General features: G+C 44.3%; 2 protein-coding genes across 3 annotated transcripts; both read right to left on the bottom strand.

Moving 5' to 3' along the window:
* Positions 1–10614: 10614 nt before the first annotated feature.
* Positions 10615–11578, bottom strand: LOC125517229 (zinc finger protein 706-like). The gene is made up of 2 exons (XM_048682411.1): positions 11304–11578; positions 10615–10947 (listed from the first exon to the last, which is right to left on the bottom strand). The coding sequence occupies exons 1-2, from the start codon at positions 11424–11426 to the stop codon at positions 10858–10860; spliced, it is 213 nt and encodes a 70-aa protein (XP_048538368.1). The 5' UTR covers positions 11427–11578; the 3' UTR covers positions 10615–10857.
* Positions 11579–16557: 4979 nt separating this feature from the next.
* Positions 16558–22801, bottom strand: LOC125513282 (acetolactate synthase small subunit 2, chloroplastic-like). Of its 2 annotated transcripts, none has more exons than XM_048678355.1 (12): positions 22548–22801; positions 22190–22415; positions 20379–20462; positions 20198–20266; positions 20008–20091; positions 19734–19889; positions 19035–19121; positions 18668–18772; positions 18476–18598; positions 18242–18394; positions 17761–17826; positions 16558–16877 (listed from the first exon to the last, which is right to left on the bottom strand). In XM_048678355.1, exons 1-12 carry the CDS (start codon positions 22730–22732, stop codon positions 16794–16796), a joined length of 1422 nt encoding a protein of 473 aa, XP_048534312.1. In that variant the 5' UTR covers positions 22733–22801; the 3' UTR covers positions 16558–16793. The 2 variants fall into 2 exon arrangements, with proteins under 2 accessions (XP_048534312.1, XP_048534313.1); XM_048678356.1 differs by having other exon boundaries at positions 22190–22403.
* Positions 22802–67903: the final 45102 nt, after the last annotated feature.

Raw genomic sequence — 67903 nt, 5'->3', positions numbered from 1 at the left:
AGGCTTTTGGCCTAAGTTGGTCTATGGCCACGACTGGCCTGGCGGATATCCATAATAGTAGTCGTACTGAGATGCGGCGGCTATCGCCTGCTGAGCTGCAGCGTGGCGACGAGCAGCCTCCTCTCTCTCCTCTCGTACTCATCTGCCTCCTCTCTGGTAATAGTATATCTTCCTCTTGCCTGATAATAAAAGAAGGCAGGAGCAGGGAGAGTAATACGGACAGCACGACGTCTGTCAAAGATTAGTCGATACTGGAGAGGTGATTCGTTCCTCTCGACAAACTGGTGGTGAACCATAGCATTAAAATCTAGATAAGCAGGTGGTAATTCAATATCATCTTCGCGTATATCTATACCAAGAAAATTAGCTATGCAGGTTGCATAAATTCCTCCAAAGAAATCTCCATTATATCTATTAAGGTGCAACCTACGTGCAACAATGGCTCTCAAATTATATGATTGGTCTCCTAACACAGCACTTCTAAGAATACCGAGATCGGGGACACACATGTGACATGCCTCATCTTTACCATTAATGCATCTACCTATGAAGAGAGCAAAATAATGTATAGCAGGAAAGTGAATGCTCCCTATGATAGCTTGTGTAATATCTTAGATTCTTCCACAGTTATGCTAGCAAGAAAATCTCTAAATTCAGATTTGCGAGGATCCCTTATACTACCCCATTGTGGAAGTTTGCATGTAGTGGTGAAATCCTCTAAGTCCATAGTGTAAGATTTATCATAAAGATCAAACATGACAGTTGGAGAATTACGTGAAGTTTAAAATTCAAACCTCCTCACAAAGGAACTAGTGAGATTATGATACTGGCTGCACTTCTCTTCCTCGAAGCTCACAAGATCAGAGTTACGCAAATACGCGTTAAATTCTTCTTTAATTCCCGCTCGATCCATAAAGTTCTCAGAGGGCCATTCACAAGGACGCACTAGAGCGTTTCTTGGTGGCTCTTCGTCAGCATCATGCATTGCAAGCCTGGGTCCTTGCTTCCTTAAGGAACCACCTTGGAACATTTTCCTAAGTATATTTATTCCTCTGAAAAATTCTGAAATTTTTAGTAACTTTAAAATAAAAGTAAACCAAACTCAATAATATTGATAGCAACTACTCCTACAAGTGCCTAGGGCCTATATCATGCATCAAAACTACTTTTGACCATATAAATTTGACATGCAAGCTCAAGAACAGGGTCACCTAAGCAGCAAAAATTTGCAATGAATAAAACACTAGAACAAAAATAATTGGACCAATGGAGGAGTCACATACCAAGGAACAATCCCCCCAAGTAGTTTTGTGAGAGGTGCTTTGAGCAAGGAGATCGAAAATGGCAGCAAGATGAGCTAGAACTCAGGTTTGAGCTGGTTATTCGTGTTTGTGGGAGGAAGATGAAGTGTATAGGTGAAAGAATAAGTGGAGGAGGGCCACCGTGGGCCCACGAGGCAGGGGGCGCGCCCTAGAGGGGTGGGCGCGCCCTCCACCCTCGTGGGCAGGTGGTTGACCCCCCTGGTGTGTTCTCAGTTTCATAAATCCTCAAATATTCTAAAAAATCATATTTAAATTTCAGGGCATTTGGAGAACTTTTATTTTCTAAGTATTTTTATATTGCATGGATAATCAGATAACAGACAGAAAAATATTTATTTTTTATTTTATTTAATATAAATACAAAAAGTAAAAGTGGGGTACAGAAGGTTGTGCTTTCTGGTTTCATCCATCTCATGATCATCAAAATGAATCCTCTAACAAGGTTGATCAAGTCTTGTTAACGAACTCATTCCGAATAACATGGAACCGAAGAAATTTTGAATAACACTATGTTACCTCAACGGGGATATGCACATCCCCAATAATAATAATATCATATTTCTTCTTGACAGTAGGAAGAGGAAATTCAAAACCTCCAAATATAATGGATGGAATTTTTCCAATAGAGTTGATACTATGAACTTGAGGTTGTTTCCTCGGAAAGTGTACCGTGTGCTCATTACCATTAACATGAAAAGTGACATTGCCTTTAGTGCAATCAATAACAGCCCCTACAGTATTCAAAAAGGGTCTTCCAAGAATAATAGACATACTATCGTCCTCGGGAATATCAAGAATAACAAAGTCCGTTAAAATAGTAACGCTTGCAACTACAACAGGCACATCCTCACAAATACCGACAGGTATAGCAGTTGATTTATCAGCCATTTGCAAAGATATTTCAGTAGGTTTCAACTTATTCAAATCAAGTCTACGATATAAAGAGAGAGGCATAACACTAACACCGGCTCCAAGATCACATAAAGCAGTTTTAGCATAATTTCTTTGAATGGAGCATGGTATAGTTGGTACACCGGGATCTCCAAGTTTCTTTGGTATTCCACCCTTAAAAGTATAATTAGCAAGCATGGTGGAAATTTCAGCTTCCGGTATCTTTCTTTTATTTGTAATAATATCTTTCATGTACTTAGCATAAGGATTGGTTTTGAGCATATCAGTTAATCGCATACGCAAAAAGATGGGTCTAATCATTTCAGCAAAGCGCTCAAAATCCTCATCATCCTTTTTCTTGGATGGTTTGGGAGGAAAAGGCATGGGTTTCTGAACCCAAGGCTCTCTTTCTTTACCATGTTTCCTAGCAAAAAAGTCTTTCTTATCATCACGTTGATTCTTTGATTGTGGGTTATCAAGATCAACAGCAGGTTCAATTTCTACATCATTATCATTACTAGGTTGAGCATCATTATGAACATTATTATTAGCATTATCACTAGTTTCAGATTCGTTACCAGATTGAGTTTCAGCATCAGAAATAGAAATATCATTTGGATTCTTAGGTGTTTCAACAATAGGATCACTAGAAGCATGCAAAGTCCTACCATTTTTCTTTTTCTTCTTTTTAGAAGAACTAGGAACATCTATATTATTTCTCTGAGAATCTTGCTCAATTCTCTTAGGGTGGCCTTCAGGATACAAAGGTTCCTGAGTCATTCTACCAGTTCTAGTAGCCACTCTAACAGCATAATCATTATTTTTACTATTTAATTCATTGAGCAAATCATTTTGAGCTTTAAGTACTTGTTCTACTTGAGTGGTAACCATAGAAGCATGTTTACTAATAAGTTTAAGTTCACCTTTAACATTAGCCATATAATCACCCAAGTGTTCAAGCATATTTGAATTATTTTTCAATTTTCTACCAAAATAAGCATTGAAATCTTCTTGCTTAGCCATAAATTTATCAAACTCATCTAAGCATGGGCTAGCAAAGTAAATGAGATTTCAGCTTTATCATATCTATAGAGAGAATTTACCTTTACTACCTGTGTCGGGTTATCAAGACCATGAGTGTCTTCAATAGGTAATGGATTTGGGGTATATGTTTCTTCAACGGGCGGTAAATTAAGACCATGTATTTCTTCAATAGGAGGGTAATTCTTAACATCTTCAACTTTAATACCTTCTTCTTTCATAGATTTCTTTGCCTCTTGCATATCTTCGGGACTGAGAAATAGAATACCCCTCTTCTTCGGAGTTGGTTTAGGAATTGGCTCAGGAATTGGCTCCGGAGATGTCCAATTATTTTCATTTGTCAACATATTGTTCAATGGAATTTCAGCTTCATCCGGTGTTCTTTCCCTGAAAACAGAACCAGCACAACTATGCAGGTAATCTATGGAGGCATCGGTTAGTCCATTATAAAAGATATCAAGTATTTCATTTTTCTTAAGAGGATGATCATGCAAAGCATTAAGTAATTGGAGAAGCCTCCCCCAAGATTGTGGGAGACTCTCTTCTTCAATTTGCACAAAATTATATATATCCCTTAAAGTAGCTTGTTTCTTATGAGCAGGGAAATATTTAGCAGAGAAGTAATAAATCATATCCTGGGGACTACACACACAACCAGGATCAAGAGAATTAAACCATATCTTAGCATCACCTTTTAATGAGAACGGAAATATTTTAAGAATGTAAAAGTAATGGGTTCTCTCATCTTTAGTGAATAGGGTGGCTATATCATTTAATTTAGTAAGATGTGCCACAACAGTTTCAGATTCATAACCATGAAAAGGATCAGATTCAACCAAAGTAATTATATCAGGATCAACAGAGAATTCATAATCCTTATCAGTAACATAGATAGGTGAAGTAGCAAAAGCAGGGTCAGGTTTCATTCTAGCACTTAGAGATTGCTTACTCCATTTAGCTAATAACCTTTTAAGTTCATTTCTATTTTCGCAAGCTAAGATAGCGAAAGAAGCTTCTTGATCAAAAACATAACCCTTAGGAATAACAAGTGATTCTTCATCATCACTTTCATCGGTATCATCAGATTCAATATTTTCAATTTCTCTAGCCCTAGCAATTTGTTTATCAAGGAAATCACTAAGTGGCACAGTAGTATCAGTCATAGAGGTAGTTTCATCATAAGTATCATGCATAGCCGAAGTGGCATCATCAATAACATGCGACATATCAGAACGAATAGCAGAAGCAGGTGTAGGTGTCGCAAGCTTACTCATAACAGAAGGTGAATCAAGTGCAGAGCTAGATGATAGTTCCTTACCTCCCCACGTAGTTGAGGGATAGATCTTGGTTTTTGGATATCTTAAGTTCTTCATAATGATAAGCAGATATATATCCCAAGTGACTCAAAGAATAGAGCTACGCTCCCCGGCAACGGCGCCAGAAAATAGTCTTGATAACCCACAAGTATAGGGGATCGCAACAGTTTTCGAGAGTAAAGTATTCAACCCAAATTTATTGATTCGACACAAGGGGTGCCAAAGAATACTCTCAAGTATTAGCAGCTGAGTTGTCAATTCAACCACACCTGGAAACTTAATATCTGCAGCAAAGTGTTTAGTAGCAAAGTAATATGATAGTAGTGATAACGGTAGCAAAAAGGTAACAGTACTAAAAGCAATGTTTTTGGTATTTTGTAGTGATGATAGCAATAGCAACGGGAAAGTAAATAAGCGAAGAACAATATATGGAAAGCTCGTAGGCAATGTATCAGTGATGGAGAATTATGCCAGATGCGGTTCATCATGTAACAGTCATAACCTAGGGTGACACAGAACTAGCTCCAGTTTGTTGATATAATGTAGGCATGTATTCCAAACATAGTCATACTTGCTTATGGAAAAGAACTTGCATGACATCTTTTGTCCTACCCTCCCGTGGCAGTGGGGTCCTTACGGAAACTAAGGGATATTAAGGCCTCCTTTTAATAGAGAACTGGAACAAAGCATTAACACATAGTGAATACATGAACTCGTCAAACTACGGTCATCACCGGTAAGTATCCCAATTATTGTCACTTCGGGGTTAACGGATCATAACACATAATAGGTGACTATAGACTTGCAAGATAGGATCAAGAACACTCATATATTTATGAAAACATAATATGTTCAGATCTGAAATCATGGCACTCGGGCCCTAGTGACAAGCATTAAGCATAGCAAAGTCATAGCAACATCAATCTCAGAACATAGTGGACACTAGGGATCAAACCCTAACAAAACTAACTCGATTACATGATAGATCCCATCCAACCTATCACCGTCCAGCAAGCCTACGATGGAATTACTCACGCACGGAGGTGAGCATCATGAAATTGGTGATGGAGGATGGTTGATGATGACGATGGCGATCGATTCCCCTCTCCGGAGCCCCGAACGGACTCCAGATCAGCCCTCCCGAGAGGTTTTAGGGCTTGGCGGAGGCTCCGTATCATAAAACCCGATGATTTCTTCTCTCTGATTTTTTTCTCATCGAAACTCAATATATGGAGGTGGAGTTGGAGTCGGAGAGGCAACAGGGGGCCCACGAGGTAGGGGGCGTGCCCTAGGGGGGCAGGCGCGCCCGCCCACCCTCGTGGCAAGGTGGTGGGCCCCCTGGCCTTCATCTTTGGTAGGTATTGTTCTTATTTTCTGAAAAGTGGCTCCGTGAAGTTTCAGGTCATTCTGAGAACGTTTGCTCCTGCACATAAATAACACCATGGTAATTCTGCTGAAAACAACGTCAGTCCAGGTTAGTTCCATTCAAAACAAGGGCAAAAGTGTTTGGAGAAGTAGATACGTTGGAGACGTATCAATCCTTTCTGCAAGCTTAACCCGGCATCAGAGGTAAGCCTCTTGACTCCTTTTTCCTCAGCAGTTAAGTATTTGCATGGGTTTCAACATGCTATTTTTCTACAGGCTAAATCTGACTTCTGGAAGGCCAAATATGATCATGAAGCTTCCAAAAAAGCTAGAGCCGCTGCAATAGCCGACAAGAAAACTGCCAGGAAATCTAAGAAGAAAACAACTGCTTCTGACTTATTCAAGTTGGATGACGTCTCTGAGTCGGAGGTAGCCCTTGACTCTCTTGGCCTGCTTTTTAACACCCTTATTGACACTGACTATTATCAGAAGGACACAGGGACCAGCCATGCAGTTGAAGAATAGGTAACTATTATTTCCTCTGACTCAGAACCTTTACCAAGGCAGAAACCTAGGCGGGTGATACGTCTCCAACGTATCTATAATTTTTGATTTCTCCATGCTATATTATCTACTGTTTTGGACATTATTGGGCTTTATTATCCACTTTTATATTATTTTTGGGACTAACCTGTTAACCAGAGGCCCAGCCCAGAATTGCTATTTTTTTGCCTATTTTAGGGTTTCGACATTATTTTGATTAAATATTTTGCCTTCCTGGTTGAGGGATGTGATTGTCATGCAGAGCCGGATACAGCTTTTTCATTCAGAAGATTGCTTTGAAGTATTCGGGAGGAGGAACCCACCTTGCAAAGCCGAAGACAATATGTGTGCCAAACATATCGTCATTGAAGACTGGTTTAGGGGCTACTGAGGGAGTCCTGGATTAGGGGGTCCTCGGGTGTCCGGGATGTGCGATATGGGCCGGACTGATGGGCCGTGAAGATACAAGGTAGAAGACCTTCCCCCGTGTCTGGATAAGACTCTCCTATGCGTGGATGGCAAGATTGGCGTCTGGATATGTAATTTCCTTCTTTTGCAAACCGACTCTATACAACCCTAGGCCCCTCCGATGTGTATATAAACTGGACGGTTTAGTCCGTAGAGGCTATCAGAATTCATATAGGCTAGACATCTAGGGTTTAGCCATTACGATCTCGAGGTAGATCGACTCTTGTAACCCCTATACTCATCAAATACAATCAAGCATGACGTAGGGTTTTACCTCCATTAAGAGGGCCCGAACCTGGGTAAACATCGTGTTCCCTGTGTCCCTTGTTACCTTCGATCCTCAGACGCACAGTTCGGGACCCCCTACCTGAGATCGGCCGGTTTTGACACCGACAGCCAACGCGCCCGAGCGCACCTAGGCCTCCCCATATCTGGCCTAGATTTGGCTGAATATTACGAGTGTCAGTTGATATGTCCCCATCGTATCTACTTTTCCTAACGCTTTTCCTCTTGCTTTGGACTCTAATTTGCATTATTTGAATGAAACTAACCCGGACTGACGTTGTTTTCAGCAGAACTACCATGATGTTGTTTTTGTGCAGAAATAAAAGTTCTCAGATTGGAACGGAACTTTTTGGAGAATTATTTCAGAATAAAAGAAAAATACTGGAGTTAAGAACCATCGGAGGGGGGGCCCTGGGTGAGCACAACCCACCAGGGTGCCCCCTCCAGGCGCGCCTAGGTGGGTTGTGCCCACCTAGTGGCCCCACAAACCCTGATCTTGACTCCACAAATACCTATATTTCTAGGGAAAAAATTAGGAAGGAAGAATTATCTCGTTTCACGATACGGAGCCACCGGCACCTCCTGTTCTTCATCGGGAGGCTAGATCTGGAGTCCGTTTTGGGCTCCGGAGAGGAGGATCTTCGATCTTCATCATCACCAACCCTCCTTCATCGCCAATTCCATGATGCTCCCCATCAGGAGTGAGTAATTCCTTCGTAGGCTCGCTGGTCGGTGAGGCGTTGGATGAGATTCATCATGTAATTGAGTTAGTTTTGTTAGGGCTTGATCCCTAATATCCACTATGTTCTGAGATTGATGTTGTTATGACTTTACCATGCATAATGCTTGTCACTTTGGGCCTGGGTGCCATTATTTCAAATTTGAACCGTTTATGCTATCATCATTATATCTATGTTCTAGATCTGATCTTGCAAGTGATATTCACCTATTACGTGTTATGATCCGTAAACCCCGGAGTGACAATAGTCGGGATACTTTCCGATGATGACCGTAGTTTGAGGAGTTCATGTATTCACTATGTGTTAATGCTTTGTTCCAGTTCTCTATTAAAAGGAGGCCGTTATATCCCTTAGTTTCCATATGGACCCCGCTGCCACGGGAGGGTAGGACAAAATATGTCATGCAAGTTCTTTCCATAAGCACGTATGACTATTTATGGAATACATGCCTATATTATATTTATGAACTGGAGCTAGTTTTGTATCGCCCTAGGTCATGACTGTTATATGATGAATATCATCCAACGAATCCACCGATCCAATGTCTATGAATTTCCTATATATTGATCTTGCTAAGTTACTACTGCTACTATTATTGTTACACTTGCTACAATATCATTGCTATCACTTTTACCATTACTATTGTTGTTGCTACTACTATCAAAACTATCATATTGATGTGCTACTAATCGCTTTGCTGCAAATAATTAATCTCCAGGTGTGGTTGAATTGACAACTCAGCAGCTAATACTTGCAAATATTATTTGGCTCCCCTTGTGTCGAATCTATAAATTTGGGTTGAATACTCTACCCTCAAAAACGGTTGCGATCCCCTATACTTGTGGGTTATCAAGACCTTTTTTTGGCGTCGTTGCCGGGGACCATAGCTATATTTGTTGAGTCACTTGGGACTATTATTTATCTATCATTATGAAGAATCTGAAGGATACCGAGACTAAGATTTTTCCCTCTAAAACGAGGGGAGGTAAGAAACTGCCATCTAGCTTTGCACTTGATTCACCTTTTATTTTGAGTAGACTTGCAACACCACCACATGCTATTAATCCTGATATTTCACAAGTTATTGATGATGCTACTTCTATGAATGCTACTCATGATGATGTTAGTACCTTGATTGATGATAATGTGCCACTAGGTGAATTTCTTGATGAACAAATTGCTAGAGCTAAAAATATTGAGAGTGATGAAACTGATGAAGTACTTGAATCTGAAAATCTTCAAACACCTGTTAGACCTAGCTCTCCTAGATATCAATTGCATAAGATACTAGAAGTTTATTTATGGACGAGGAGATAACTAGAGACTTTCTTGCTTGTAATAATAGGGATGATCTTAAGAAATTATTATGCAAACTGAAAGAAAAATCTTTGAATGCTAGAATGAAATGTGATCCTAAGTTTGCTACTTCACCTATCTTTGTTGATGATAAGGATTATGAATTAACTCTGTCGACACAGAGTTAATTACTTTGATTGAATCTGATCCTTTCCATGGTTATGAAAATGAAATTGTTGTGGCACACCTTACTAAGTTGAATGATATAGCCCCCCTTTTTACTCATGATGATAAAATTCACTACTATTATATCCTAAAATTATTTTCGTTCTCATTAAAGGGTGATGCTAAGATATGATACAATAATCTCTCTCCTAGTTGTGTGCGTAGTCCCACGGATATGATTTATTATTTCTCTAAAAAATATTTCCCTGCTCGTAATAAACAAGCTGCCTTACAGGAAATATTTAACTTTGTGCAAATTGAAGAAGAGAGTCTCCCACAAGCTTGGGGGGGGGGGGGCTTCTCCAATTGCTTAACACTTTGCCTGGTCATCCTCTTAAGAAAAAATAAAATACTTGATATCTTCTATAATGGACTAACTGATACTTTTAAGGATTTCCTAGATGGTTGTGTTGGTTGTGTTTTCAGGGAACGAACCGTTGAACAAGCTAAGGAATTATTGGATAACATATTAAAAAAATTATGATAATTGGACTCTTCCTGAATCACCTCCTAAACCCACTCCGAAGAAGAGGGGTATCTTATATCTTAGTCCAGAAGATATGCAAGAGGCAGCGAAATATATGAAGAAAAAAGGTACTAAAGCTGAAAATGTCAAAAACTTACCTCCTATTGAAGAAATGCATGGATTTGATACACCACCATCTAAGGCGGTAGAGGTAAACACATGCCGTTGTCAATCATAGTGAAGTACACCGGAGACCGTCTGTGATTTGGATGATTCTCATCATGATGCAGCTCCGGGGACACAGCAAGTCAATAGAATTGCCTCAAATGCGTGCAACAACCAAAAAAAGGAGCAATTTACCGTACTTTGAAGTCTTGTTTAGAATTTGAAAACCCATAGCAATATGGTAGTACCCTGATTTGGGATGTAACACATCATTCCTGTTTCTGTGGTGCTTTTTTATCTTATGTTCAGTTTGTATGTCATCACCCCCAAAAAAAGTTTGTATGTCATGACTTCCCTTCAGGACTTGCTTTTTGTTTCGAACAACCAGAACAATTCTTTTTTCGGATGCTGTATATACCACACACACATGAACGAAAAAACATTCATTTTTCAGCTCTCTAGACAGCAAATCACGCAACAGGAGAATGCCATAATCGGAAAGTTTAGCATTCTCTTATCCAAAGATTGTACCACATACAGTTTGAAGGTATGCTGACAGTTTGACAAGATACTCATATAAGGCAAATACATGCTCATCAAGGTTCTTGCCTGGAACAAGGGGAAATGCATGCATTACATAGGGTAAAGCTGAGGCTCAAGTCGTCCGAGTGTGGAGCAGATTGAACACCCTCAGAAACAGTCAAAGTATAGCTCATGCTTCCGCCTCGCATCAGTCACTCTGCATTTGATGGACCTGGAGGTTTCTCCTTGGGATGCTTTGATCCATAGTGATCAATCAACTGCTTCTCGTTGGCCAGTTGAGACTGCACACACATATATAGGTAATATTATTATATACATGAAGTTGACACTGCATCAATCACGAGGAACATGCATCCATGTAAAGCTAATTATACACCAGCTAGCAGGAGTATATCCGGTTATGCTTGCACACAGTTTTCTAACTTGATTCGTACGATCTTATCATGCTGGTTGCAGGATTCAGATCGGCTACTAGCCATCATCTACTCTGCCCCAGAATTACTACTAGCCCAGAAGGGGAACATGACAACGCGCATGGGATCGGATCGGATCGGATGGAGACCCTGACTGGGGCTTCAGATCCGTGCCGTGCCTAGATAGGGATTAGGAAGAAGAAGAAGAGAGCGCGTGCGCTGACCTTGCAGATGGGGCAGACGACCTTGAGGCCGACGGCGCGGGCCTCGAGCTGCGACCCCTTGGACTTCTGGTTCTTCTCCGCGCTCTTCCGCTGCGCGTCGATCTTCTGCTTCCCCCGCGTCATCCCGCCGCCCCGCCTCCGATCGATCGATCGATAGTCCCCAACTCCGTCCAAACAACCACCCTCGCCCCTTCTCGATCCTCCCGTTGCCCTTTTTTCCTTTCTTTTTTTGAGAGAAAGAAAGATCCCCCTGTTGCCTTCCCTTCCGCTGTATGCCGGGTCATCGCGGGCCTATCTACGCGACTCATGTTCCTGTGGGCTGTGGGTGGGCCGTTCCCCCTCCATTCGCCACCATATCCAACCACAGGGCTTACAAATTTTTGGGTTCTCTTCCTCAACTTTTTTAAATGGGTTCTTCGAATGTGAGTAATAGAAGAATTTCGTTATTCCATGACATCCGTCCTAAAATAAGTGTCTCAACTTTGAATTAATTTTAGTACAACTAGCAAATAGGCCCATGCGTTGTCACGGGAGAAAAATAATAAGATTATGCAAATTATGCCAGGATGAGATACGGACTTTTAAAATGTCACTTCACAAAGTACGTCAAAATCATGTCATGATGAGATAAGAGACTTTTTAAAAGTCATTTCAAAAACAAAAAATGTGATGGTCTCATGATGACTTTATTTCCTAAGGCGTCACAATGAAATGTTTTTTGGTTGTGGAAACTGTATTGATAGACCTTGCCTAACGTAGACTGATGAATGATGTGTCTCGCCTTGACCCGGCGTCATGGTGTTTTTCATGACCAGTGAAAATATAGTACCACAATAAATATAGATATGTATGATAGCAAATTAGACATTTAGTCATTTCATATAGCTTACAAAAACAAAACCACTGGAAAATGTGTCAATTGTTTTGGGCTCAATGTTGTAAAGAACACAGAAACCTTTTTTACCCAATGCGCGATGGACTAAATAAAATAATAAAACAACCTCTCCAGATCCCCTCAAAAAGTTTATGTAAGCGATGGTTTGGTTTGTTCGTTATTTACGTATCTGTTTCAATAGATTTGATTGAATTTTTGTGATCCTTTTCGAAAATTTCATGGTCATTTTTTCCAATTCCCGAAAGTGTGTTGAATACACAAGCATTTTCTAAGAATCATGAATATTATTTTATTTTGTGAACATATTTTTTGAAATCGAGAACTTTTTTATGACATGCAAACATTTTTAAAAAAATTGCGAACATTTTGATTTCCCGACCATTTTCTGAATTCATGGAAATTTTATGATTTCTCAAAAAATCAAAACTCACAACCTTTTAAATTTTTGGAATCCCGAATTAATTTAAAGACGAGAAAACAAAAACAGAAATGAGAAAAAGGCAAGAAACGAAATGAAAAACAGGAGTTTTTTTAAAATCATGAACATTTTATGCTTTCCAGAACATTTTTTGAATTCACAAACGTTTTATATTTCTTTAAAAAACTCGCAACCTTTTGAATTTTTGGAAATCCCTAATAATTAATTTATAGAAGGAAAAACACAAAACAGAAATAAAAAACGAACAAGCAAAATGCAAACTGAAAAAAAACGGACGCACACCCCTCGTAAAAAAGAGAGAAAATGCAGTGGAACAGGCCAAATCCTATTCAGCGCCTTTTGCGCCTGATACTGTTCATTCTACTAACGGGCGCACACCCCTCGTCACGTCTGGGCCGGCCCATTTTTCTGCTTCTAAGAAGCAGAAACAGCGCGAGATCTGTAATTCGATCCCGATACGAGCTGGCTAATGTAAGTCGGGACGACCACCAGACCACTTCACATGTTATGATTACGTGCATGTTTTGCTTCCTTTTCTTCTTCCTCCTTTTTTTTATTTTTCTGTTCTTTTATTCTTTCTTTTTCTAATTCGAGAAAGTTTCTTTCTTTATGATTTTTTTTCTGCAAAATTGATGAACGTTTTTTTCAATTTTTGGTGAACTTTTTCAAATTCAATGAGTTGGCTTGTCAAATTCGGTGAACTGTTTTCCAAATTCGATGAACATTTTCAGATTTTGATGAACTTTTTTCCAATTTCGATGAACTTTTTCAGATTTTGATGAACTTTTTTCCAATTGTGGTGAACTATTTTTTATTTTTGATGTTTTTTTTCAATTTTCGATGAACTATTTTAAAATTCCACGAACTTTTATTGAAATTTGATTAACTTTTTTTCAAAAACAATGAAGTTTTCACAAATTTGATGAACTTTTTTCAAATTTGATGAACTTTTTTCAAATTCAATGAACTTTTTCTTAGTCAATGAACTTTTTTTTCCAAAAATGATGAACTTTTTCTAAAGTTGATGAATGTTTGTTCAAAATCGATGAACTTTCTCTTAATTTGTGAACTTTTTTGAAAATTGATGAACTTTTCCCAATTTTTACGAACTTTTTGAATTCGTCGATGTTTATTGAATACATGATTTTTTTTATATAATTCGTGATGTTTTTTAAAATCTGTGGACATTCAAAATTTGTTCAGATTTTTTTTTAAAAGAAATCCCATTTTTCTAAAGAGGGCGGCTAAAATATAGTTGTTAGACCTTTCGCGTTGCAATCTTTTTGGAAGGGCTCTATTGGTCTAGTGGTTAGCCAATCATGCGCATGAGCTTAATGGTGCCGGTTCGAATCCTCACGGGAGCATCATTTGCGTTTGTTTTTTCCTGACATGAATACATTTTTGCACTGCCCCTGCTGTTCATGGGCCGGCTAATTCGTGAGCTGCAGTGCGCGCCAGTTGCGCCAACCAGCGCATAAGGCGCCGAAGAGGAGGTCTCGTGGAACAGGTCTCCTTGTTGGAGGACTAAGGCATTAGCCACCGCGGCTACGCCCTTCAGTTGCGTTATATGATGATATACCTATAAGAACCAAATCCGACAGGACTTTGAGAAAAACCGAACCGTTTTATTCACTTATGGGTGGCATGGTGGGTAATTTGTGTCAATTTCGGGGGTAATTTTAATGACGTACGACCAGAAGCACTATTTGCTTTATTATTAGGGGGAAGAAGTTGTACTAGAGTTGAGACACTTATTTTGAGATGAAGAGAATATCTCACAAACAATAAAGCTATTCCGAAATATGTCCATATCTCCCTTCTCACTCATAGATCAATGCCCGCCAAGAAACCAGACTATGAAAATGGATCGATCACTCTATTGTAATGCAATCAAGAAGTCCTCTCTTATTGTGGATGGTTCAGCCTCAAGATACACTGATGCAACTTAACGGAATCATGTTGCAAAAGGTGAATAAAAACAACACGGTCATTATGAAATTATAAACTTTTAAAAGTGACACGTATAGAGGAGATCACACTGAATAGGCACGCAGCCTTATAATTAGTTGAAAACACATACGAGTTAGGGAAAAGGCCTGCAAATCACATTGAAAAAACAGTACAAATGTGGATCTTGAGACTTACGCTGCACGTATTCATGTTGCAACTCGCAACTCAGACCAAGCAAGCATGGCAAAACTTAGTTCCTTTTGCATCGCAGGAACTCCAAATGCACATGCATATGAATGCCAATTGGAAGGCAAGATCTAAGTGCTCTTTTTTAGCAGGGAGGTCTCTCCCCAATTTCATTGGAAGGCAAGATCCAACTCAGAATGTCAATTGGAATACAGTATTCAGCGTTTCCATTACAAACCTAAAAGAGGGAACCCACACTCAACATGTGGGGTTCAGCAAATTTACTAGGTCCAAACGAACTTAAAGAGAAAACTAAAACCCTTTTTTGTACGACACAAGCGTCGGGAGGGGGTGGGATAAAAGGCAGCAAGTAAAACACAGCAACACACATTTTTTGAAAGCTCCATCGCATCATGACCAGGGCTCCAGATCTCCTGAACTTGAAGGGCGGCGCCAAGGTAGCTTGCGGCGACCAGCAAGGCATGAGAGTTGACACTGGGCTGCTTGTGGCGTCCTTGTCCATCGGGTCTCTTTCTTGGCCAGGGATTGGAAGCCGTTGTCCTCCCCCGAGATTCTGAGCTTACTCCAGCGAGAATCGACCTCATTCTTCCTCATTGTCAACCACTCAGGATCCACAGGGGTTGCCGAACGAAGCTTGTCAGAGAGCTCAGGAATTCCTCCAGCTTTGCTCTCCCTGCTTCCGGAGACAGGACAACCCAGAATTTGAGCATTCTGATAATCAAGCCCCAAATCCGGGTAATAGAAGTCCAAATGGTATTGTTAAAAATTATAGAGTTCCTATATTTCCACAAACACCACAGGACAGCAGAAACTAATGGTATTTAATGCAAAGTTTTTCTTGTTGGAAACCCAGAAATGTACAACAGATTCAAAATTTGTGCCTATCTGTGTTTGGAAGAATTCACCAAGAAAGGACCATATACTCCTGGCTACTATACACTCAAAGAATAAGTGGAAGTTGGTTTCGTTCTCTGCACAATATACAGAGTCTAGAGGCTTAATGATGTGCCTCTTTCTAAGGTTATCTCTAGTCATTAATTTGTGAGGAAGACATGTATTTTGGGTGGCACAACAAGTTTCCACACAGCAGGGATAAACAGCGGTTACACCCTCCCTAAAGTTTGTTCTCTAATTCTCTTTATTCTCATACAGGCAGCTCAGCGCAAGCTATATAGGTACTGCAAATGGCAAGATCAGGAAACGAGGATCTGGGTTTATCCTGTACAAGGCAGAAATCGAATCCCAGCGATGAGGTCTGGATGTGTGCTCATCTTGAGCTTTGTAATGTCTTCTTCTTCATCAATGAAATGCTGCTGATTTGCTTTTCGTCAAAAAGGTCCATGTGCTTGTATCCAGTCAGCTCCTCGAAATCTTTGTTCCACTGCGGCGCTTGGCTGGCCGTCGGGTAGAGAGAGGGTCAGCCTGGCGAGGAAGGACGACGCTGCGATAGCTGACGGCAGGCATCCGTAGTCGAGGAGGCACTGTCTGGGCGAGGTAACGCGCCAACCGCCGAACCTCCCAAGTCTTGTTCTCCTTTGCTGTACCTGGCAAAGTGGTCCACGAAGGTGTAGGCCGTGCGACTGCCGAGCTCGTACCGGAGCACCGCCAATATCTCGAGCTACATGCCAATAACCTCTTTACTCGTGGCTATCCGACCGAACACGCAGCACCAACAGGCTCAGGAAAATCGGGCGACCACCTTCTTACTCCCGAACCGGCATCAGCAAGGTAGATTACTGCCCTTATTCCTTCAGTACGCGATACACCACAAACGCTTGAAGAGTGCATTTCAACAGATGGTTCCAACTGACAGTTACAGAATTACAAGCAATGCAAGGCAAGGAGGCATGTACTTATTCTGCTTGTTGGTGCAATACATGGGCAAACCTCGACTTGCATCAACCAAGAACAATTTATTCGACAAGTCAACACATTACCAAAGAAGAAACAAGTCGCCTACACATTCTACTCAGCTCAACCAACCAAATGACCTTTCTTACTACAGTGGAAGGGAGTAGCCACGGAGGTACTTGGAATCAACCCTGGATTCACGGATTAGCGCTGCCCGACCTGTTCTCGCAACCTGCCGTGTATCGAACATGACAGAGAGGAAAGCATCCGGTTAGTTTTCAGAAGGAAAAAAAGAAGTGGTTGAACACAAATAAAGCATTCTGCTACATGTGGAACATAAAGATTCATTATCCCAGGGAGCGTAGGATAAATGCATGTCCAGACACTAGTCTTGACATCTAGAATGTTCCCATTGTTTATTTTTATAGAATGTACTACTGTTGTTCTTTCTCTAACTGACACAGAATCGCCTTGAAGTTGTTCCAGGGACCTACAACTGTACCCTGAAATCCTCACACAGGCTGCAGACAAAGCCTAACATCTAGAAATGTTTTCCATTCATTATCTCTACTAATTAAAAAGAACGTAAGGTTCTCATTTCACCTTTCTTCCCACCACCCCTTCGTCCAACCTTCCATGTATATGATAATCAATCACCTTAATTTACTTACCTTCTGAACCAATTCCACTTTAATTTACTTACCAAACTTTTAATCAAAATATAAGGTAATTCACGGTCAAAATTTGATAAACATTTGTTTACACAATCACATTATTATGTCAGATAAATTACAAGCTAACGTATTAGAATATTTATATCCCGTTGCAACGCACTGACATTGTTCTAGTTTTGATAAAACTCCAATTGACTGTTGACTATGTTGACAAACAATACCAAGCATTTATCATGGTAAAAATGCCTGCTCAAATACATGGATTGAAATTATCTGCCAACTTTGCTTCTATCGCATAACAATCGACTTACAAGAATGAAATTGACATTATTTCACATCATCAATAGGACAGCAACAAAACAATACTGAAAAGCTCATCTAGAACTACTTGTTCCCACTCACAAGAAATCAACAACAAAGAGGCAAAAACAATTGACATACCTCACATATGCCATACGGCTCCAACAGTCTTTGTAGTGCAACCATCTTGTCAAGATCCCCAGTAAGCTACATAGTAACAAAAGGTACAATTATGTAGAGTTTTCATCAGTAATTAAATAGCTTTACATAAAGCGGAATAAATAGTTGCGGTCATGTCAAACATTCAATCTTTTTATGCCAACGATTCATCAGGTTACTACTCCCTCCGTCCCATAATGTAAGACGTTTTTCAACACTACACTAGTGTCAAAAAGCATCTTATATTATGGGACGGAGGGAGTAGTTTACTACCAAACTACTATTCATCATAAAAGAGTAAAATGCAGGAATTTCATAGGACTCCCACACAGATAATAATACTTATGGGTTGTTTGTGCACAAGGTGGTACTCTTGAAAATTTTATACCTGATGTGTTTCAATACTTACTGTCCTAGAAACGTTAAGAGTACAGAGAGACACCTAACTATGAAAGAAGATCACCTGTAGCGTAACTGTGTGATCAGAAAGATCCACACATTCTGCCCGGAAGATATTACCAATATCTAGTATCTCCCGCCGAGCAGCGGTGTTTCCAGATACTTTGATAACCATCAGTTCTCTTTCAGCAAAAGGTAAGTCAGTTAAGTCATCAACCTGGGATGGTCACATGTTTTGCATTAGCACAAAGTATTTGCTAGCACAAATGATTAATCTAAAAAATTGCATGCCATTTACCTTATGTACATCGATAAGCTTGTAAAGCTGCTGAACTAACTTCTCAATGGATTCATCAGTTCCAGGAACAACTGTTGTAATACGTGAAATGCCTTCCTTTTCAGCTGGGCCAACAGCAAGGCTCTGGGCAGTAGTATGGTCTCATTGGTAACAAGCCATACATAACAACAATAAACAGAAGTTTTGACAAACCTGTATACTGTACCCCCTACGAGCAAAGACCCCTGTTATAATGTTGAGGACACCAGGACAATCATTCACAAGGATGGAGAGAGTATGTGAGCGAAGCCCATTTGACTGTACCAAACAAAGTCATCATTAGCTTAGAAGCCGCACCATTTATTATCATGTCGATTAAGCACTGTGATGCTTAAAGCTACAGAGGCCTTCGTTTATATTTGACTGTTTGCAAAATAAATGAAGATGCAAAATGAGAACACACTGCAGTCAAAATAGAATTAGATCCAGTTTTGAATAAACAGTGCATGCAGTCTATAGGTCATTTTAATTAAAAAGCAAATGATGTTTCTTTTGCAAAACTGGAATTCTTTGAACTTACATCTTCATCATCAAGAACACCCCAATGGGCATCAAGTACTTGGTTCATGGACAAGCTCTCATAAGGTTCCACAGGATAAACATCACCCTGCACACACAGTTCAGAGTCAAAACAACCACATGCTATAAGAATCAGTAGCAATAGGCATACATACTGTAATAATGTATCTCATATGTTTACTGGAAGTCTGGAAATATTTTACTCAGTTATGTTGCTTCGGTTGCACATTTAGAAGTCTTGTGGTGATTCCAAAGCGTGGTCTTCAGTTTTATATGAATGCAGGTCTCCCCAGTTTCGCTGTATGAACTCTACTTTTCTTTCTATTTTTTGTTTCCTATAACCAGGTATACAAATTATTTTTTCTCTAAAAAGAATCACTTATGGAGCGATGGCTACACTGGGATTTCTACTGGTGGCAAAGAAGTTAAGTTGCATTTGTTTGCATTAAATAACTATCAAAAATATACCAGTTCGCAAGATCTTTCTTTTCTTGCACCTCAAAATATTTCTTGCATTATCCACACAAAAGAGGCATCTCTCAAGCATAGCTTACCAAGTATTTAATCTGCAAACAGCAGTGTCCTAAAAGGTACTCCTAAAGCCTACACGCTACCTTTTAGAACGGATATAACAGGACAAGAAGAACAAGAGGAAATGGGCAACAAACATGGAGTTAGTTTTATAAGCACAGAAACATACCCCGGCACTGGATGGTTGATCAAAATTGCCATTAACCGTCTTATTCACAGAAGTAAGAGGATTTTTGCGCGATGCTTCTACAAGGTCTGGGTAAGAAGCAGCAGAAAACCCCCAGAAACGAGCAGTTGCTCCGATCTTTTCACGCCTCAAAGCAATCTAAGAATGTTGGGAGACAAGAATTAGGTAATGAAGAAAATATGCCCGTGGATGTAGGCAGCAAATGATTTAGAAAAATATGCCCATGCATGTAGGCAGCAAATGATTCAGAAAATACTTTTCCCGTTCGACAAATTTCTTCGATCCCAAATTTTCTTAGGTTCCTTTGTGCCGCAACGATTTTCCCAGGATCTCCAGTTACCTACAGCATTGAACAAATAAGCATCAAAGGCTTCACCCGGAATAAAACAAGGAACACGTATAGTCATATACCATATGTAGAACTGTTGGAGATCAAGAGTTTTTACCTCCAGAGTTAGGCTGTTCTCAGAAATATCAACAACTTTCGCTCTGAAAACATTAGCTACAAACATGACCTATCAACCATGAGAAGAAACAGCACATTAAGAGTATTGTTGCAACTGTGTATGGAAGTACCAATATACTAATTCAGTGACTATGCAGATACAAGTCAACAGCATATCTTACGTCAGCACGTTGATCTGGTTCAACATTGAGTTTTATAAGCATGAGCTCTCTTTCAACCTGAGGCTCCTTAGATAGATCTTCAACCTGCAATTTATTGGATTCAAATACGATATATATTAACAAACATTTATATGATCACCGAACAACATGCAATAAGAAAAGAAATCTGCAAGCCAGGAACATAACAATGCTTGGGATAAAAAGGAAAACATCACATCAGACTATTTAATTCATCTAGATGGTAGGAACGATAAGCAGACAACAGACAATTATGCAAGGTGGTATGAAATCAGCTTAGATTCGTTAGAATAGCTGTTTTCTTTGGATATCCTGTATGTGCATAGTGGCAGAATAAAATTTTCCATCTGTGCGCCCTTTCTTTTTAAGCAGCTTCAGTATAACAATTATGATAAGGTTATTATGGAAACAACTTAATACTCCTGATTCCATGCAACACAGTAATTTTTACCAAACATGCAAACTGCTGATTACTTGGATTATAACCATGTGAATATATGCTCGACATCACTGAAGACAAGGTACAGCAGTGATCAAAGTAACTGTATTCCCTTACATACAAACAAAATTTACAACACACTAAACAACCAGGACACATCTGTATAGACATAAGAGTAAATTTCTCAACTTACACTTTTTGTTGCAAAATTATCAACTGATTACACATTGAAGGGCCCACATGTCCTGGGTACCCTGTGGCGCGTCCGGGCAGCCGGCCTTCAGGGCCTTTTCTCGACCGGGCCAGGAAGAGATTCTTCTCAGTGCAAAGCCGTGGGGGCGGTCTTCCCCCCACCAGTCGAGTTTTTTTTTGTTACACGTTTAAAGACTAATATCACATAATTTTACCTTTTCTTGCACACTGTAAAGGAATACCACTTTTTTCAACTCTCTAATGGTTTTACAACACAGTATCGCAGGGCCTTGTACTACCATGCTATGCCTAGGTTTTTGGTTCAGTAAGCATGTACTCCCTCCGTCCCAAAGTTAGTACAAAATTAAGTCACTTATTTTGGGACGGAGGGAGTATGTGTGTACACCTCAAATCTGAAACAAACACACGAGTGATTGGTTCATTACACCTTGAACCGAAATAACTGGGAAAGTGGCATGGAAATGTTCACTAATCCTTGGACCAACATAACAGGCAAGCAAAGGCTCATTAAACCTAGGTTGAGTCACATGTTAACCGCCTATGTATAACGGGAAACTACAAGACTCTGTGAGACTATGCAGTGGGGCCAGGTTGTAAGATATACAGGAGAGCTAAAAAGAGGTGCCTGTTTGGGGCATCTGTGAGACTCTGTGAGACTATGCACTAACGTTTTTTTTGTCGCTTATAGATGACATCAATGAGGTAATATTTTGCAAGTTTGGGGACATTTTATGTGACTTTATTATTAGGTAGGTATTGATATAGATTTTACATTATATATTAGCGCAAGAAAAGGTGTATAGTTCCATCAAATTAGTCCTAAAAGGTGTAGTTCCTTGATGGTTTTACAACAACAAATGCAGAACATCCACAAAAGAGCTTTTTTCTGACGCATTGAAGCTGTGATTATAACGGAATGGGGTATTACAGCAGAATACGGGTAAGGTGTTTATGACTAATTAGAAACTGCTATGCTCTAGCACTTTATAGTACTGTACTAGTACATTGCTAGAGCTGAAAGAAAATTTTGAAGTCAGTGAAATGTTCTGAAGGCTGTTGAAACCAAGTGGCATGAAATCCGGATGATTTACTTCTCCTAAGGAGTAATAAACTGGTGCAAAATGTGGGACGGCAGGCTCACATTCAAGACGTTGACGAGCTTATTGAGCTGCTCAATGACTTGCTTGAGCACCCTATCCGTCCCGGAGACGACGATGGTGAAGAGGGCCTTGTCCTTGTTAAGCCCCACGGCGAGCGACTCGATGTTGTAGCCTCTCCTGGCGAAGACCCCGGCGATCCTGTTTATCATGCCGCTCTCGTCCCCGACGAAGACCGAAATCGTGTGGCGCCGCACCCTGCAATCCCGGCTAGCAACTCCCATCAAAAGTCAGCTCAAAAGAGTAACGCGCGCAGCGGGGGACACCGGGCGCGGCAAGACGGGACTCAGGCGCGAAATATGAGAAACGGAGACCGCATTGCGGCGGGGGAGAGGCGCTTACGGATCCCTCTTGGCGCTCGCGGTGACCGCCGACACGGCGGCGGTCGCCTCGCCGCCGGCGCTGGCCCCCGCGGCGAGTCCGCGGCGGCGCAGGGGGCGGAAGGAGGCGCGCGCGGCGCATCCGGGGAGGCGGTCGCGGGCCGCCGGTGGCGACGGGCGGAGGTGGTGGGCGGTGGCGACGGACATGGATGGTGGTCGAGGGCGAAGTTGGTGGGCTATCGGGAAGTGCGGGACGGGACAGGACAGGACAGTGTGTTGGTTTAACAGCAAGTAGGGTTTATGAGGGGGGGAATTACGAAGCTGCCCCCCGCCGCGCATGGTGTGCCTGCCAGTGTGATACGATACGCGAGATGTGTCACGGGTGGCCACGTTTTCCGTTGGGCCGGGTGCGCTGGGGCCACCCACCAAATTTGGTATATCCTCTCTCTCTCTCTCTCTCTCTCTGCTGATGGTGCTACGGTTTGCATGTGAAAGTGCTGCTACTACAAAACGAGGCGAATCCGCAGTTGTCCGATCTCCGATCGTGGCAAAGGAGCAAAGCCATCTTTGCGCAAGAAAGATACACAAACGCGGCGTGCCGGTTCGTCTTTTCTAGCCACGGCAGGCCGCGCGAGGTAGAGTATTGCCCCGACGAAACATAAAGCCAGCGCAACAGCCAAAAGTTGTTCCCGCGTGTTAGCTTTTGCTCATTGTCGTGTAGTACTTTTTTTTTAGGAAACGCAGGAGAGCTGCGATTTCATTATAAGGCGAAGACGGTGAAAGAACGCCAACTGTACAAAATAGTACTTTTTATTTTTGAGGATCCATTGTCGTGTACTACAACCGTGCAGCGTGGCTGTGCTACTCTTTTTCTATCCTTGGGGGTTTTGTTACGCTTATAGCGTACTAACCGAGGCCACCACGGTGCCGGAGGGGAGCGGCTGAGCTTCACGCTGATCACAGGAGGGTAGAGAGTAGAGACCAGGTCCACAAGAGGGTTGCAAATTAAAAAAGAGAGGATATGATTGGTAATTTTTGTCTCTTCTTTTGGTTGAGAGTTGACCAGGGCTCGTTCATACCCACTAATATAGAATGTAAAATCTACTCCTTCCGTTCCTAAATATTTATCTTTCTAGACATTTCAACAAATGGCTACATACAAAATAAAATGAATGAATCTACACTCTAAAATATGACCATATTTGTCTTTCTAGATATTTCAACAAATGGCTACATACAAAGTAAAATGAATGAATCTACACTCTAAAATATGACCACATACATCCGTATATTGTAACCATTTGAAATGTCTAGAAAGACAAGTATTTAAGAACGGAGAGTATATCAATACCTACCTAATAATAAAGTCGTTAGTGCTTCCGATGATACGTCACATATAATGTCCCCAAACTTGCAAAATATTACCTCATCGATGTCATCTATAAGCGACAAAAAAAACGTTTCACGGGGAATAACCCACCTGGGCCAGCCCACAGAGCAGGGACCTCCTACACCGTGCTCTGCGCGCTGAGAGAAAACGCGACGCACCCGTTTATGCCGACCCATGTGTGGCCGCCATGTTTTTATTTTCCCTTTATTTGTCTCTTTTCTTTTCCGTTTTCATTTTTTCTCCTTTAAATAATTTGGTACGTCAAAAATGTTCCAGAAATTAAAAAAGAGAATTTTTAAATAAAATGTTCAATAAATCATAAAATGTTTGTGTATTCAAAACTGTTCGTAGTTGTTTAAATAATGTTCACATAATAAAAAATCATAATTTTGAAAACAAATGTTTGGGAAATCAAAAAATGTTCATGAGAAAAACTAATGTATTAGAAAATATTAATGAAATTGAATAGAATATTCACCAAAATGTTATCGATGATGCAGCAAAATGTTGTCATGTTCTTTGGATATTATGATTTTTTTTCTCCCGTTGCAACGCACCGGCCCTTTTGCTAGTTAAATTAAAGTCCCAAAAATCCTGAGAAAACAATACATCATGCACACATGCAGCACCTGGAAATTTTCATGCACTTAATTGAGAAACAAACGAGAGTAAGTGTCACACCCTCGATGCGGCTATATCTCCCACGTGTCGAAGCACGACTTAGAGGCATAACCGCATTGAAAGCAATGTCGCAAGTGAGGTAATCTTCACACAACCCATGTAATACATAAGGGAAAGAGATACATCGTTGGCTTACAATCGCCACTTCACATAATTACATAAATAAAGCATTACACCATCCAAATACAATCAAGGACCGACTACGGAACCAAAATAAAAGAAGAACCCCAAATGCGACAAGGTCCCCGATCGATCCCAACTGGGCTCCACTACTGATCAACTAGAACGAAACAACACAAAAGGACAAGATCTTCATCGAGCTCCTCCTTGAGCTTGGTTGCATCATCTGCACGGTAACCTCGGCACCTGCAAACTGATTTCGGAAGTATCTGTGAGTCACGGGGACTCAGTAATCTCACACCCTCGCGATCAAGACTATTTAAGCTTATGGGTAAGGTAAAGGTATGAGGTGGAGCTGCAGCAAGCGACTAGCATATTTGGTGACTAACATACGCAAATGAGAGCGAGAAGAGAAGGCAAAACACGATCGATAAAAGTATGATCAAGAAGTGATCCTATAGCAACCTACGTCAAGCATAACTCCAACACCGTGTTCACTTCCCGGACTCCGCCGGAAAGAGACCATCACGGTAACACACGCGGTTGATGTATTTTAATTAAGGTCAACTTCAGGTTTTCTACAACCGGACGTTAACAAATTCCCATCTGCCCATAACCGCGGGCACGGCTTTCGAAAGTTCAAATTCCTGCAGGGGTGTCCCAACTTAGCCCATCACAAGCTCTCACGGTCAACAAAGGATATTCCTTCTAGCGGGAAGACCCGATCAGACTCGGAATCCCGGTTACAAGACATCCTCGACAATGGTAAAACAAGTCCAGCAACACCGCCCGAATGTGCCGATAAATCCTGATAGGAGCTGCACATATCTCGTTCTCAGGGCACACTCAGATGAGACATCCTACGAGTAAAACCAACCCTCAAGTTGCCCCGAGGTGACCCCGCAGTCTACTCGGTCGGACCAACACTCAGAGGAGCACTGGCCCAGGGGGGTTAAAATAAAGATGACCCTTGGGTAGGCCTACCCAAGGGAAAGAAAAGGCTAGGTGGCGAATGGTAACCAATGTTGGGCATTGCTGGAGGAGTTTTATTCAAGGCGAACTGTCAAGGGTTCCCATTATAACCCAACCGCGTAAGGAACGTAAAATCCGGGAACATAACACCGATATGACAGAAACTAGGGCGGCAAGAGTGGAACAAAACACCAGGCATAAGGCCAAGCCTTCCACCGTTTACCAAGTATATATATGCATTAATTAGATAAGAGATATTGTGATATCCCAACAAGTAAACATGTTCCAACAAGGAACAACATCTCCATATTCCAACAAGGAACAAACTTCAATCTTCACCTGCAACTAACAATGCTATAAGAGGGGTTGAGCAAAGCGGTAACATAGCCAAACAACGGTTTGCTAGGACAAGGTGGGTTAGAGGCTTGGTTCAACAATATGGGAGGCATGATAAGCAAGTGGTAGGTATCGCAGCATAGGCATAGCAAAAGAGCGAGCAACTAGCAAGCAAAGATAGAAGTGATTTCGAGGATATGATCATCTTGCCTGAGATCCCGCAAGGAAGAAGAACGAGTCCATGAAGAAGACAAACTGACGTAGTCGAACGAGTCCTCACAAACATGACATTACCGAAACAACCCGAAGAAGCACACCGGAAAGAAGCAGACAACATAGTAAACAACCACCACATAGACATGGCATGATGCACAAACAATTATGATGCATGTCCAGTTTAATGAAGCATGGCATGGCAAAGTGCAACAAACAACACTACAAATTAAGTGGAGCTCAATATGCCACGGAGTTGCATATTGACGAAACACCCCGACAAGTTATTTAGTTCGATCTTGTTTATGTACCCAACAATATTAAATGTTGTTAAACATGGCAAGAGGTGAAGCATGATGAAACTATCTAATCTAGGCAAGTTTAAATGAGGCCGGTACAACAAAACAAAAAGTCCGGGAACTCCTCATATGCATATATTAGGTTTGGTACTGATCTGCCCTAAACACAATTTTAGGGTTGTTCAACATGCAAAACAAGTACACCATGTTAAACTAGGCATTTTTCTACCCCATTTACATATAAAGTTTATTAAATTCCGAGTTATGGCTATTTAGTTATGAAATAAATCATTTTAGCAAGTTCTTAAGCAAATTTAAACCAACAACATTTTAAAGATTTTAAACATAGATGAAAATTGCATATTATTAAACTAGACAAAATTCTAAGCAACTTTCATATATAATTTGTTTTAATCCGATGCACGGTTGTGGAGATATTAAATGCATGAATAAGAAGGACTTTTCTGTAAAATTGCATTCTCTGGAACAAATACTAAATTCGCAGGCACTGGAAAAAACATGATATGGGCCGAATCTGAAGGCTGGCCCAACGAACAGAGGAAAAAAACCCAGGGGCTGCTCACCCTGGGCCTTGGGCCATTGGAGGTGATGGGCTGGGGTGCACGGGGCCGGATCTGGCCATCGGCTGGGCCTGGCGAAGTGGAGAGGAGCCGGCTCGGGAGGAGCTAGGCCTTGCGCAGCGGTGGGACGAGCCCGAGTCGGCTGGATCGAGCTCTGTCTGGAGGGACATGGAAGGAGCGGGTACATGGCGCGGTTAACGCGAGGATCAGGGGCGCTGGCTGCGTGCGTCTTTGATTTAGAGGAAGCAGGGCGCGGCGCTGGACTTGGCGAAGGAGAAACCTCTCCGGCGAGGCGAGGACGGGGCAGAGGCACTTGGCGTTCGAATCCCCCGGAGTGAGACGAGGCAAGGGCGGCGCCATGGACTCCTGGAGCTCCTGTTCGTCTGAAGAAACAAAGAGGCCGCGAGGATCTGGTTCGGCGGTGATCTGCAGGTGCGGGCGCAGGAGGAGCGGGAAACGGCGAAGAGCAGGCCGACCGGACTTGGCAGCGCAGCAGACGAGCTGGGGACACCGGGATCCGACGCAGGCTGAAGCAGAAGCGGATCAGGGAGGGTTGGTCGACATGGGCGCCTGACTTGGGTTCGATGTAGAGGAGGTCCTGCAGTGTAGCTCCATGGGGCAGGAGGAACTTGCTCTCGGTGACGACGGAGCTTGATGGCTTGGCGTCCCTGGGCGGCGACGTGGTCTCCTGTTCGAGCAAACGAAGAGGGAGAGATGTGAGGTGAGGGAGAAAGACAGGGAAGGGAGAGGAAGGAGGTGGGGGCAATGAGGGCTTGAGCACCGGCTGTAGTGGAGATCGAGCAAGAGTGGCTGGCGGCGACATGTTCAAGCGAGGGAGGAGCTCGGGTTGGTCTGGTGTTGAAAACGAGAGGGATTTGGGAGGGGATGGATTTGGATCGGGAGGAGATCCCGATGTGGGAGAGGAGTGGCGGCGGGGAGGGACAAGCCTCCTAGGTTTTAGGGTTAGGCTAGATATATATAGCAAAAGGATCAAAGGAGAGGGATTTGGATCATCGGATCAAAATTCGACAGACGAGAATAAAATAGGTAGGGAGTTCAAATAAGAAAACGGTGATGTTTTGTAGACGTTCAGGGATGATTCGGACACAACGGTAGCGACAGCCCGAGTCGGGTCCGGGACAGCTTTCGGGCGCGCGCGCGAGGAGGGTCGCGGGCTGACGAGAGAGGTTAGGTAGGGCCTGGCGGTAGGTAGTGAGTTGTGTAGACGGTCTCGAGCTGAGAGAAGAGAAGAGAGGGAGGCCCGGCGACTGTTTTCGGAGACCGAAAACGTCCGATGTGTGCCCGGCTATAATGCCGCTATAGCTTAATGGTTGGGCTATCAGACGAACTCCGAATGTGATGAAACTTGGCAGGCGACCTACTAACAACAAAACAACACCGCATGCCAACTTTCATCCCATTCCGAGAACATTTTCTGGCCACTTATAAAATAATATATCGGACATGCCGCGGGCGCGTGCAAGTGTGTCTGGGCTCAGAACGGACAACGGACGGGCTGGGGGAACCCGGACGGATGCAAGTTTTGAAAACATGATGATGCAATGCACATGATGACATGACAAGAACCAGCACGCAAGCGAATGACAAGGCAACAACAGCGAATAACTGGAGGACACCTGGCACAACGGTCTCGGGGCGTTACAACACTCCACCACTACGAGAGGATCTCGTCCCGAGATCTAGAATGGCACCGGAGGTACAACGGAAGAGAAAGAGGAGAGGTAAAACTAAGTTGCTTCTTTGACAAACGAGTGAAACCATGAACCTTGATAGGTTAAACAATTTGAAAGGGGAATACAACAGAGATGAGCGAAGTTGAAAACACTCCGTTAGAAAAGAGGAATAAGGAACATTACTAGAACCTTGTACTTTGAAAGACATAAGAGAAGGGGTACAATGGGCAAGAAGTACATGCAAACACTCCGGTAGAAACGAGATGTACAAGGAACAATAAAGATCAATTACGACAACACTCCGGTTGGAAAAAGGAAGGTAAAGAATAAGAAGTTGGCAAAAAGAAGGCACTTGGATGGGAATCCGGCTAAAAGAGGAATGATAGCCACAACACCCCGGTTAAAACAAAATAGAGAAGGAAAAAGAATGATATAATTTGGGCAGCATTTCGACTGAAAATGGAAGGAATTAACAAGAACTTGACAAGATGAGAGGATACTTGAATGGAGGACACAACACTCCGGTTGAAAGGATAAGCAAAAGAAAAGAACACGATCCTGACAAAACAAGAAGATGGGTTGAAGAGAGCAACATCACAATGCCTCCGGAACAAATGTAAGAATAGAATCAAAAGAACGGAGGAGAAAACAACATCTTCTACCTCAAATGAGCTTGGACAACATCTTTAGGAGAAGGGTCGAACGGAGTTGTTGGAAGACCAATAATGAAAAGAGTGAGCTTGTAGTGGACTTATGGAAAACTTCTCAAATTATGAGGTGACAACCTGCCACTCACGGGAAAAAGAATTGGATTGGTATGAACAAGGAGATGAGAAAGTTATTCACCAGAAGTATAAAAGACGAACTTGGGTCCTTTAAGAGCACCATAAATAGCAACAACCCTTAGGGAAGGCTTTAGGTGAAATATAGCCCAAGATAACTCCAATGACGCGATTGCTGGATTTAAATATGTCATTTCGATAACTTGTGAATCCCGGAGCACGAAGGGAAATTATCAAGAAAGACATAACACCACCTCAAAAGATATGCGTGAAAGAATTGCACTCCGGATTGCAAGATGGAGAAGGCTTGAGCTCCGTTGAAAAGAATCTCAATGAAAACTTGGAGAAGGAATTATTTCCTTGATGAACCAACATGTAGAGCCTCCATGAATAACTCCGGTAAACAAAAGGATAACGAAAAGAAAGAGAAGTTGAAAACACAAGGTGAAACCTCGTAATAATTTAGATGGATCTCCGTGATAAAATAATTGAGAGAGCTTTAAACTCTGGAAAAGAAAGATGAATCAAGTGAAACCGAGAATTTGATGAACCTCCGGAATAATTGAATTTACTCGATGAAACAAGAATAAGAATTACATTATGCTTATCCTTCACCAATTTAAATTGATGACAAGCAACGGATTTGGCATACTACTTATTCTCGTAGAAAGGATTAAGATAGATATAGCGTAAACTTGAGAAGGTCTTCAACGAACCACCGGTAGGGTTGAAACAACGGATAAATTGATATGATAACGAAGGAAGAGAAATCTTGAACTAACCACCGTAAGAATTAAAATGACCGAGGAAAAGATAAGGACAACACCGGGAAGAATTAGCAAATGAATGAAGAAGCTTGAGAGAATTTAGATACATGAGAACGAAGCGATCACGAGCTGATAAGAGAATACTTGAATGATGCACCAGTAAGATTTGAGAATGATAACTGAAAGCTGAGAATGAATAAACTTGAATTGATGGACTCCGGATAATCAAACTGAGAAGGCTCTTGAATAGCTCCGGATGGGTGAAAAGAATTTTCGCGATCAAAACAATTACGAGAGGATGGCCTTGAACTAGAACCACGAATCTCTGAGAGAACGGATAAGATATGTTTGTAAACTCTTCTTCGGTCTTCAAATGATGAGAATGACAACGAGAAACACCACCAAGAATTATTGAGGCACACCGGAATAATGAAAAGCGAAGAGATTGAGCCAATGATGAAAAGAATGTGAAAGATCTTGGAGAAAAGCATGTGACTGATGATAAATCATTCTTACGTCAAACTTTAAGATGAATTTGAGGGTAGCTCCGGGAAAATAAGAAGAGTCAGGTAAGATTCTGGGAAAAGACCTGTGGGTTAGGGGCCACTCAAGAGAAACACCATTGAGATGATTTAAAGAGAGAGATTGCACCGGTTGAATTAAAAGACTTGAATGAGATAACAACCTCGAGATATCTTGAGCACTCCGGAACAATTGAATAGCAAACGAGGAATGATTATGAGGTGCACTGACATGTGAATAACATTAGAAACAAAGAAAATAATATGATGAACACTGAAAACTCGAATTGAATCCACCGGAGAAGGAAAATGAGTGAGAAATGATGAACTAGAAGAGCATCTTCATGTGAACCACCGGGTAGAACATTGAAAGAAAAGAATGAAGAGACTTCACAAGAATAAAAGGATGCTTGATTAAGGAATCCGAGTCCTTGAGGAAAAAGGGGGGGGGGGGGGGAAAAAACAAAGGCAACTTGGAGATGGATGAAACAAACACCGTTGAGAAGAAGTGATAATTGATCTTGCGGAAGTTGAAATGATCGGATCCACTTGAAGAGAAACACGCCAGTTGAAAAGAAATTGGCATGACAATCTCGATTATCATGAAGGATTGGTATTCACATAGGAGTATGAGAACACCGCTTAGGAACAGATATGGAATCAACATTTGACTTCGAAGCAACTCGAATACCACAACTCAAAAACAAAAACAAAGGATTGGCTTGCGGAATAAGCCGGAACAAACATATGATAGAGATCTCGTCCGAAGTTTTCATGGTGGGGCCTACACGGGCTCGATCGTATAGCACCATCATGTACAAGGCAGTGCACATGACATACGAAGCGTCCCCGAGTCGGCATAGCCAAGGACTCTTTAAGACACAATGAGACCACTGTAAAACCAACCGTGGATAGGCGGACCACTAGACGTCGAACCCCAATTTCATATCATACATCTGTCGGAAAGATATCCTAAGATCTACTTGAATTCCCACTTACAAACTCCCGAAATTTTCCGGTTATGCAATCAGGTGTTGGGGATACAGGGGAAGCATAATATCTCACCCAAATCTAGCAAATCCTACATCCAGCTGTATCCATCCTTCAACACATAACCAAGAAACCTTCGAAAATCGTCTACCTCAACCTTCGAAAAGCATCCGTTATACAAGTTATGGCAATACTCCCGAACTCCCACCCCAGTACTGGGTGGCGTCGAGGTTATCTCACCAACAACTGCATAAAAGAGATTTTCGATGTCGGCGAACTAAACTCAGGTATTCCAGAACTGCAACGATAAAATTGTGACGACAACACCTCGGAGCTCAACTCCCCGGGACACTGCCACAACCCCTAAATGACAGGAGGCACCAAGAACAATGTTCTCGTCACAAATCCATCGGAACGATTCCAAGATACCCGCGTGATCCTAATTTGTTTTGTGAAATTTGAGAAGAGAAGAGTCAAAACTCTACGTCAGGATACCTTACCAGAGCGATGAAGGGAATGGGGAGTAAAAAGAATTCCTAATCTCTTCGATATATAATTCCTAAATGACTCAAAACATTTTTCTAGACTCAACAACGGCTGCTAAAAACGATCAATCAGTGGGGGCTCCTAAGGTCGGGGAAGGCTCTGATACCAACTTGTCACGCCCTTGATGCGGCTATATCTCCCACGTGTCGAAGCATGACTTAGAGGCATAACCGCATTGAAAGCAATGTCGCAAGTGAGGTAATCTTCACACAACCCATGTAATACATAAGGGAAAGAGATACATAGTTGGCTTACAATCGCCACTTCACAAAATTACATGAATAAAGCATTACATCATCCAAATACAATCAAGGTCCGACTATGGAACCAAAATAAAAGAAGAACCCCAAATGCGACAAGGTCCCCGATCGACCCCAACTGGGCTCCACTACTAATCAACTAGAACGAAACAACACAAAAGGACAAGATCTTCATCGAGCTCCTCCTTCAGCTTGGTTGCGTCATCTGCACGGTAACCTCGGCACCTGCAAACTGGTTTTGGAAGTATCTGTGAGTCACGGGGACTCAGCAATCTCACACCCTCGCGATCAAGACTATTTAAGCTTATGGGTAAGGTAAAGGTATGAGGTGGAGCTGCAGCAAGCGACTAGCATATTTGGTGACTAACATACACAAATGAGAGCGAGAAGAGAAGGCAAAGCACGGTCGATAAAAGTATGATCAAGAAGTGATCCTATAGCAACCTACGTCAAGCATAACTCCAACACCGTGTTCACTTCCCGGACTCCGCCGGAAAGAGACCATCACGGTAACACACGCGGTTGATGTATTTTAATTAAGGTCAACTTTAGGTTTTCTACAACCGGACGTTAACAAATTCCCATCTGCCCATAACCGCGGGCACGGCTTTCGAAAGTTCAAATCCCTGCAGGGGTGTCCCAACTTAGCCCATCACAAGCTCTCACGGTCAACGAAGGATATTCCTTCTAGCGGGAAGACCCGATCAGACTCGGAATCCCGGTTACAAGACATCCTCAACAATGGTAAAACAAGTCCAGCAACACCGCTCAAATGTGCCGACAAATCCTGATAGGAGCTGCACATATCTCGTTCTCAGGGCTCACCCAGATGCTACGAGTAAAACCAACCCTCAAGCTGCCCCGAGGTGGCCCCGCAGTCTACTCGGTCGTACCAACACTCAGAGGAGCACTGGCCCAGGGGGGTTAAAATAAAGATGACCCTTGGGTAGGCCTACCCAAGGGAAAGAAAAGGCTAGGTGGCGAATGGTAAAACCAATGTTGGGCATTGCTGGAGGAGTTTTATTCAAGGCGAACTGTCAAGGGGTTCCCATTATAACCCAACCGCGTAAGGAACGCAAAATCCGGGAACATAACACCGATATGAAGGAAACTAGGGCGGCAAGAGTGGAACAAAACACCAGGCATAAGGCCAAGCCTTCCACCCTTTACCAAGTATATAGATGCATTAATTAGATAAGAGATATTGTGATATCCCAACAAGTAAACATGTTCCAACAAGGAACAACATCTCCATATTCCAACAAGGAACAAACTTCAATCTTCACCTGCAACTAACAATGCTATAAGAGGGGCTGAACAAAGCGGTAACATAGCCAAACAACGGTTTGCTAGGACAAGGTGGGTTAGAGGCTTGGTTCAACAATATGGGAGGCATGATAAGCAAGTGGTAGGTATCGCAGCATAGGCATAGCAAAAGAGCGAGCAACTAGCAAGCAAAGATAGAAGTGATTTCGAGGGTATGATCATCTTGCCTGAGATCCCGCAAGGAAGAAGAACGAGTCCATGAAGAAGACAAACGGACGTAGTCGAACGAGTCCTCACAAACACGACGTTACCGAAACAACCCGAAGAAGCACACCAGAAAGAAGCAGACAACATAGTAAACAACCACCACATAGACATGGCATGATGCACAAACAATTATGATGCATGTCCAGTTTAATGAAGCATGGCATGGCAAAGTGCAACAAACAACACTACAAATTAAGTGGAGCTCAATATGCCACGGAGTTGCATATTGACGAAACACCCCGACAAGTTATTTAGTTCGACTTCCTGGGTCTGGCTCGTGGGCCGACGTCGTCTTGTGTTGTAATCGGGGCACGAGTATTCGAAGTAGAAGCACTAACACTCGTTTATGTACCCAACAATATTAAATGTTGTTAAACATGGCAAGAGGTGAAGCATGATGAAACTATCTAATCTAGGCAAGTTTAAATGAGGCCGGTACAACAAAACAACAAGTCCGGGAACTCCTCATATGCATATATTAGGTTTGGTACTGATCTGCCCTAAACACAATTTTAGGGTTGTTCAACATGCAAAACAAGTACACCATGTTAAACTAGGCATTTTTCTACCCCATTTACATATAAAGTTTATTAAATTCCGAGTTATGGCTATTTAGTTATGAAATAAATCATTTTAGCAAGTTCTTAAGCAAATTTAAACCAACAACATTTTAAACATAGATGAAAATTGCATATTATTAAACTAGACAAAATTCTAAGCAACTTTCATATATAATTTGTTTTAATCCGATGCACGGTTGTGGAGATATTAAATGCATGAATAAGAAGGACTTTTCTGTAAAATTGCGTTCTCTGGAACAAATACTAAATTCACAGGCGCTGGAAAAAACATGATATGGGCCGAATCTAAAGGCTGGCCCAACGAACAGAGGAAAAAAAACCAGGGGCTGCTCACCCTGGGCCTTGGGCCATTGGAGGTGATGGGCTGGGGTGCACGGGGCCGGATCTGGCCATCGGCTGGGCCTGGCGAAGTGGAGAGGAGCCGGCTCGGGAGGAGCTGGGCCTTGCGCAGCGGTGGGACGAGCCCGAGTCGGCTGGATCGAGCTCTGTCTGGAGGGACATGGAAGGAGCGGGTACATGGCGCGGTCAACGCGAGGATCAGGGGCGCTGGCTGCGTGCGTCTTCGATTCAGAGGAAGCAGGGCGCGGCGCTGGACTTGGCGAAGGAGAAACCTCTACGGCGAGGCAAGGACGGGGCAGAGGCACTTGGCGTTCGAATCCCTCGGAGCGAGACGAGGCAAGGGCGGCGCCATGGACTCCTGGAGCTCCTGTTCGTCTGAAGAAACAGAGAGGTTGCGAGGATCTGGTTCGGCGGCGATCTGCAGGTGCGGGCACAGGAGGAGCGGGAAACGACGAAGAGCAGGCCGACCGGACTTGGCGGTGCAGCAGGCGAGCTGGGGACACCGGGATCCGACGCAGGCCGAAGCAGAAGCGGATCAGCGAGGGTTGGTCGACATGGGCGCCTGACTTGGGTTCGATGTAGAGGAGGTCCTGCAGTGTAGCTCCATGGGGCAGGAGGAACTTGCTCTCGGTGACGACGGAGCTTCATGGCTTGGCGTCCCTGGGCGGTGACGTGGTCTCCTGTTCGAGCAAACGAAGAGGGAGAGATGTGAGGTGAGGGAGAAAGACAGGGAGGGGAGAGGAAGGAGGTGGGGGCGATGAGGGCTTGAGCACCGGCTGTAGTGGAGATCGAGCAAGAGTGGCTGGCGGCATGTTCAAGCGAGGGAGGAGCTCGGGTTGGTCTGGTGTTGAAAATGAGAGGGATTTGGGAGGGGATGGATTTGGATCGAGAGGAGATCCCGATGTGGGAGAGGAGTGGCGGCGGGGAGGGACAAGCCTCCTAGGTTTTAGGGTTAGGCTAGATATATATAGCAAAAGGATTAAAGGAGAGGGATTTGGATCATCGGATCGAAATCCGACGGACAAGAATAAAATAGGTAGGGAGTTCAAATAAGAAAATGGTGATGTTTTGTAGACGTTCGGGGATGATCCGGACACAACGGTAGTGACAGCCGAGTCGGGTCCGGGACAGCTTTCGGGCGCGCGCGCGAGGATGGTCGCGGGCTGACGAGAGAGGTTAGGTAGGGCCTGGCGGTAGGTAGTGAGCTGTGTAGACGGTCTCGAGCTGAGAGAAGAGAAGAGAGGGAGGCCCGGCGACTGTTTTCGGAGACCGAAAACGTCCGACGTGTGCCCGGCTATAATGCCGCTATAGTTTAATGGTTGGGCTATCAGACGAACTCCGAATGTGATGAAACTTGGCAGGCAACCTACTAACAACAAAACAACACCGCATGCCAACTTTCATCCCATTCCGAGAACATTTTCCGGCCACTTATAAAATAATATATCGGACATGCCGCGGGCGCTTGCAAGTGTGTCTGGGCTCAGAACGGACAACGGACGGGCTGGGGGAACCCGGACGGATGCAAGTTTTAAAACATGATGATGCAATGCACATGATGACATGGCAAGACGCAACACGCAAGCGAATGACAAGGCAACAACAGCAAATAACTGGAGGGCACCTGGCACAACGGTCTCGGGGCGTTACAGTAAGTGATTATGACAACATTTTTTTGTGCATTTTCAACCTCCCTTCCAAAGATTTTTTAATTTTTTTTCATACTGGCGGAGTCAATATGAGTTTCTAATCACTCCATAGGCTAGAGTTTGGAAAGGATTTGGTACAAAATTAAGTAGATGAGGATGGATTGGGTTCACGAGGAAGAGGTCACTCCAGAGGGGGTCAATGCAATCAACACACCAAAAATCGGGCTAACTACTTGATAAAGGAGGGGTGGGGAGGTCGTATCACAAACTGATATTTGGCCAGACCGATCAGAGAAGGAAATCAAATCTTCCCAAAAGCCCAGGGGCGTTATAGGAATTGAAGCCATGTATGAGATCTTTAAAAGGTCAAATCAAGGATGTGCTCAAAACCCAAAGCCTTCATCCCACCACAGTCAACACCAAGTTCTCAGTCATGGCAGCTCATCAAGCCAAAAAGAACAAGGCGTCGATGCACTCAAAGGAGGAGGTAGCCTCAAATGGAGGCGGCTTGGCTAACAACCGTTAACCCCCTGTCTCCTCTTTTGCCATGTGGCCTGGATGTGTAGTCTGTAGCTGTCATAAAATTATTCAAACTTAACCAAACCATTACTCTATTTTTTGTAAAATTTTGGTGCAATACTGGTAGTTATCAGCAAAAAGGTTCATAGAGTTGTGCCTTTTGAAACCCAAACCGCAATTGGTTTGATGTTATTTATTACTCAATATTCCCGCCGTGCAAGGAAATCTTCCATTAATCAACTCGGTCTCCCAAGTACTTCCAACATATTTGACGAGTGTTTCCAAATCGCCTTCCTCAATTTATGACGATCTCACAAGAATGCTCTGGAATTTCTATTGGGTCTCAATCAAGGGTCAACAAAAAGTGCATCGGAGATCATGGGAGCACTTGCTTTAGCCGAAGAACAAAGGTGGTGCGGATTTCTGGGACTATAGGTTGTTTAACCAGGCTCTCATGGCATGTCAAACATGGAGACTCGTTATTGAGCCGGATAGTTTATGTGCACAAGTTCTCGAAGCTCGATATTATCCTGATGGCAACCTTGAGGACACTGTCTTTGGGGGGGGGATGCAACATCGTCTTGGCAAGCGACCACTTATGGATTGTACCTCCTAAAGGTGAGGCTCGTCTGGATGGTTGGATAATGGTGTTAGTATCCATGTTTGTCATGAAAACCGGTTACCCTGGTGAAAGCACATTTGCTCCCTTGGTGGTTTTGGTAATTCATGTCCACATACATGTTGTTGGACTAACATTTTCATCCAAAATATTTTAGGAAGATTTCAACCTAGGCTTGTAGATGGATGGAGATGTGGACTGAGGGAGTCCTGGACTAAGGGGTCCTCAGGTGTCCGGCCTGTTATCCATGGGCCGGACTGATGGGCTGTGAAGACATGAAGGCCGAAGACTGTACCCGTGTCCGGATTGGACTCTCCTTGGCGTGGAAGGCAAGCTTGGCGACCGACTATGAAGAATCCTTCTTATGTAACCGACTCTATGTAAACCCTAGATCCCTCCAATGTCTATATAAACCGGAGGGGTTAGTCCGGAAAGGATACATTCATTACCATAGTCATACAGGCTAGGCTTCTAGGGTTTAGCCATTACGATCTCGTGGTAGATCAACTCTTGTAACACTCATATTCATCAAAATCAATCAAGCAGGACGTAGAGTATTACCTCCATAGAGAGGGCCCGAACCTGGGTAAACATCGTGTCCCCCGTCTCCTGTTACCATGATCCTAGACGCACAGTTCGGGACCCCCTACCCGAGATCCGCCAGTTTTGACACCGACATTGGTGCTTTCATTGAGAGTTCCACTGTGCCGTCAACGAAAGGTTCGATGGCCCCTTCAATCGTCTATAGTGACGCTGTCTAAGGAGAAACCTTCCTCCCCGGACAGATTTTCATGTTCGGCGGCTTCGTACTGCGGGCCAACTCGCTTGGCCATCTGGAGCAGATCGATAGCTACGCCCCTGGCCACCAGGTCAGATTTGGAAGCTTGAACTATGTTGCAGATATCCGTGGAGACTTGATCTTCAATGAATTTGAGACCGCAGCGATCGCTCCCCCTCGCCCCGATGAACATGACTTAACTCTGTCATCGGATCACATCCAGGAGATGGTCCCTATTGCTGCAACGGCCTTAGAACCGGAGCAGATCGTGCCATCCAAGGCCACAAAGTCCGTGGCGTTGGAGCCGCACACGGACTCGGCACCCCGCAATATCTGCATCAATGGAACTCCGGACTCGTCTTCGGCTATAAGTCCCGGACCGGGTACACCTGCGGACACTGAGCTGGATCAGTTATCGATTCTCGAATTTAGCGCCGCAGACATCTTCCAGCACTCATCTTTGGGTGATGTGCTAAACTCTTTAAAGAACTTGTCCCTGGAGAAGGACTCACAGCCGGACTATGTTCAGTTTGAGACAGAGGCTGATGATGGGAAATTTTGCTCCCCACCCGTCACCCACTTCATAGCCACTATCGATGACTTAACCGACGTGCTTTATTACAACTCCGAAGACATCGATGATATGGACGACGATGCCGACATGGAGCAAGGCCAAGACCCGCCATTCACAGGACATTGGACGGCCACCTCTTCATACGATGTGTACATGGTCGACACACCTAAAAAAGCAAGCGACGATGACAAAGGAGATCCAGTTGCGAATAAACCTTCTGAGACACAGTCCAAGCGCCGGTGCCCTAAACGCCGCTCTAAGCCTCGTCGCTCAAATGATGGCAACACTGGCACCGGAGAAAATAGTACTCCGGGCGACGCCGAAAACAATGAAGACCCTGTCGGGGCTGCATCCGAACAGGAGGAACAAGACAACGAGCAAGATAACCCTGATAAACAGGCCATGCCCAATGACCCAGACGATGATAGTTATCGTCCAGTCTCCGAGGATGATGAGAGCCTCGGCAATGAGGACTTCATCGTGCCTGAGGCACCCCTCGAGCAGGAGCGCTTCAAGCACCAGCTAATAGCCACTTCAAGAAGCCTGAAGAAGAAGAAGCAGCAGCTCCAAGCTGATAAAGACCTGCTCATTGATAGGTGGACTGATGTCCTGGCAGCCGAGGAATACAGCCTCGAGTGCCCAACCAAGAGTTACCCAAAGCGCAGACTGCTACCTCAGTTCGATGAGGAGGCACCAGATCCAATACCTCCCTCACGCAATGCGGACCGACCACCACGTGGTCGGGATAGTGCGGCGGACCGACCACCCTGCGGTCGGGATAAAATGGCAACTCAGGCTGAACAACAGCCCGCCCACCACCTCGCAAAAACAGAGACAAAACAGTTCGGGACCATACATACGACCTTCGGCAGGAGCTGGACAGTAGAGCGGGACAGACCAGATGAATCTACGGATCGCGAGGACGCTTCCCGACTCAAGATGACGGCTACCTATTCGGACATGACAAACCTAGTCACACCCGGGCCGATAACCGCAGATGGACTTCATCAGAGGTGCGCCGTGACGCGGACCGATATAGAGGCGCCGCACACTCTCTCTGTTTCATAGATGAGGTGCTGGATCACGAATTCCCCGAGGGGTTCAAGCCCGTCAATATTGAATCATACGACAGAACAACCAATCCCGCAGTATGGATTGAGGACTTTATTCTCCACATCCACATGGCCCGTGGAGATGACCTCCATGCCATCAAATACCTCCCACTAAAGCTCAAAGGGCCAGCTCGACACTGGCTAAATAGCCTGCCTGAAAATTCCATCGGCGGCTGGGAGGACTTGGAAGAAGCCTTCCTCGACAACTTCCAAGGTACATATGTCTGACCACCCGATGCCGATGACTTATACCACCTAGTTCAACAACCTGGAGAATCAGCCAGAAAATTCTGGACTAGGTTCCTAACCAAAAAGAACCAGATCGTCGACTGTACGGATGCCGAAGCCCTAGAGGCCTTTAAGCATAGCATCCGTGACGAATGGCTCGCCCACCACCTCGGCCAAGAAAAGCCGACGTCCATGGCCGCCCTCATGACACTTATGACCCGCTTTTGCGTGGGAGAGGATAGTTGGCTGGCTCGCAGTACAACCACAGCCAATGAAGCAGGCCCCTTTGAGGCCAAAAACAGCACCAGCAAGCTCCGACGCAATAGACACAAGCACCGAAGCAATGGCTATAACACCGATGACACTACAGTTCACACCGGATTCAGTAGCTCCAAGTCTAGCCAGCGAAAGAAGCCCTATAAAAGGAATGACGGAGGACCATCCAGCTTGGACCGCGTACTCGATCGTCCGTGCCAGATACATGGCACCCCAAACAAACCGGGCAGCCATACTAACAGAGATTGCTGGGTCTTTAAGAAAGCCAGCAAGGTAAACAGCGGAAACAAGGAAGGGGAATCGCAGAGCGAGGACGAAGACGAGGAGCCCCAGTAGCCAAACACTGGGGGGCAGAAGAAATTCCCGCCTCAAGTCAAAACGGTGAACATGATATATGCTACACACATCCCCAAAAGGGAGCGCAAGCGCGCACTCAGGGATGTTTATGCGGTAGAGCCAGTCACCCCAAAATTCAACCCATGGTCGTCATTCCCGATCACCTTTGATCATCGTGATCATCCAACTAGCATCCGTCATGGCGGTTCGGCCGCATTGGTACTCGATCCAATCATCGACAGATTTCACATGACAGGAGTCCTAATGGACGGTGGTAGCAGCCTCAACCTGCTTTATCAGGATACAGTACGAAAAATGGGCATTAATCCCTCATGAATCAAGCCCACGATAACTACCTTTAAAGGAGTTATACCAGGCGTAGAGGCCCGTTGTACGGGCTCAATCACGCTAGAGGTGGTCTTCGGTTCCCCGGATAACTTCCAAAGCGAAGAGCTAATCTTCGATATCGTCCCCTTCCGCAGCGGCTACCACGCACTGCTCAGACGAACCGCGTTCGCTAGATCCAACATGGTGTCACATTATGCTTATCTCAAGCTCAAGATGCCCAGTCCATGCGGCGTCATTACAGTAAATGGAAACACAAAACATTCCCTCCGTACAGAGGAGCATACCGCCGCCCTAGCAGTAGAAGTACAGAGCGGCCTGCTCAAGCAGCACCATAATCCGGCTGCCGAGCCCCTGGACATCGTTAAGAAGGTCTGGACTACACTGCAACAGGGCAGCTCGGTTCGTTAAGAGCTGAATTAGTAAATCCGACCTCCGTCCCAGCCCCGATAAGGAAATGGAATCCGTACCGCGCGTACATAACTACGCACTCAAAACCCCATGGGTACCGACGGAGGCATAACTCGCTCGCGATCCACAGTGCGGCTTGACCGGCCCTGGGATTCGCATGCCTTTATTTTTTTCTTTTTATTATGATTTTTTTCTCTTTTCGAGGTATATGTGGATGACCCGTTTGCAGAACACACCAAGGAGGCAAGGAGCTCTGGCATAAAGGGAATCCCTAGGTGGTCTCTATTAAACGATTGCCATACTTGTTTTACATACCCACACACAGCTCGCCCTTGGTTGCGGCATGTTAAATAGCTTTACTTGCTTATCGCATTACTTGCACAAAGTATGCCTCGACGTACTAATTACATCACAATGGTGAATAACTGGTGGCGTCAGCTTATTACTTATTTTTCCTGTTTCCTCACCTTTGTATGTATTACTTATTGCACATGTACACCATGGTATGTATTACTGCGCCAGGGGCTTCATTACACCCCGCATTACGGCAATAAAAGTCCGAACACTTTTTCAGTATAGTTCGGCACCTCGAACTTATAACATTATATGCATCGGCTCCGAATCATGTCTTTGGTCAATAGTTGGGTTGCCCGGCTCCTGTGCTTACTACCTTACGTTCCGCTACATCGGCTAGGGTAGTAAAGGGAGAACTACTGCGATTGTGTCCTGGTTCTTTCGGACGAGCACCTCAGTAGAGAAAGCCGAAAACTGACTATCATGATGCGGCGAGAGCTGGTCAGCTATTCGAGAGGTTCCAAATCGTTAGAGATTTTTTCTGCTTCTTGCGAAGAACCGGTTCCTACGATCATGCGTGTATAACGCCCCTAGTTCGGCCTTCTGAATATCAGGGGCTTCGCCAACTTTCTTAATTGTCAAACTCCTATGGCTAAGTGAGGGCAGTAAAGGCCGCATAGTCTGTTTGCCTTGTTCGTTGTGCTAAACACCTCCTTTAAGGACCAGAATGTGGAGTAAAGAGTGTTTAGATTTATCCCGAACACCCCCGTACTATCTATGTGGGGGCAGAAGCCGACGACTGGTCAACCCTCAGATTTCATAAAACGGCCGCACAGGAGGTAAAATGTAAATCGCAAGCATTATAAGGTGGGACCCCTCCAGGATAATACAAATGTTCTCATGGGAATATGACATCCTTCGAACACTGCTCCGCCACAAGACGGGACCCCTCCAGGACGCCATCAAAATAGTGCTCGGGTCGACGATGCTCCTTGCCCTCCGGCGGCCCCTCGGTCATCAGCTTCTTGGCATCCAGCTTTGCCCAATGCGTCTTGACGCGGGCAAATGCCATACGAGCACCTTCAATACAGACCGACCGCTTCACGGCTTCGAGCCACGGACAGGCACTTACAAGCCGCGTAACAAGTCCGAAGTAGCTGCTAGGTATAGGCTCGGCAAGCCACAACCGGACTATCAGATCCTTCATGGCTAGCTCTGCCGACCTATGCAGCTCGACCAACTGCTTCAGCTGGTCGCTAAAGGACAACGGATGTTTGGGTCCAGGATATTGGGACCATAATAGCTTCAACGTAGACATTCCTTCTTCGACTCTATAATGCTCGGCAGCATCTGATATACTGCGTGGCAGATCCGTAAGCGCCCCTGGAAAACCCAAATTCAGATAAGTACAAGGAATGTTTCTTCTACATACTTGCTTTGCATCGTAAAAGAATTACCCGCCGCAATCTCCTTGGCCGCCTGAATTTCCTAGAGGGTATTCTGGGCTTCGGCCTGTGCATCCTGTGTGCTCTGGTGGGCCTTCGCCAGTTCGGATTCTTGCGCCTTACAATCGCACTCCAAGGACTCACATCTCTCGACCGTGCCCTGGAGCTGTTGCTGCGCCTCGCCAATCCGGGCCTCGTGCTTCTCGCACGCGGTGCGTTCCTTGGCCGCTTTGTCCTCGGCCTCGGCTAACGCCTTATTGAGGGATGCCTCCTCGGTCGTGGCCCCTAATAAAGTTTATGACACCTCAGTCCGGACGGACTATTCATTTTTTCTTAAAATGCACCCGTAGGTTACTGCATACCTTGGCTATCCTCCAGCTGCTTCTTCACGAGGCCGAGCTCTTCCTCGGCCCGCTCCAGTTTCCGCTTTAGTCCGGAGACCTCCGCAACATGAGCAGTGGCAGCCTGTAGTGATACCTGCTTATTCACATAGACAACTTATGTTAGACTCCTGCGATATTTCTTCTTGATCCTCTGTTCGGCTTTTTCTTTCCGAACACCAAACAGAGCATCAGGGGCTACTGTCTATACTGTGATATTCTTCCTGCAAACGCATTACTTACCTCAAAGCCCGATAGAAGGCTAATGTAGGCCTCGGTCAGTCCGCTTTTGACGAACTGGACCTTCTCTATTACCGTGCCCATAAGGGCGCGGTGTTCATCCACAACAAAGGCGCCTCGTAGCGCCTCCAGCAGATTATCCGGTGCCTCTGGTTGGATAGAGGTCACCGGCGGAACAGGCACATTCCCTCCTTTTAGGGAATGCCGTTCGCTGGACTCTGGAGCCACGTAGATCTCCGGAATGGTATCTGCCTCAGGTCCGAAGGGAACTCGGCCCCCGTCTCCAGTCCCCATAGGGGCTTTTTTCCCATGTGTCCGACGACTGAGGAATCGTCCTGGGGCGCCACCCCGACGATCTCCGGGAGCTCCCCCCGGTCGGGGAAGGTCTTCTGCGACACCACCTTGTCGTCACCCTTGGGAAAGACGGAATGAGCAAGTGGCGGAGACATGCTAGCCATCTCCTTTGAGTCTAGCGATCCCTCCCTCGAGGATCGCGGGGGGCCATCGCGTGCTGGACTGCAAGGTTTAAGACATATCAATATTACAAACCGGGAAGGCTAGACGTTTTTGTCTTCTTGTACTTACAAGGCGGCCCGAGGCTTGGTCCGGCGAGGTCGCTCTGGACTGCTATCAACATCCCATGCGGAGTTATCCGCGAGGGAGCCTTTAACCCTCTTAGGCGCTTTCGCCTTCGGATTCATGGGAGCCGCTCTCTTCGTCCTCCCTACTTCAGGTGGGGAGTCGTTTTCTTCTTCCTCTTCGTCATCGTCGTCAGCGGACAAATAGGAAGTCTTGTCTTTGGACGTGACGTCCGGAGCGCCTTTTTGGCGAGGGCCCTTCTTGGCCCCTTTGGCCGCTTTCTTGGCCATCTTCTCTGGCACCTCATAAGGTACCGGAAAAGACATTTTCGTCAATAATGGGAATTCTTGGCCTTCGGGCAGCGGAGCCGGACAGTTAGTCCCCTTCGCTATCTTGATCCAGGCCTGAAAACATGGGTAGGAAATCTTAGGCTTTCTCTCAAAATATGCTAGTAAAGGGTACACCTTGAAAACATTAAAAGAACTTACTGGGTTAGCCTGGCGTTTTAAGCTAAGCCCCCGATCTTCGGTCGTGGGCGGTGGCATCTCGCCGGCCTTGAAGAGCACTCTCCAGATTTCTTCGTGCATCGTGCCGAAGAGCTCTAGTAGCGTCTGGTGCTTGGCCGGATCGTACTCCCGTAGATAGCAAGTCCGGCGTTGGCACGGAAGGACCCGACGAATGAGCATGACCTGGACCACGTTGACAAGCTTGATCTTCCTATCTATCATGTTCTGGACGCACGTCTGGAGCCCAGTCAGCTCGTCCGAGGGACCCCAGGTTAGGCCCCTCTCTTGCCAGGGGGTGATCCGCATCGGGATTCCGGATCAAAATTTAGGGGCCACCACCCAGTTGGCATCATGCGGCTCGGTGATATAGAACCACCCCGATTGCCACCCTTTCGCCGTCTCCATGAACGAGCCTTCGGGCCAGGTAACGTTGGGCATCTTCCCACCATGGCGCCTCTGCACTCTGCTTGTTGGCCGCTCACCACCTTCGGCTTCACATTGAAGGTCTTCAGCGGGCCGAAATGAGGCAGGATGCGGAGAAAGGCCTCGCACACGACAGCGAATGCCGTGATGTTGAGGATGAAGTTGGGAGCTAGGTCATGGAAGTCTAGCCCGTAGTAAAACATTAGTCCACGGACGAAGGGGTGAAGAGGGAAACCCGGCCCGCGGACGAAATGTGTGAGAAACACAACCCTCTCATGGGGCTCTGGAGTAGGGATGATCTGTCCCTTATTCGGGAGTCGGTGAGCGATCTCCTTGGCCAGATATCTGGCCTCCCGGAGCACCTTGATATCCTTCTTCTTGACGGAGGAGGCCATCCACTTACCCCCACCTCCGGATCCGGACATCTTTGGAGTGCTTTCTAGGTCGAGGGAAAAGCTAAAAGCTTGGGCGCTGGAGCTCAGGGACGAAAGGACTGAGGAGGAGCTGAGGTGTGGGTGAAGGAAGGGAATCCTTATCCCCTTATAAAGGCCACGAATATCAAGTGTCTCCCCACTCGCCTTAAACTCGCCTATTCCCAAGGGCCGTGCAAATGGCATGGTTGGGTCACCTACGCCCGTATTGATGAGAATCCCGTAATAAGGGGGCATGATCTCTGCTTCGACAAGACGTGCCAATGGCAACCGTGTCTCGAAACATGGAGCGGCAGATGAAAATGGTTCAAAATTATGACCGGACAGACGTGATGTCATATTGTAAAAGCTGTCAGCGGATTAGACTCGTGTAAAAATATATTCTCTCTACGATTATGTATGGTGTGTGTGACAGGTCCGGATACTATCATCGCATCCGAAGACTATCTTGAAGTTCGGATAGAAGGGAACCCGCCTTACAATGCCGAATACAATCTACGCGCCGGACTCCTCGTCATTGAAGCCAGGTTCAGGGGCTACTGAGGGAGTCCTGGACTAAGGGGTCCTCGGGCGTCCGGCCTGTTATCCATGGGCCGGACTGATGGGCTGTGAAGAGATGAAGGCCGAAGACTGTACCCATGTCCGTATTGGACTCTCCTTGGCATGGAAGGCAAGCTTGGCGACCGACTATGAAGATTCCTTCTTATGTAACCGACTCTATAAAAACCCTAGATTCTCCCCGGTGTCTATATAAACCGGAGGGGTTAGTCCGGAAAGGATACATTCATTACCATAGTCATACAGGCTAGGCTTCTAGGGTTTAGCCATTACGATCTCGTGGTAGATCAACTCTTGTAACACTCATATTCGTCAAAATCAATCAAGCAAGACGTAGGGTATTACCTCCATAGAGAGGGCCCGAACCTGGGTAAACATCGTGTCCCCCGTCTCCTGTTACCATCGATCCTAGACGCACAGTTCGGGACCCCCTACCCAAGATCCGCTGGTTTTGACACCGACATAGACTCCTCAAGCCACTAAGGACAAGCATTGGCAAAAGCTTCCAGAATCCACATTTTTGGTTAAGTGATCAGAGATCACATTGAGTCCATAAGAAAGCCAATACTATTAAAAGGGGGTGAGGTTTTGATCACGAGTCATTTTCTCAACTGCTTGAAGATATTGATCCAAAAACCCTCAATCACTTTCTCACATTCTCGGTCCCATCGAAACATACTCATACAGACCCACCAAGATACACTAGACAAAGCCACAACCTAAACCCTAGAAACTCGGTTCCACCGAGATGGCATTTGGTCCCATCGAAGTGCACTGGCAAACTATCTATACCCAATTGAGTTCATTTTGGAATTACCAAGTGAAACTGATTGGAACTACCAAAACGACGCAAGTGCTTAGGTCATCACATATTGGAGTGTAGGATCGAAAGTATGTCTAGAGGGGGGGGGGTGATTAGACTACTTGACCAAATAAAAATCTAGCCTTTTCCCAATTTTAAGTCTTGGCAGATTTTAGCAACTTAGCACAAACAAGTAATCAACCTACACATGCAATTCTAAGAGTATAGCAGCGGGATGTAAAACAATTGCACATGAGGGTAAAGGGAGGAGTTTGGAGGGAGCAAACGCAATGTAGACACGGAGATTTTTGGCGTGGTTCCGATAGGTGGTGCTATCGTACATCCAAGTTGATGGAGACTTCAACCCACGAAGGGTAACAGTTGCGCGAGTCCATGGAGGGCTCCACCCACGAAGGGTCCATGAAGAAGCAACCTTGTCTATCCCAACATGGCCATCGCCCATGAAGGACTTGCCTCACTAGGGTAGATCTTCATGAAGTAGGCGATCTCCTTGCCCGTACAAACTCCTTGGTTCAACTCCACAATCTCGACGGAGGCTCCCAAGTGACACCTAACCAATCTAGGAGACACCACTCTCCCAAAGGCTATATATGGTGTGTTGATGATGAACTCCTTGCTCTTGTGCTTCAAATTATAGTCTCCTCAACACTCAACTCTTTATCATAGGATTGGATTTGGTAGAAAGATGATTTGAGTGGAAAGCAACTTGAGGAAGGCTAGAGATAAAGATTTATGTGGTTGGAATGGAATATCTTGACCTCAACACAAGTGTAGGTGGTTCTCTCTCAAAAAATGTGTGTTGGAAGTGTAGGCATATTCTGATGGCTCTCTCCACGAATGAAGAGTGGGTGGAGGGGTATAAATAGCCTCCACACAAAATCTATCCGTTACACACAAATCACCAAACTCGGTGGGACCGAATCATACAACTCGGTCAGACCGATTTAGTTCATAATGTGACCGTTAGGGTTTTCGATGGGACCGACATGTCAACTCTGTGGGACCGATTCCATTAGGGTTAGGGCATAACGTAATCTCGGTGAGACCGATTACACAAACTTGGTGGGACCGATTTTGGTAATAGGCAACCAGAGAGTTGGTCAGGCAAACTCGGCGGGACCGATTCGCTCATCTCGGTTAGACCGAAACGTTACGAAGGGGAAACAGAGAGTTCGCAAGTGGGAGACTGAAGGAAATATGCCCTAGAGGCAATAATAAAGTTATTATTTATTTCCTTATATCATTATAAATTTTTATTATTCATGCTAGAATTGTATTAACCGGAAACATGATACATGTGTGAATACATAGACAAACAGAGTGTCACTAGTATGCCTCTACTTGACTAGCTCGTTAATCAAAGATGGTTATGTTTCCTAGCCATAGACATGAGTTGTAATTTGATTAACGAGATCACATCATTAGGAGAATGATGTGATTGACTTGACCCATTCCGTTAGCATAGCACTTGATCGTTTAGTATGTTGCTATTGCTTTCTTCATGACTTATACATGTTTCTATGACTATGAGATTATGCAACTCCCGTTTACAAGAGGAACACTTTGTGTGCTACCAAACGTCACAACGTAACTGGGTGATTATAAAGGTGCTCTACAGGTGTCTTCGAAAGTACTTGTTGGAATGGCGTATTTCGAGATTAGGATTTGTTACTCCGATTGTCGGAGAGGTATCTCTGGGCCCACTCGGTAATGCATATCACTATAAGCCTTGCAAGCATTGTAACTAATGAGTTAGTTGTGGTATGATGTATTACAGAACAAGTAAAGAGACTTGCCGATACGAGATTGAACTAGGTATTGAGATACCGACGATCGAATCTCGGGCAAGTAACATACTGATGACAAAGGGAACAACGTATGTTGTTATGCGGTTTGACCGATAAAGATCTTCGTAGAATATGTAGGAGCCAATATGAGCATCTAGGTTCCGCTATTGGTTATTGACCGGAGACATGTCTCGGTCATGTCTACATAGTTCTCGAACCTATAGGGTCCGCATGCTTAAAGTTTCGGTGATGATTTGTATTATGAGTTTATGTGTTTTGATGTACCGAAGGTAGTTCAGAGTCCCGGATGAGATCGGGGACATGACGAGGAGTCTCGAAATGGTCGGGACGTAAAGATCGATATATTGGATGACTATATTCGAACATCGGAAAGGTTCTGAGTGGTTCGGGTATTTGTCGGAGTACCGGGGAGTTACGGGAATACGGGGGAATAAGTATATGGGCCTTATTGGGCTTTTGGGGAGAGAGAGAGGTAGGCCGCGCGCCCCCCTAATGACTAGTCTGAATTGGACTAGGGGGGGGGTGCGGCGCCCCCTCCTTCCTTCTCTTCCCTCTTCCCCTTCCTTGTCTCCTACTCCTATGTAACGCCCCGAGACCGTTGCGCCAGGTGTCTTCCAGTTATTCGCTGTTGTTGCCTTGTAATTTGTTTGCGTGTCATGCATTTCATATCATGTCATCATGTGCATCGTATTTGCATACATGTTCGTCTCATGCATCCGAGCATTTTCCCCGTTGACCGTTTTGCAATCCGGCGCTCCTACGTCCTCCGGCGCCCTCTTTTGTCTCTTTTCGTGAGCGGGTGTTAAACTTTATCGGAATGGACCGAGATTTGCCAAGCGGCCTTGGTACACCACCGGTAGACCGCCTGTCAAGTTTCGTGCCATTTGGAGTTTGTTTGATACTCCAACGGTTAACCGGGGAACCGTAAAGGCCTCGTGTGTGTTTCAGCCCAACACCCCTTCAAAGTGGCCCAATAACCCATCCAAACCCCCTCCATCCTCTAGGTCGTTCGATCACGATCGCGTGGCCGAAAACCGCTCCTCATTTGGACTCTCCTAACTCCCTCTACCTATATATATGTGTCTCCCCCCGAAATTTCGTGGTGCAAACCCTAACCTTCGTCCTCTCCGCGCCGCCAGACAAAACTCCCACCGGCCGGACATGTCCGACGCGCCTAGCCACGTCGCTCCGACCAATCCCGCACCGCCACCTCAGTCCCGCCGCCGCTCTCCTCCAACCCGTGACCGCCACCTGTCCCAGCCGGCACCCCGCCGCACCGGCCCGCCGCGGCCCCAGCCCGCCGGGCCCGGATCCCGCATGCCGCCGGCCCGCGCCTGCCCCGTCGCCCAGCGCCCCGCCTTCTCGCCGGCGTTCACCGTCCGCGCCGCCCGCTCCCACCTCCGGCGGCCGGAACCCCGCCGGAATCCCGCCGCTCCGCCGCCTGAGCTTCCCCACCACCGAGCTCGCCGTTCGCCGCCGCCCGGTCCCCGCGCGCCTCCCGCGCTGAGGCCGCCGCCCCGTGCCTCGCCGAGCGCCCCTGCCTCGCCGCCTGGCTCCGGCCACCGCCATTGCGACCTCGCCGGCCGCCGCCCGATCCCCGCCGCCTCGCCGCCTCCAGCCTCGCTGGACCTAGCCTCTCGCCGGAGTCCGCGTCCCCGCGTCGTCCCCGACCAGATCCGGCCGGATCCCGGCCTCCCCGTCTCGCCGGTGTCCACCTCCTCCCATGTCGGCGCCTCCCCGAGCTTCTCCGGCGAGCACCCGCACTGTTTCGGCGATCCTCGGGAACCATGCCCAGATCCCGATCCACTAGGGTTGACCTCTCTCTTTTTCTCTCTAAGTCATTTTTGCATTATTTTCTAGCCCTGTTCATCATGTCATAACTCATCATCCGTAGCTCTATTTTGAGCGTGCCATATATCAAAATGTTCGTTAGGATGTCCTCTTCATTTTTTTCCATTGTGCCATGCTTGTTTGAGTCCATCTTGATGCCCAATTTGTTGTTGCAAGAGTGCTATAAAATGTTAGTTCCTGATTCTTATCAGTTTATGAGCATTTGTCATTTTTGCCATGATTAATGTGTGCTGCATATGGGCATGAGCTCGACATGTGTTTTGTTATATGCCATTCCATCTTTACAGGGGTGTATGCCATGTATTTTTGTGATCAATGTGGTGACTAGAACAAGCATCTAAAGTAGCTCTTGTGATGTTGCTGATTTCAGAGACTTAGAATTTCACCAAGTCTTTGTCTGCTGTTATCTTTATGCCATGTATTCATGTTGCTACAGTGAGATCCATGCTTCTTTTGAGTATGTTCAGTAAGGATGATTTTGACATATGGTTATGCTCTATCCATCCATGTCCTTGTTTGCATTTATGGAGTACCCTAGCATGACTCAATCTTGCTCTACTTTTGCTATAAAATGTTCCTGGCAGATTGTTTACGTGTTAATCAATTTTGCCAAGGTTGTTGTAGTTGATCCATGCATGCTATGATCTTGATCTTGCCATGTTTAGCTTCATGAACGTGTCTTCTTGCTGGTAGTATGTTAGGGAACGTAGTAATTTCAAAAAATTTCCTACGCACACGCAAGATCATGGTGATGCATAGCAACGAGAGGGGAGAGTGTGATCAACGTACCCTTGCAGATCGACAGCGGAAGCGTTAGCACAACGCGGTTGATGTAGTCGTACGTCTTCACGGCCCGACCGATCAAGCACCGAAACTACGGCACCTCCGAGTTCTAGCACACGTTCAGCTCGATGACGATCCCCGGACTCCGATCCAGCAAAGTGTCGGGGAAGAGTTCCGTCAGCACGACGGCGTGGTGACGATCTTGATGTACTACCGTCGCAGGGCTTCGCCTAAGCACCGCTACAATATTATCGAGGATTATGGTGGAAGGGGGCACCGCACACGGCTAAGAATATGATCACGTGGATCAACTTGTCTAGAGGTGCCCCCCTGCCCCCGTATATAAAGGAGAAAGGGAGGAGGAGGCCAGCCCTAGGAGGGGGCGCGCCAAGTGTGGAGTCCTACTAGGACTCCCTAGTCCTAGTAGGATTCTGCCTCCCATATGGAATAGGAAAAGAGGAAGGGAAAAGGAGAAGGAAGGAAGGGGGCGCCCCCCTCCCCTAGTCCAATTCGGACCAGACCAAGGGGAGGGGTGCGCCCACCCTTGAGGCCCTTTTTCTTCTTTCCCGTATGGCCCAATAAGGCCCAATACGTATTCCCGTAACTCTCCGGTACTCCGAAAAATACCCGAATCACTCGGAACCTTTCCGATGTCCGAATATAGTCGTCCAATATATCGATCTTTACGTCTCGACCATTTCGAGACTCCTCGTCATGTCCCCGATCTCATCCGGGACTCCGAACTCCTTCGGTACATCAAAACTCATAAACTCATAATATAACTGTTATTGAAACCTTAAGCGTGCGGACCCTACGGGTTCGAGAACAATGTAGACATGACCGAGACACGTCTCCAGTCAATAACCAATAGCGTAACCTAGATGCTCATATTGGCTCCCACATATTCTACGAAGATCTTGATCGGTCAGACCGCATAACTACATACGTTGTTCCCTTTGTCATCGGTATGTTACTTGCCCGAGATTCGATCGTCGGTATCTTAATACCTAGTTCAATCTCGTTACCGGCAAGTCTCTTTACTCGTTCCGTAATACATCATCTCACAACTAACTCATTAGTTGCAATGCTTGCAAGGCTTATGTGATGTGCATTACCGAGAGGGCCCAGAGATACCTCTCCGACAATCGGAGTGACAAATCCTAATCTCGAAATACGCCAACCCAACATGTACCTTTGGAGACACCTGTAGAGCTCCTTTATAATCACCCAGTTACGTTGTGATGTTTGGTAGCACACAAAGTGTTCCTCCGGCAAATGGGAGTTGCATAATCTCATAGTCATAGGAACATGTATAAGTCATGAAGAAAGCAATAGCAACATACTAAACGATCGGGTGCTAAGCTAATGGAATGGGTCATGTCAATCACATCATTCTCCTAATGATGTGATCCCGTTAATCAAATAACAACTCTTTTGTTTATGGTTAGGAAACATAACCATCTTCGATTAACGAGCTAGTCAAGTAGAGGCATACTAGTGACACTCTGTTTGTCTATGTATTCACACATGTATTATGTTTCCGGTTAATACAATTCTAGCATGAATAATAAACATTTATCATGATATAAGGAAATAAATAATAACTTCATTATTGCCTCTAGGGCATATTTCCTTCAGTCTCCCACTTGCACTAGAGTCAATAATCTAGTTCACATCGCCATGTGATTCAACACTAAGAGTTCACATCACCATGTGATTAACACCCATAGTTCACATCGTTATGTGACCTTTACCCAAAGGGTTTACTAGAGTCAATAATCTAGTTCACATCATTTATGTTATTAACACCCAAAGAGTACTAAGGTGTGATCATGTTTTGCTTGTGAGATAATTTTAGTCAACGGGTCTGTCACATACAGATCCGTAAGTATTTTGCGAATTCTATGTCTACAATGCTCTGCATGGAGCTACTCTAGATAATTGCTCCCACTTTCAATATGTATCTAGATCGAGACTTAGAGTCATCCAGATCTGTGTCAAAACTTGCATCGACGTAACTTTTTACGACGAACCTTTTGTCACCTCCATAATCGAGAAATATTTCCTTATTCCACTAAGGATAATTTTGACCAATGTCCAGTGATCTACTCTTAGATCACTATTGTACTCCCTTGCTTAACACAGTGTAGGGTATACAATAGATCTGGTACACATCATGGCATACTTTATAGAACCTATGGCTGAGGCATAGGGAATGACTTTCATTCTCTTTCTATCTTCTGCCGTGGTCGGGCTTTGAGTCTTACTCAATTTCATACCTTGTAACACAACCAAGAACTCTTTCTTTGACTATTCCATTTTTGAACTACTTCAAAATATTGTCAAGGTATGTACTCATTGAAAAAAATTATCAAGCGTCTTGATCTATCTCTATAGATTTTGATGCTTAATATGCAAGCAGCTTGACCGAGGTCTTTCTTTGAAAAACTTCTTTTAAAAACACTCCTTTATGCTTTGCAGAATAATTCTACATTATTTCCAATCAACAACATGTCATTCACATATACTTATCAGAAATGCTGTAGTGCTCCCACTCACTTTCTTGTAAATACAGGCTTCACCGCAAGTCTATATAAAACTATATGCTTTGATCATACTATCAAAGCGTTTATTCCAACTCCGAGAGGCTTGCACCAGTCCATAAATGGATCGCTGGAGCTTGCATACTTTGTTAGCTCCTTTTGGATCGACAAAACCTTCCGGCTGCATCATATACAACTCTTCTTCCAGAAATCCATTCAGGAATGCAGTTTTGACATCCATTTGCTGGATTTCATAAAATGCAGCAATTGCTAACATGATTCGGACAGACTTAAGCATAGATACGAGTGAGAAACTCTCATCATAGTCAACACCTTGAACTTTGTCGAAAACCTTTTTGCGACAATTCTAGCTTTGTAGATAGTAACACTACTATCAGCGTCCGTCTTCCTCTTGAAGATCCATTTAATCTCAATGGCTCGCCGATCATTGGGCAAGTCAATCAAAGTCCATACCTTGTTCTCATACATGGATCTCATCTCAGATTTCATGGCCTCAAGCCATTTCGCAGAATCTAGGCTCATCATCGCTTCCTCATAGTTCGCAAGTTCATCATGGTCTAGTAACATGACTTCCAGAACAGGATTACCGTACCACTTTGGTGCGGATCTCACTCTGGTTTACCTACGAGATTCGGTATTAACTTGATCTGAAGTTACATGATCATCATCATTAGTCTTCCTCACTAATTGGTGTAGTAGTCATAGGAACAGATTTCTTGTGATGAACTACTTTTCAATAAGGGAGAAGGTACAATTACCTTATCAAGTTCTACTTTCCTCCCACTCACTTCTTTCAAAAGAAACTCCTTATCTAGAAAGGATCCATTCTTAGCAACGAATGTCTTGCCTTCCGATCTATGATAGAAGGTGTACCCAATAGTCTCCTTTGGGTATCCTATGAAGACATATTTCCCCGATTTGGGTTTGAGCTTATCAGGATGAAACTTTTTCATATAAGCATCACAATCCCAAACTTTAAGAAAGGACAACTTTGGTTTCTTGCCAAACCATAGTTCAGATTGTGTCATCTCAACGGACTTAGATGGTGCCCTTTTAAACGTGAATACAGCTGTCTTTAATGCATAACCCCAAAACGATAGTGGTAGATCGGTAAGAGACATCATAGATCGCACCATATCTAATAAAGTACGGTTATGATGTTTGGACACACCATTATGCTGTGGTGTTCCAGGTGGCGTGAGTAGTGAAACTATTTCACATTGTTTTAACTGAAGGCCAGACTCGTAACTCAAATATTTTACCTCTGCAATCATATCGTAGAAACTTTTATTTTCTTGTTACGATGATTCTCCACTTCACTCTGAAATTCTTTGAACTTTTCAAATATTTCAGACTTGTGTTTCATTAAGTAGATATACCCATATCTGCTCAAATCATCTGTGAAGGTCAGAAAATAATGATACCCGCCACGAGCCTTAACACTCATCGGATCTCATACATCAGTATCTATTATTTCCAATAAGTCAGTTGCTCACTCCATAGTTCCGGAGAACGGCGTTTTAGTCATCTTGCCCATGAGGCATGGTTCGCAAGCATCAACTGATTCATAATCAAGTGATTCCAAAAACCCATTAGCATGGAGTTTCTTCATGCGCTTTACACCAATATGACCTAAACGGCAGTGCCACAAATAAGTTGCACTATCATTATTAACTTTGCATCTTTTGGTTTCAATATTATGATTATGTGTATCACTACGATCGAGATCCAACGAACTATTTTCATTGGGTGTGTAACCATATAAGGTTTTATTCATGTAAACAGAACAACAATTTATTCTCTTACTTAAATGAATAACCGTATTACAATAAACATGATCAAATCATATTCATGCTCAACGCAAACACCAAATAACACTTATTCAGGTTCAACACTAATCCCGAAAGTATAGGGAGTGTGCGATGATGATCATATCAATCTTGGAACCACTTCCAACACACATCGTCACTTCACCCTTAACTAGTCTCTGTTTATTCTGCAACTCCCGTTTTGAGTTACTAATCTTAGCAACTGAACTAGTATCAAATACTGAGGGGTTGCTATAAACACTAGTAAAGTATACATCAATAACATGTATATCAAATATACTTATGTTCACTTTGCCATCCTTCTTATCTGCCAATCACTTGGGGTAGTTCCGCTTCCAGTGACCAGTCCCTTTGCAGTAGAAACACTTAGTCTCAGGCTTAGGACCAGACTTGGGCTTCTTCACTTGAGCAGCAACTTGCTTGCTGTTCTTCTTGAAGTTCCCCTTCTTCTCTCTGCCCTTTTCTTGAAACTAGTGGTCTTGTATACCATCAACACTTGATGTTTTTCTCAATTTCTACCTTCGTCAATTTCCGCATTACGAAGAGCTTGGGAATCGTTTCCGTTATCCCTTGCATATCGTAGTTCATCATGAAGTTCTACTAACTTGGTGATGGTGACTAGAGAATTCTGTCAATCACTATCTTATCTGGAAGATTAACTCCCACTTGATTCAAGCTATTGTAGTACTCAGACAATCTGAGCACATGCTCACTAGTTGAGCGATTCTCCTCCATCTTTTAGTTATAGAACTTGTTGGAGACTTCATATCTCTCAACTCGGGTATTTGCTTGAAATATTAACTTCAACTCCTGGAACATCTCATATGCTCCATGACGTTCAAAACGTCTTTGAAGTCCCGATTCTAAGCCATTAAGCATGGTGCACTAAACTATCAAGTAGTCATCATATTGAGCTAGCCAAACGTTCATAACGTCTGCATCTGCTCCTGCAATAGGTCCGTCACCTAGCGGTGCATCAAGAACATAATTCTTCTGTGCAGCAATGAGGATAAACCTCATATCACGGATCCAATCCGCATCATTGCTACTAACATCTTTCAACACAATTTTCTTTAGGAACATATCAAAATAAACACAGGGAAGCAACAACGCGAGCTATTGATCTACAACATAATTTGCAAAATACTACCAGGACTAAGTTCATGATAAATTTAAGTTCAATTAATCATATTACTTAAGAACTCCCACTTAGATAGACATCCCTCTAATCCTCTAAGTGATTATGTGATCTAAATCAACTAAACCATGTCCGATCATCACGTGAGATGGAGTAGTTTCATTGGTGAACATCGCTATGTTGATCATAGCTGCTATATGATTCACGCTCGACCTTTCGGTCTCCGTGTTCCGAGGCCATATCTGTATATGCTTGGCTCGTCAAGTATAACCTGAGTATTCTGCGTGTGCAACTGTTTTGCACCCATTGTATTTGAACGTAGAGCCTATCACACCCGATCATCACGTGGTGCCTCAGCACGAAGAACTTTCACAACGGTGCATACTCAGGGAGAACACTTCTTGATAATTAGTGAGAGATCATCTTATAATGCTACCGTAAATCAAAGCAAGATAAGATGCATAAAAGATAAACATCACATGCAATCAATATAAGTGATATGATATGGCCACCATCATCTTGTGCTTGTGATCTCCATCTTCGAAGCACCGTCATGATCACCATCGTCACCGGCGCGACACCTTGATCTCCATCGTAGCATCGTTGTCGTCTCGCCAATCTTATGCTTCCACGACTATCGCTACCGCTTAGTGATAAAGTAAAGCATTACAGCGCGATTGCATTGCATACAATAAAGCGACAGCCATATGGCTCCTGCCAGTTGCCGATAACTCGGTTACAAAACATGATCATCTCATACAATAAAATTTAGCATCATGTCTTGACCATATCACATCACAACATGCCCTGCAAAAACAAGTTAGACGTCCTCTACTTTGTTGTTGCAAGTTTTACGTGGCTGCTACGGGCTTAAGCAAGAACCAATCTTACCTACGCATCAAAACCACAACGATAGTTTGTCAAGTTGGTGCTGTTTTAACCTTCGCAAGGACCGGGCGTAGCCACACTCGGTTCAACTAAAGTTGGAGAAACTGTCACCCGCTAGCCACCTTTGTGCAAAGCACGTCGGGAGAACCAGTCTCGCGTAAGCGTACGCGTAATGTCGATCCGGGCCGCTTCGTCCAACAATACCGCCGAACCAAAGTATGACATGCTGGTAAGCAGTATGACTTATATCGCCCACAACTCACTTGTGTTCTACTCGTGCATATAACATCAACACATAAAACCTAGGCTCGGATGCCACTGTTAGGGAATGTAGTAATTTCAAAAAATTTCCTACGCACACGCAAGATCATGGTGATGCATAGCAACGAGAGGGGAGAGTGTGATCTACGTACCCTTGTAGATCGACAACGGAAGCATTAGCACAACGCGGTTGATGTAGTCGTACGTCTTCATGGCCCGACCGATCAAGCACCGAAACTACAGCACCTCCGAGTTCTAGCACACGTTCAGCTCGATGACAATCCCCGGACTCCGATCCAGCAAAGTGTCGGGGAAGAGTTCCGTCAGCACGACGGCGTGGTGACGATCTTGATGTACTAACGTCGTAGGGCTTCGCCTAAGCACCGCTACAATATTATCGAGGATTATGGTGGAGGGGGCACCGCACACGGCTAAGAATATGATCTCGTGGATCAACTTGTCTAGAGGAGCCCCCCTGCCCCCGTATATAAAGGAGCAAGGGAGGAGGAGGCCGGCCCTAGGAGGGGGCGCGCCAAGTGTGGAGTCCTACTAGGATTCCCTAGTCCTAGTAGGATTCCACCTCCCATATGGAATAGGAAAAGAGGAAGGGAAAAGGAGAAGGAAGGAAGGGGGCGCCCCCCTTCCCTAGTCCAATTCGGACCAGACCAAGGGGAGGAGTGCGGCCACCCTTGAGGCCCTTTTTCTTCTTTCCCGTATGGCCCAATAAGGCCCAATACGTATTCCCGTAACTCTCGGGTACTCCGAAAAATACCCAAATCACTCGGAACCGTTCCGATGTCCGAATATAGTCGTCCAATATATCGATCTTTACGTCTCGACCATTTCGAGACTCCTCGTCATGTCCCCGATCTCATACGGGACTCCGAACTCCTTAGGTACATCAAAACTCATAAACTCATAATATAACTGTCATTGAAACCTTAAGCGTGCGGACCCTACGGGTTCGAGAACAATGTAGACATGACCGAGACACGTCTCCAGTCAATAACCAATAGCGGAACCTGGATGCTCATATTGGCTCCCACATATTCTACGAAGATCTTTATCGGTCAGACCGCATAATAACATACGTTGTTCCCTTTGTCATCGGTATGTTACTTGCCCGAGATTCGATCGTCGGTATCTTAATACCTAGTTCAATCTCGTTACCGGCAAGTCTCTTTACTCGTTCCGTAATACATCATCTCACAACTAAGTCATTAGTTGCAATGCTTGCAAGGCTTATGTGATGTGCATTACCGAGAGGGCCCAGAGATACCTCTCCGACAATCGGAGTGACAAATCCTAATTTCGAAATACACCAACCCAACATGTACCTTTGGAGACACCTGTAGAGCTCCTTTATAATCACCCAGTTACGTTGTGACGTTTGGTAGCACACAAAGTGTTCCTCTGGCAAATGGGAGTTGCATAATCTCATAGTCATAGGAACATGTATAAGTCATGAAGAAAGCAATAGCAACATCCTAAACGATCGGGTGCTAAGCTAATGGAATGGGTCATGTCAATCACATCATTCTCCTAATGATGTGATCCCGTTAATCAAATAACAACTCTTTTGTTTATGGTTAGGAAACATAACCATCTTCGATTAACGAGCTAGTCAAGTAGAGGCATACTAGTGACACTCTGTTTGTCTATGTATTCACACATGTATTATGTTTCCGGTTAATACAATTCTAGCATGAATAATAAACATTTATCATGATATAAGAAAATAAATAATAACTTTATTATTGCCTCTAGGGCATATTTCCTTCATAGTATGCTTAGCTTGTCATGCAATGCTTTGTGTTGAGTGCATCGAGCTCGCAAACATGCCGTCATAACTCTGTTTTTGCCATGTCCAGTTTTCTGCCAAGTCTGAATCTGTTAACGAAACTTGCTATGTTTACATGGATGCAATCATATATTCTGATCCTTTTTAGCTTATGGTCAGTAAGGGACTTTTGTTATATGCTTTGATTAGATTCATGCCATGCCTTGCTTTTCTATGTCTTGTTCCTGTAGCATGTTGTTATCTTGCTCTAAACATGTCTTCCTGATGTTAATTCCTGGCATGTTGTTATTTTCAGTAAGTCCATGAAGCTGATATCTTTTGCACTTTTGCCTTGCTTGTTTGAACCTGCTATTGTGTGATTTAGCCGTAGCTTAGTATTCATCTTTTGTCAAGCAGCTTGAGTAGATCACTGCCGTGTGCTTTATTTCTATGTTGGAGTACAGTAGCTTAGTTTCTTGTTGCATTCCAGATGGCATCGTGCTGTTAATCGCAGAATCGTGCCATTATTGTTTTTCTTGCCATTTGCAAACCATGCATCCGATTCCGGTGATATTTATATCGATTTCGACCAAAATCAACTCATCTTTCCAGAGGTGCACTTGGTTTGCCAAGTTGAGGCCTGGTTTAATCTTTCCCTTCCGAAGCACGCATATGCATTGCATATCACATCCCGCATATCATGCCATGTTTTGCATCATGTTGCTTGCGCATTGCACCGTGGTTGATTGTCATTTCCTTTGCTTGTGTTCTTGCTTTGGGTAGAGCTGGGAGACGAGTTCGTGATCGAGGAACCCATTGAGTACGCTTACGAGGATCAAGCTTATGTCAACTCGGAGAACTTTGCAGGCAAGATGACCATACCCTCGAAATCACTTCTATCTTTGCTTGCTAGTTGCTCGCTCTTTTGCTATGCTGCGATACCTACCACTTGCTATATCATGCCTCCCATATTGCCATGTCAAGCCTCTAACCCACCTTGTCCTAGCAAACTGTTGTTTGGCTATGTTACCGCTTTGCTCAGCCCCTCTTATAGCGTTGCTAGTTGCAGGTGAAGATGGAGTTTGTTCCATGTTGGAACATGGATATTTGTTGGGATATCACAATATCTCTTATTTATATTAATGCATCTATACACTTGGTAAAGGGTAGAAGGCTCGGCCTTATGCCTGGTGTTTTGTTCCACTCTTGCCGCCCTAGTTTCCGTCATACCGGTGTTATGTTCCTTGATTTTGCGTTCCTTACACGGTTGGGTTATAATGGGAACCCCTTGACAGTTCGCTTTGAATAAAACTCCTCCAGCAAGGCCCAACCTTGGTTTTACATTTGCACTAACAACCTATCACCTTCCCTTGGGTTCTGTAGACTCAAGGGTCATCTTTATTTTAACCCCCCGGGCCAGTGCTTCTCTAAGTGTTGGTCCGAACCGAGTAGACTGCGGGGCCACCTCGGGGCAACTTGAGGTTTGGTTTTACTCATAGGATGTCTCATCCGGTGTTGCCCTGAGAACGAGATATATGCAGCTCCTATCGGGATTGTCGGCACATCGGGCGGCTTTGCTGGTCTTGTTTACCATTGTTGAAATGTCTTGTTACCGGGATTCCGAGTCTGATCGGGTCTTCCTGGGAGAAGGAATATCCTTCGTTGACCGTGAGAGCTTGTGATGGGCTAAGTTGGGACACCCCTGTAGGGTTTTGAACTTTCGAAAGCCGTGCCCGCGGTCATGGGCAGATGGGAATTTGTTAATGTCCGGTTGTAGAAAACTTGACACTTAACTTAATTAAAATGCATCAACCGCGTGTGTAGCCGTGATGGTCTCTTTCCGGCGGAGTGCGGGAAGTGAACACAGTTCTTGTGTTATGTTTGACGTAAGTAGTTTCAGGATTACTTCTTGATCATGATAGTTTATCGACCGTGCTTTGCTTCTCTTCTCGCTCTCATTTGCGTAAGTTAGCCACCATATATGCTAGTGCTTGCTGCAACTCCACCTCACTACCTTTTCCTACCCATAAGCTTAAATAGTCTTGATCGCGAGGGTGTGAGATTGCTGAGTCCCCGTGACTCACAGATTACTTCCAAAACTAGCTTGCAGGTGCCGATGATACCAGTGCAGATGACGCAGTTGAGCTCAAGTGGGAGCTCGATGAAGATCGTGTTCGTTGGGTTGTTTCGTTTCCTTTCGATCAGTAGTGGAGCCCAGTTGGGGCGATCGGGGATCTATGCATTTGGGGTTGTCTTTATTTTGGTTCCGTAGTCGGACCTTGATTGTATCTGGATGATGTAATGCTATATTCATGTATTGTTTGAAGTGGCGATTGTAAGCCAACTCTTTATCCCTTTCTTATTCAGTACATGGGATGTGTAAAGATTACCCCTCTTGCGACATGCCTACTATGCGGTTGATAACCCACAAGTATAGGGGATCGCAACAGCTTTCGAGGGTAGAGTATTCAACCCAAATTTATTGATTCGACACAAGGGGAGCCAAAGAATATTCTCAAGTATTAGCAGCTGAGTTGTCAATTCAACCACACCTGGAAACTTAGTATCTGCAGCAAAGTGTTTAGTAGCAAAGTAATATGATAGTGGTGGTAGCAACAACAAAAGTAAAGACAACAAAAGTAATGTTTTTGTTATTTTTAGTGATTGTAACAGTAGCAGCGGGAAAGTAAATAAGCGTAAACCAGTATATGGAAAACTCGTAGGCACCAGATCAGTGATGGATAATTATGCCGGATGCGGTTCATCATGTAACAGTCATAACATAGGGTGACACAGAACTAGCTCCAATTCATCAATGTAATGTAGGCATGTATTCCGTATATAGTCATACGTGCTTATGGAAAAGAACTTGCATGACATCTTTTGTCCTACCCTCCCGTGGCAGCGGGGTCCTATTGGAAACTAAGGGATATTAAGGCCTCCTTTTAATAGAGAACCGGAACAAAGCATTAGCACATAGTGAATACATGAACTCTTCAAACTAAGGTCATCACCGGGAGTGGTCCCGATTATTGTCACTTCGGGGTTGCCGGATCATAACACACAGTAGGTGACTATAGACTTGCAAGATAGGATCAAGAACTCACATATATTCATGAAAACATAATAGGTTCAGATCTGAAATCATGGCACTCGGGCCCTAGTGACAAGCATTAAGCATAGCAAAGTCATAGCAACATCAATCTCAGAACATAATGGATACTAGGGATCAAACCCTAACAAAACTAACTCGATTACATGATAAATCTCATCCAACCCATCACCGTCCAGCAAGCCTACGATACAATTACTCACGCACGGCGGTGAGCATCATGAAATTGGTGATGGAGGATGGTTGATGATGACGACGGCGACGAATCCCCCTCTCCGGAGCCTCGAACGGACTCCAGATCAGCCCTCCTGAGAGGTTTTAGGGCTTGGCGGCTGCTCCGTATCGTAAAACACGATGATTTCTTCTCTCTGATTTTTTCTCTTCGAAAGCAAATATATAGAGTTGGAGTTGGCGTCGGAGGGTTTCCAGGGGGCCCACGAGGTAGGGGGGCGCCCCCCCACCCTCGTGAGAAGGGTGTGGGCCCCCTGGTCTTCATCTTTGGCGAGGATTTTTTATTATATTTTCTAAGATGTTCCGTGGAGTTTCAGGTCATTCCGAGAATATTTGTTTTCTGCACATAAAACAACACCATGGCAATTCTGCTGAAAACAACGTCAGTCCGGGTTAGTTCCATTCAAATCATACAAGTTAGAGTCCAAAACAAGGGCAAAAGTGTTTGGAAAAGTAGATACGACGGAGGCGTATCAACTCCCCCAAGCTTAAACCCTTGCTTGTCCTCAAGCAATTTAGTTGACAAACTGAAAGAAAGAAAGAAAGAAAAACTTTTACAAACTTTGTTTGCTCTTGTTGTTGTAACTATGTCAAGCCAACATTCAAGTTTTCAGCATAGGTCATAACTAACCACACTTGCAATAATTCTCAGGTCTCATCATCACTCATATCAATAGCATGATCAAGTAGCAAGTCATAATAATAAATCTCGGATGACAACACTTTCTCAAAACAATCATAATATGGTATAATAAGATGGTATCTCGCTAGCCCTTTCTGAGACCGCAAAACATAAATGCAGAGCACCTTTAAAGAGCAAGGACTGACTAGACATTGTAATTCATGGTAAAAGAGATCCAATCATAGTCATACCCAATATAAATTAACAGTGATGAATGCAAATGACGGCTGTGCTCTCCAGCTAATGCTTTTTAATAAGAGGGTGATGACTCAACATAAAAGTAAATAGATAGGCCCTTCGCAGAGGGAAGCAGGGATTTGTAGAGGTGCCAGAGCTCGGTTTTGAAATAGAGATAAATTGTATTTTGAGCGGTATACTTTCATTGTCAACGTAACAACTAAGAGATGGCGATATCTTCCATGCTAAACACATTATAGGCGGTTCCCAAACAGAATGGTAAAGTTTATACTCCCCCTCCACCAACAAGCATCAATCCATGGCTTGCTCGAAACAATGAGTGCCTCCAACATACATCAGGTCCCAGGGGGAGTTTTGTTTGCAATTAATTTTGATTTAGTTTGCATAAAGCATGGGACTGGGCATCCCGGTGACCAGCCATTTTCTCGTGAGTGAGGAGCGGAGTCCACTCCTCTTGAGAATAACCCGCCTAACACGGAAGATAAGGACGACCTATGTTGATACATGAGCTATTCGAGCATACAAAACAGAATGTTTATTTGAAGGTTTAGAGTTTGGCACATACAAATTTACTTGGAACGGCAGGTAGATACCGCATATAGGACAGTATAGTGGACTCATCTGGAATAACTTTGGGGTTTAAGGGATTGGATGCACAAGCAGTATTCCCGCTTAGTACAGGTGAAGGCTAGCAAAAGACTGAGAAGCGACCAACTAGAGAGCGACAACAACCATGTACATGCATTAAAATTAATAAACATTGGATGCAAGCATGAGTAGGATATAATCCACTATGAACATAAATATCGTGAAGGCTATGTTGATTTTGTTTCAACTACATGCGTGAACATGTGCCAAATCAAGTCACTTAAATCATTGGAAGGAGGATACCACCCCATCATACCACACCATAATCATCTCAATAGCATGTTGGCACACAAGGTAAATCATTATAACTCATAGCTAATCAAGCATGGCACAAGCAACTATGATCTCTAATTGTCATTGCAAACATGTTTATTCATAATAAGCTGAATCAAGAACGAGGGACTCATCATATTTACAAAAACAAAAGAGGTCGAGTTCATACTAGCTTTTCTCATCTCAGTCAGTCCATCATATATCATCATAATTGCCTTTCACTTGCACGACCGAACAGAGTGAATAATAATAAGAGTGCACGTGCATTGGACTAAGCTGAAATCTACGAGCATTCAATAAACAGGAGAAGACAAGGCAATATGGGCTCTGGGTTAAATCAACAATAATGCATATAAGAGCCACTTCAACAATTTAATTATGGTCTTCTCCTACCGAACCCCAAATAAAATAAAAGAAATACAACTATTTACACGGGAAGCTCCCAACAAGCAAAAGAAGAACGAGAAATATTTTTGGGTTTTCTTTTTAATTATTACTACTACAATAGAAAAATAAACTACTACTAATTTTTTGGTTTTTTTAAGGTTTAACAAACACACAAGAAGAAAGCAGGAAAAAGAAAATAAACTAGCACTAGTAGAAAAAGGGTCAAACGTGAAGCACATTAGTGCCGGTTTGAATTAGAGCCGGCACTAATGTGTACATTAGTGCCGGTTCGTGGCGGCGATCAATAGTACCGGTTCGTGGCGAACCTTTGGTACCGGTTCATGCCATGAACCGGTACTAAAGAGGCTGCATCAGCCTGCGGTCAGGCTATGGCCCCACCATCACCATTTAGTGCCGGTTCTTACCACGAACCGGTACTAATGAGGTTATGGCAAGCTGTTTTTAGTCCCACCTCGCCAAGAGAGAGGCAGTATGAGCGGTTTATAAGCCGTGAGTGCACAGACAATGACGAAGAGTTGCAATGCTCACCTACATGTTGATTAGCTTCAAGCCTTGCGGAATAGCATAGATTGCACTGAGCTATGTGCAGTACAGTCTACACTATTCCGAATGGCTTGAAGCAAATTAACCAGCATTGCACCTCTTTTTTATTTTTAATAACTTATTTAAACTCCAGACTTCTTTTGTGTTCAGTATGCAGCATTTAAAGCGACGTCATCAATTTCCAACATGTTCTGACATCATTTGTTGTTTTTCGGTCATTTACCTAATTGTTTAGAGAGCTAAATGACCGTGAAATTGAAAATCACTACAAAATGAATCCTAAAAATGTTGAAACTTGGCATGGTATCATCATATCACCCGCATAGCATGCGCGAAAGAGTAGAGAGGATCACGGCAAAAACTGGACGCACTTCGTGTACAAACTGGACAAACTCTTTCCGAGTATCAGGGTTTCGGAGTCCGGAGTGGGTACTAATATGTGCATCCCACCAATCAGGAAGAATCACACGGATCGTGTGTTTCTTTCTAGCTCTTGCGAGTCGTTGGATCAAGGGTGTGTTTCTTCCTAGCTCATGTGAGTCGTTGGATCGAAACTACCACAATCACTTTGTGAGCCAGACGACCCTATATATAGCTAGCCCACCTCTCGCCTTCCCTGCATAAGTCTTTCAGTTCATCGACTACATACATCTACCAGTTCATCGACTGCATACATCTACCAGTTCATCGACTGCATACATCTACCAGTTCATCGACTGAATACAAATCATTCGGATTCGCCATCATACGTCCAACCGTGCATTTGATATGCATATATATGCATCACAAGCCACGGTTGGGCTGTATGATGGCGATACCGATTGGTTTGTTCTAGATCCGACATAAAAGGTCCGATACAACTTCTTTTTTGTGACATAAGAGCTATCTCTCCTCCTACCTATTTTAGTTACACAACTACCTATTTGTGCCAAATTTTCACTTTTGCTGTTGCTCTTGCATCATAAGCATCCATGTTAACTGGACTTACAAGTAATGCAATTTAACCAAACTATCTTGTGACCTTCGCCAAGAGAGAGGCAGTATGAGCGGTTTATAAGTCGTGAGTGCACAGACAATGACGAAGAGTTGCAATGCTCACCTACATGTTGATTAGCTTCAAGCCTTGCGGAATAGCATAGACTGCACTGAGCTATGTGCAGTGCAGTCTACACTATTCCGAATGGCTTGAAGCAAATTAACCAGCATTGCACCTCTTTTTTATTTTTTGATAACTTATTTAAACTCCGGAC

The sequence above is a fragment of the Triticum urartu genome, chromosome 6 (genome assembly GCF_003073215.2).
Source record: "Triticum urartu cultivar G1812 chromosome 6, Tu2.1, whole genome shotgun sequence".
Classification (NCBI taxonomy): Eukaryota; Viridiplantae; Streptophyta; class Magnoliopsida; order Poales; family Poaceae; genus Triticum; species Triticum urartu.
The sequence above is the reverse complement of the archived record's forward strand: the minus strand, read 5'-3'. Positions and strand labels throughout refer to the sequence as shown.

What these genes read in the sequence shown, in the direction of transcription:
- LOC125517229 (XM_048682411.1), bottom strand. Translation starts at nt 11,426, where the DNA reads ATGACGCGGGGGAAGCAGAAGATCGACGCGCAGCGGAAGAGCGCGGAG. An exon ending in TCGTCTGCCCCATCTGCAAG is followed by an intron (nt 10,948 to 11,303) that starts GTCAGCGCACGC and finishes ATGTGTGTGCAG; the next exon opens with TCTCAACTGGCCAACGAGAA.
- LOC125513282 (XM_048678355.1), bottom strand. Translation starts at nt 22,732, where the DNA reads ATGTCCGTCGCCACCGCCCACCACCTCCGCCCGTCGCCACCGGCGGCC. An exon ending in AACCAGATCAACGTGCTGAC is followed by an intron (nt 20,267 to 20,378) that starts GTAAGATATGCT and finishes CATGGTTGATAG; the next exon opens with GTCATGTTTGTAGCTAATGT. An exon ending in ATCACACAGTTACGCTACAG is followed by an intron (nt 17,827 to 18,241) that starts GTGATCTTCTTT and finishes GTTACTATGTAG; the next exon opens with CTTACTGGGGATCTTGACAA.